We start from the raw sequence: 57,135 nt of genomic DNA on the forward strand, positions 1-57,135 counted from the left end.
GACACGAAGGTCAGTCTGACCCTGACCTTGACCTTGAAGATTCCCCAGAGCAGTTGTGGGAACTGACAGTTATGGGCCTCTGAGATTCAGCTAGACAGAAGGTCTAGACACAACACTGTGGGATACAGGAGCAGGCCCCTGGGAGAGACAACGCCTCCTTTGAGCCCTGGAGACCGATGAAGGAGGTGCCAGATGAGGGACACTCAGAATAGCAAGGGTAAGGACAGGAGGGGTGGGAGGTCCTTGGTAAGCCAGGGCCAGTGGTACCCGCCTGCCATCCCAGCAACGGAGGCAGGAGGAACTAGAGTATAAGACCAGCTTGGGTATACATGGGGACTTTCTCAAAAATCTGGAAGAGAGAGAGAAGAAGGGAGGGAGGAAAAGAGAAATATACCAGTCATTAAGGGCAGAGGCCAGGAAGAAGGTGCTAATGTCCACCAGGGCAGGAAGTAGCCCCCACAAGTGAAGCAGGCCTCTGGGAGACTTGAAAGGGATGGGTATGCATGTGCCCAGACAGCGATCTTCAAGAAAAAGAAAAGACATGGTGGAGAGAGAGCCAAAGGCAGAGTCTTCAGCCTATCCCTACTTGATAGTATAACCCCTAGCACCCACCCTGCAAAACCCCTGTTAACAGAGTGGGCCTAGGGGCTGGGAGAGTGGCTGAGTCTCCCCCAGAGAGACACTGGAAGTATTCTGGAAGAGGTAGAGGCTGGGACACTCAGTTGGTTCTGCTAATAACCGATCTCACCCCCCCCCCATCATCTGGTCCTAGTCACCTACTCAGTATCTTCTGAAGAACACCTCTGTGTGTGTGTGTGTGTGTGTGTGTGTGTGTGTGTGTGTGTGCATGCGTGCACATACGAGGGGCAGAGGAAATGTCAGTTGAGGTCTTATTTATTTAATCTGCCTATTTACTTATTTATAGTCAGGGTCTCTCACTGGCCTGCAGCTCACCAAGTAGGAGAGGCTGATTGGTTAGGGAAGCTCCAGGGGTCTGCTTGTCTCTGCCTTCTAGCACTTTCTTAGAAAAACAAAATCCAAGGCCTCTGGGGCTAGAACTCAGACCCTCCAGATTGCCTAATGAGCACTTTGCTGCCTGAGCCCACCCCTTCTATACTGTTTTCTGCTTTTGCTTTGTTTTTATTTTTGTTTGTTTGGATTCTTTCAGATTTTTATTTTAACCTGTTGTGCTCAGGCACACAAGCCCTGTGAACATCCCAGGTCAAAACCTTACAGGAGTTGAATTTTGAGACTCCAACTCAGGTTAGTAGAGTTGGCAACAAGTGCCTTTACCCACTGAACCATTTACCAGCCCTGGGTGGTTTTATTTTTTTAATTTTATTTTTTCTGGTTTTGTGGGGTGACTTGTTTTGATTTGGTTTGTTGTTTTGAAGACAAAGTCTCATGTATCCTAGGCTTGCCTTGAATTTGATACATAGCATAGGCTGGCCTTGAATTCCTGATCCCCCTACCTCTTCCTCCCAAGTGCTAGGATTACAGATGTATGCCACCACATCTTGCTCTCCATTGCCTTTTGAATTCTTCCTTCCTTCACCCCCTTCTCTGGAGTAGCAGAGAGCTGATGTGCTCTTTCTACCTTCATTTAGTCACTCACCAAACCTTTGCTTGGAGTCCTCCTTCACTTAGAAGTTCTATAATCACTCATCCCCAGGCCCATGTAGGGCATTGGATGTAGGAAGATGCAGAACCATCTTGTCATTGAAGAAAACTTTCCTAGAATCCCCCAGTGAAAGGTTAGGCATAGCTCTGCAGTAGAACACTTGCCTAGCCTTCACCAGGTCTGAGCCTCCTTCCCCAGCACCATAAAAACCAAAATGTCCTTTTTTGCCTAGAGTGGATAATATTTGTGTAGGCGATGTGGTGTAGATGGGAGTGTGTGATGGTGGCTCGGGATCTGGTGCCCGGCCGGATAACTTTGGAGCCAGCATCACAGATGGTCCCCACAGAATCCATGCAGGTCTGCCTGTAGGAAGGACAGTCCTGAAGGAGGAAAGGAGCTGAGGGAAAGCCCAGGGCCAAGGAGCTGGGGACTTAGCAGGAGATAGAGGCAGCTTGTGGGGACAGTAGGGCCAGGTGTGGACACAGGCTCTGTGTTTCTCCTGCAGGCAGCATAGAACACAAAGGACATTCCCATTGGGGACCCACCGGACAGAACTGTTTGGAGAAGTGTGAGTTAGACAGATGGAGATGGGAGGGCAATGATGTGTTTTCAGGACATGAGTCATATGACCTGGGGCCAATCCAGGACACCCCAAATTCACTGCAGCATGATTTGATGACACAGCATGCTTGCCTCTGTCTTTCTAGAAGAGTCTGTGATAAGAAAATTCCTACAACCCAACCCAAATGCTGGGTTGGGAATCTGAGTGTGAGTCTAAGTGTCAATTTTGCTTTGTTTTGTTTTAAAGACAGGTTTTCTTTGTATAGTTCAGGCTGTCCTGGAACTCGTTCTGTGACCAGGCTGGCCTCAAACTCACAGAGATCCACCTGCCTCTGCCTCTGGGACTAAAGGCTGCACCACTGCCTGGAAACTGGTCAAATATTAAAGCACCTGGGTGCTAGTACATACTAAGTTGGGAAGCAGAGCGGCTGGAAATGAATCTTGGCAATGGAGCACTCACCTAACATAGGGAGGAGCATTCACCTAACAGAGTGAGGCCCTGGGTTCCCAGCACCAGAAAACTAAGAGAAAATAAAATGTAAAAGAATAATTCTAACACTCAGGAAATTGAGTTTTAGGATGGAGAGTTCGAGACCAGCCTACCTAGCACACACCAGGCCTTGGGTTGCACTGCAAAATAAGTTCCTTTTGAATAGTTGAGAACTATTGATTATTCCTAAATATGTAGTTCCCTCTGCCGAAATGCCTTTCTTCCTCCTCCTCTACCTCCTTCATCTCTAGGCTCTGCTCAGACAGCTCCTGTGAGGTGTGTCAAGTCAAGCTGTCACCTGTGTGTTCTCAAGGCTCCTTCTTGTTCAGCCCTTTATATCTCCACACTTAGTTTTCCTGGTTCCCCATTCCCCATTTCCCAGGTGCCAGGCCCTGCTGCTCCAGTTCATGCATCTTTCGCATCCTCACAGCATCCTATGAAGTAGGGGTTCAAACCTGAGGGAGCCTGAGGAATGGACCTCCACAATGGGTGGAGCTATGCTGCTCCCAGATGCTCAGACTTAGTACCATTTAAGGGCAAAGGCCTGTGCCATGTGTCATCAAAGGTCCCCATGTTGCATAGGTTGGCATTAGGGAGGCCCATTCCCTCCTCTTTGGAGTGGCCTGGAAGTTGGTTCCCACCCAGGACTGCTGTGTGACTTGAGGAGTCCATGATGGCCTTGGTGAAGGTGATAAACAATGAGGCATGTCGTCTGGGAAGCAGGAGGCAGCAGTCGCAGAGGATGGGTATCAGACAGATACAATTTCCCCTCCTCTCCTGGCCTCTCCCACAGAGGTCCCCTCTACCAGGGATTGACCCCAGGACCTTGTGCAAGCTAAGCAAGTGACAAACCTCTGGGCGACATCCCTAGGTTCTCACTAGGGGATGCTAAGCTAGAGCTCTGCCACCGAGCCGTATCCCCCACACTATTTTTGCTTTTTATTTGCAGACAGTCTCACTAAGTTGTCCAGGCAGGCCTGAAGTCCTCTGGGGATGGCAGACCTGTGCTTATAGGCCCAGCTCACATCACCCTTTCCACCCTGGCCAGGGTTTAGGCAGAGCTCAGGCAGGAGTGCATCTGCAAGCGGTGATGGAGATCCCTTGCTGACCGAAACGCAAAGAAGACAGTCATGGCATGGCACGAATGGCCATCTCCCATCGTGACACCAAGAGTCTCACCTTCCTTCCAGAGAATCAAGGGCCCCCTTCACAGTCCCACTTGCCATCCCTGAGGGATCTATGGGCTATTGTCAATGATGTTGTTAATTAACTGCTTAATTAACTATTTAGGATAATCAGATTAATTGACATTAATTGGTTACCATTTGTCAAGGACCCTGAAAAGCTGTGCCTCTCAGAGTTGAAGTGTGTGTCAAGCACTGGGCAGAGGTCTCAGAAGGAGCTGTCACCATGCTCTTGAGCTGAGGCTGAGCAGGTGGCAGGCAGGGCCAGGACTAAGCGCTTCCAGACACCACCCTGGGTCTGAGCCTCGCCAGCTAGCATGCCGAGCTTTTGAATGCTTTAACACCTCTTTTCCCTGGGATGCATTAAGAAAAGGGTTGAGGGCTGGTGAGATGGCTCAGTGGATGAAAGCACTTGCCACCAAGCCTGACATGAGTTCAAGCCCCTGGGACCCACATGGTGGAAGGACAGAACTGACTCCTTCAGATTGTCAGATGACATCCACAGGCTTGCTATGGCATGCATGAGTATGCATGCGCACGCACATACAATCTTTCAGTCAATTTAGATTTTAAAATGGTTTGAGGCAGCTCTGTGTGGTGCGTGGCTGAGCCTGCCTGCTTTATGAGTTAGAGCTTGGAGAAGTGTAACTTTTGTCGTTCTTCCTTTCATTCTCTTTACTGTACTAGCCAGAGTCCAAGCGTGCTCTCCCCGTGTTCTGTACTTTCGCCCCCTTTCCCTGAAGGCCCCTCCCACTCTGCCAGTGTAGCTGCTGGCTTTCTTGAACCCTAACCCAAAACAGCGTGGCCTTTTTCTTCCTCTTCGCCAGCCTAGCTTAATTGATGAGCTTTAGGTCCCAGTGAAGGACCTAAAGGCTTGATGGTGCACGCCTTTAATCCTAGCACTCGGGAAGCAGAGGCACATGGATCTCACTGAATTCAAAGCCAGCCTGGTATACAGAGTGAGTTCTGGGACAGCCAGGGCTGTTACACAGAGAAGCCCTGTCTTGAACACCCACCAAATCAATTAATTAAAAGTTTAAAAATAAAAACCAAGGTGGAAAGCGCCTGAGGAATGGTGTCTGGGGTTGATCTCTGGCCTCCACTGGCAAACCTTCACCAGAACATATACACACCAAAGAAAAATAAAAAGGAACCAAAGAAAAGAGGAAAATTGTCCTTCCCCCATCCACAAGAGAAGTTCTCCTAAAGAGAAACCTAATTCTACATATGCTACCCTGTAAGTAGGTCACCGTGTAGCAACTGCTGCAATGTGGCACATACACCAAACTTTTTTAAAAACCCAGAAAAGTGGAAAACCAAAAAAATGAAAGCCAAATTTCTGGGAGGGTGGCACCATGTGCCTTTAATCCCTGGGAGGCAGAGACAGGTGGATCTCTGAGTTCAAGGCCAGTCTGTTTTACAGAATGAGTTCCAGGATAGCCAGGGCTGCATAGAGAGACTCTGATATGAAAAACCAAAAAATAATAACCCAGGAGAGATGAGAAGGATAGGGCTGATAAAATGTACAAATTAGTAAGCAGTGACGAGGGGAGCTGATTTGCATTATTTAGTCAATTCCAGCCCCTCAAGCCCACAGTGCATTTCAATGCCTGTTGAAAAAACATGACTTACTGTTTTAGAATACAGCACTTGAAACAACAACAGGAAAAATTACTATGAAATTCATCCTACGTTTTAAGAGAAAAAAAAAAAGCCAACCCACTCAAAAATGTGAGTGTGAATTTGTCTTCAGAGACAGTTTCCCCTAATCAAATGGTTCCCACATCAAATCCAAGTTCAAAGCAGAATGAGGACCTGGGAGCTACAGCCTTGTTTTTGTGATTTTTTTTTTTTTTGTAGGTTTTACCTTATTGAGAGTGTAGGCTTGATACTTTGGTCTCCATTTCCCAAATGCTGGGATTACAGATATGTGCCACCCTCTGTTTGCACCTGAATCTTACCTTGATTTTTCTATTGACCCCTTCCCCAACTCTGGATCTTCGTGGTGAGTCTCTGCTCTTTCTTCCTAAGAGGCTACACTCCTCTTTGGTGTAGTGAGTGTGTGGATTTTTATGCCAGAGATGCATACAAATATGTGCCAGAAAGGGGTCCATTTGGCAAGAGGATGGAGTTCTCAGTACAGGAGTGCATCCCCAGAAGGAAGAGGGATTCCAGGCTTGATTACAGAGATCGTTAGTGTGGAAGGAAAGACACAGGGAATGAACATGATGTCTCTTTCTGTCTCTCACTCCCTTTACTGCCCAATCTTGCAGCCCCTGGGGGAGGAAGGACCAGGAGAGACTGGAGGCTGTTGCCTAGCAACGAGAGTCGCATCTGGATCAATAGGGAAGGCAGCAATGCTCCAGCCCCCAGCCAGACTCTCTTTGGCTCTCTCTTTGATCTCAGCTGGCCCAGCAGGAACCTGAGGGGGATGCCTAGGGCAGCCTGCTTGATTAGAGCCAAGTCAATAGAGGGAATTTTCCATAATGAGGTTATGTGGATGGAGGATGCATCTGCCCCAGACTCCACCAACACTCTCTCCAGTGGGAGAAAGCAGCTGTCTGGCCAGTACTCACCTCTCCTACCAAAAGCTTCTGACTTGACACATCACCTCCCAGCTTTTATTTATTTATATAATTGTTTGTTTGTTCACTGTGGAGGGTGTGTGATATGTACAGGTAGGTGTGTGATATGTATAGGTATGTGTGTGGTATGTGCAGATGTGAATGTGATATGTGCAGCTGTGTGTGGTATGTGCAGGTGTGGGGGGTATAATGCAGGTGTGTATAGATGCACATGTATTCAGATGTTGGTTCTCAGAGCTCACGTCCTCCTTTTTATTTAGTCTGAGGCCCCAGCTAATGGAATGGTGTCACACACATTTAGGGTGGGTCATCCCACCTCAATTAACTTAATATAGAAAACTCAAGCAGGTGTCCAAAGATGTGTCTTCCAGATGATTCTACATCCCATCAAATTGAAGATAAAAACCATCATGGTAACCCAGGCTGGCACCCAACTCATGACCCTCTTTCCCAGCCTCCTCGTGCTGGTGTCATATATAACTACCACCACACACAGTGTCCTCCTAAGTTCAACTTTTTTCAGGGACAAAGAGACCAACCCCATATAGATCCATGAGGAATAGCGATGATCTCAAGGAGAAGGGATCTGGGCAGAGTTCCTAACTCATCTTCCCTTCTGGGTATGAGCTGGGACCTTCTTATCCTGGGGGTGGTGGAAGCTGGGATGAATGTGCAGGCTCTTCTGATTTCATGTCAAACTCAGCCCCGGAAAGCAGAGCAGGTTGATCCTCAGAACTCACACGGTACAAAGGAGACAAATGACTCTCCTCCTCTGACCTTCACAAGTGGGTCTTGCTATGGCATGTGCACTTGTATGTAAGTGCACATGTATGTATATGCACACATGCATGCACACATACAAAGCCTTTACCTGCTGAGCCTTCTCCACTACCCATTGAGGATGACCTTGAAATTCTGGTCTTCCTGCCTTTACCTCCCAAGTGCTGAGATTACAAGTGTGCATTGTCACTCTGATTTTATGTAGTGCTGGAGACAGAACCCAAGGCTTTGTGGCATGCTAGGCAAACACTCTACCAACTGAGCCACATTCTAAGCCCCTAGTTCTGGTTTCTTTAGCTGTCTACTGGTTTGGGCAGGTCTGTATGGTGTTCAAGGGCAGTATTGTCTGTTCTAGTCTAGTCCAGAGTCTGTAAACCCTGCTGCTCCTGGTTGATATTGCTAGTTTGAACTCCTGGCTTGGTGGAATTTGTCCCATGAAAATCTCTGTGTGACCAACTCTAGACGTCAGTGGTCTGTACTGATGCCATTTGGGCTGTGTGGCCCAGACTATGGTTCCTCCTTAAGCACATAGCAGAGGCCACCTTGGCATCAGAAATCTACCATCCCAACTTCTGATCTGAGAATTCAAGCTGAAAGCCCTAGAATAGGGTGAGAGGGTGGCTAGAAGACAAGTCCTTGCTATCTTATTCAGAGACTGGGCTGGGTTCCAGGGCTTGTGATGAGGATGAGGAAATGTTTTATGCAAGTGTCAAAAGTACACAGACTGGACATTGGGAGCAAGGACCAAGGACAGCTTCCACTGAAGTCCCTGAAGATGACAACATGACAGTGGTAAAAGACAAGAAATGAGCTACAAACACAGGCTAGATTTTATTCACTTATTTTTATTTTATTGCAATGGTGTTATGTTTGCATGCATGTCTGTGTGAGGGTGTCAGATCCCCTGGAACTGGAGTTACAGACAGTTGTGAGCTGCCATTTGGGTGCTGGGAATTGAACCTGAATCTTCTGGAAGAGAAGCCAGTGCTCTTAACAGCTGAGCCATCCCTCCAGCCACACAGGCTAGATTTTTATTACAGTTTGTTAGTTAATCAGTTGGTGTGTACCATGACACAAGTATGTGGAGGTCAGAGGATAACTGAGGAGTTAGTTCTCTCTTCCCAGCATGTAAGTTGGGGACTGAACTCGGGTCCTCAGGTTTGGTGGCAAGCAGCTTTATCCACTGAGCTATTTGCTTGCCGCGGGTAGGAGTTTTGTTACTGTGGTTTATTTTGACATAAAGTCTCATGCAGCACTGGCAGATCTTGAACTCACAATGTAGCCAAGGATGACCTTGAACTATTATCCTCTTGCCTCCACCTCCAAGTGCTGAGATGGTCACAGTTGGCTGCCCTGTGTGAAGTCCCATACCGGACACTAAGGACAGAAAAATAGACTAACTCAAACATTCTCTTTAAAGAGACCTCAGCCAAGGTGGGCATTGTGGTGTATGTCTGTAATCCCAACACATAAGAGACTGAGACAGAGCCAGGTTTGGTGGTGCACAACTTTAGTCCCAGCACTCAGAAGGCAGAGGCAGGGGGATCTCTATGAGTTTGAAGCCAGCCTGGTCTACAAAGTGAGTTCTAGGACAGCCAGGGCTATTACATAGAGAAACTCTGTCTTGGAAAAAAGTAAAAAGAGAGAAACTGAGACAGATGAATCATGAGTCAACTTCAGTATAGGAAATTAGGTATGGTGGTGCATACCTCTAATCCCAGCACTTGAGAGGCAGAGGCTGGTGGAGCTCTGTGAGTTTGAGGCCAGCCTGGTATACACAGTGAATTCCAGGCCAGCCAGGACTACCTAGTGAGACACTATCTCAAGAACAGGGCTGGAGATATGGCTTAGCTGGTAGGGTGCACAAAACCCTGGGTTTGATCTTGAGTACTGCAGACACTGGGCATGTTGTTTAATGCTTGTAATCCCAGCACTCAGGAAGTAGAGGTGGAAAAATCAGGAGTTCAAGGTCATTCTTGTCTGCATAAGGCATTCAAAGCCAGCCTGAGCTACACAAGGCGATAAATAATTAATAAACAAACAAGAAAACAAACCAATCACTCAGCCAGAGATAGAAGATAGCAGAACAAGGGCAGAAGCAAAAAGGTGACCCTAGAGGATATATTTTAGAAAGTCATTGGAGTCTTCAGAGAAGAGATGGCATTGTCCATTTTAGCAGAATTAATGAGGACTGAGGCATTCCAGACACAAGAAACAGTATAGGCTGATGTGTTCTGAGCAAAGCAGGCTATAGTAGGAGAGATGGGAGCTAGCCTGAGGCTGGACGTCTTGCTCAAACCCACAGACTGGAACAGCCTGTGCTTTCTGCCAGACTGTGCATGTTCACCTTCACTGCCTGCCGGCCTTGGGTCCATGTTCAACAGCATAGGCTGAGGCTGCAGAGAAGGGGTGGGGCCAAGTTCTGGCGCAGGTCCAGGTGGTTAGACAGAGTTCTAGACTGAACAGGAGAGGGCAGGAGAAAGGACCACGAGGTGGCTGTCAAGGCACAGAGCAGAGGTTCCAGCACGGCACAAGCCAGGATTCCTATCTCTTCCCCTAGGTCCCACCTTGGCTCCTTCCCAGGTGCCCTAGTGGAAGAAGCTCCCGCCAAGATCTTCCTCTGGCTCCAGCAGGGGCCCCAGGAAGCTCCAGCCACTGAATAATTGAAAGGAAGCAGTTTGGTCTTTTCTTCCCAGTTGCGATTGCCAGCATCTTCTGGAGGATTGGGTAACACACAGCAGCTCCAGCTCTTCCCCCAGAGACACCAAGAAGGCTGGAAGGAAGCTGCTGTAACCCTCTCACTGCCAGATGCCAGCTCCTCCAGGCTTCCAGCTCTTGTGGCTCACTATGGCATCTCCCCATCCTCCTTTTCCCTTTCTTCCTCCTCTCCTTCTCCTTAACTCAGGGCCTTATAGAGCCCTGGGCGACTCCAAACCCCCTCTATTGCTGAGGATGGTATTGAACACTTGATCTTCCGAGTGCTGGCATTACATTGTGACACTACAATCTGTTTATGCTGGAAATCAAAACCAGGGCTTTTTACATGGTACTGAGCTATATCCCCAGCAGTGTGTGTGTGTGTGTGTGTGTGTGTGTGTGTGTGTGTGTGTTGCTTTTTAGTCAGAGACACGGTCTCTCTCTACTGCAGCCCAGTCTGTCCTGATTCTCACTATATAGCACAGGCTGGACTTGAACTTGTGCCTTACTGTTTCAGCTCCTCAAGTGCTGGTGCTATAGCTGCCCACCAGCTAGCTGGCACAGAAATTGTACACATGTCAGTTCTTTCACTCTTCATAACCTCTTTCAGAGGAAGTACCTATATTAATCCCCATTTTATAGATGAAGAGGCAGAGTGATAGCATATACCTTTACTTCCAGTACTCTAGAGTCCAAAGCAGAAAGCTTACACATCCAAGGTCAGCTGGGGATGCATAGCAGCCAGACCCTGTGCCAAAAGCAAATAAGGGGGTGAGGGGGCAAAGCAGGGCTGGGATGTAGCTTAGTTGGTAGAGTGCTTGCCTGACTGTGTGAAGCCCAGGGTTCAATGCCTGTGACCCCAGCACTTGGGAAGTGAAGACAGGATGACCAGAATTTCAAGGTTATCCTTGGCTACATAGACAGTTTGAGACCAGTTTCTGAGCTAAATGAGACCTATCAATATAAAAAGGAGAGACATCAGTAAGATTGCTCAGTGAGTAAAGGCACCAGCCTGACAACCAGAGTTCAGTTTCCAGGACCCAGATGATGGAAGGAAAGTGCAAACTCTCCCAAGCTGTCTCTGGCCTCCACACTTGTGCCATGGTGGAAGTGCGCGCGTGCGTGCACACACACACACACACACACACACACACACACACACACACACACACGTACCCAGGCTGGCAGTGAACTTCTCATACTCCTTCCTAGCCTCCAGAATTCTGGGATTGTAGCCACACCCGGTCATCATTCTGCTAACATCTTCCCTGATCATTCCAGACAAAAATGCACTCTGCCTGAGTGATGTTTGCTATTGTACTAGGAGAAGGGATGGGGGCATGGCATCAATTCCCTCTTCTATAACAAGCTTATCCTGCAGTGAGGGGCTAGGGTGTGACTCAATGGTACATGTACAAAATCCCAGGTTCAACCCCCAGTACTGGAAAAAAGAAAGTTAAAAATAAAACCAAATTGTAGCAAAAAAAAAAAAAAAAAAAAAAAAAAAAAAAACCCTCTGGGCAAGGGCCATGCTAATTACTGTATTGTTCCAATTTTGGTATATGTGCTGCTGAATCGAGCACAGAAACTTGCACACTTGAGCACATTGAGGCCCTGGTTCCTGGAAGTCCCACTGCAAATGTACATCTCCAGCAGTTGGGGGCAGGGGCAGAGAAAGGCCAGAGAAGTTCTGTTCCTACTGAGTGAGAAAGTCCTGGGCACAAAAGCGGACTCCCTGCTGCGGTGATGGGTGCGCTGTCCGAGGTGCTCCAGTCCTGATGGAGCCAGAGAGAGCTGTTTGCGGAGACCAGCAAAGGGCAGGGTGGGAGGAAGGCTGTGGGGAGGGGTGTGGGCGGCCTGGAACCTCTCTGTAAACTCCTCCAAAGACTGACTAGCCTGCCCTGTGCTTTGTGCTCTACTCCCATGTGTTTTCTTCAAACATTCAAGGAGTTTGCTCACTCTGATGGGTTTCCTCCCCCCTGCATTTGTTTTGAGATGGGGGTTCTCATGTAGCCCAGACCCACTTGAACTCATTCTGTAGCTCTGAAGATAACCCCAAATTTCTGATCTTCCTGCCTCCACCTCCTGAGTGCTAAGATAACAGGTGTAGCTTGAAGAGCTGTACAGTGCTTTGGTTGGCTTATGTGGTACTGAGTACCAAAGGCAAAGCTTCCCACATGCTAAGCAAGCACTCTACCTACCAACTGAGCCACATCCTCAGCCCTTATTCTGATCTTTTTCTATCCTGTTATGGAGCCCCAAAATTAGACCAATGGTGACACTTTCAGAGAAGCTTCCCTTGATGTCCAGGGGCTCCTCGTGCCTTTCGTGTTCAAACCAGAGCAAACACCACTGACTGCTAATATTAATGACAGCCAGTGCTGTTTGCAAGACATCATGTCCTGAGATGGTATTCCCCAAACCTTCGTCTGTGGCCACAACTTAGAAGGAAAAGCCAGAGGTGGTGTCTTGAACCTGTAATCCCAGCATTCTGAAGACTGAGGCAGAGGACCAAGAGCTCCAGGGGGGGGGGGGAATCTGTCTAACACTTGGGAGATGGAGCAGAAGGACCAGAAGCTCAAGATCATCCTTGGCTGCAATAGTTAGTTCAAGGACAACCTGAGCTCATGAGACTGTCTCAATTCTTTTTTATCTTAAGAGAGATTTTCGGGCCATGCTTGGCTACGTAGTGAGGCTCTGTCAAAAGAAAGGAAGAGAAAAAAACAAAAATGCATCGCCTAGGGAACTATAATAATCTCACCTCCAGAGATTTGGATCTGAGCTGTATCACAGGTTGATTGACATATAAAATATAGGACACCCAATTAGATCTGAACTTCAGAGAAACAATGAATAATTTTTAGAAGCCTGTCCCAAATACGAACTTCATGAAATTCAAATTTTATTTAACAAGGGAGCCCGTGTTTTTATTTGCCAAATATGACAACAGCTCTCAGAATTCTTAGCAGAAGTCTCAGTCTAGTGTGACCTGAATCCTCTACAATCCCTCAAATGTGTGACGATGGGGATTCTGGCCACCTGTATCTGCTCATTTTCCTCCTTCTGAGCATCATACTTTTGCTGATGCAGCTGAAGATAGCTTGGACTTCTGGCATCTTCTTTGTCATATTGACTTAAATCGAGTGTATGATCACCGAAAATCCCTCAGTGCTTCCTAAATATACTATTTCTAAACACTGCTAACCCATTCCAGTTTTAGAAAGTTAGTGGGGGGGGGCACAGATTCAACATGTGCTGTTTCTCAAAATCCTTCCCTACCTCCATACATTCATTTCTTTGTTTCCATCTGTTCAATCATTTTTGGACTGTGACTATATTTGTGAGCTCTTCCAGACTGCATCCTCAAGAAATCTGATCTTCAAGGTATCCCTGTTCCATCCATTCACCAAGCAAGCACGCTGGGAAAGGACAGGGCACTGTGGTCCTCCAGTATATACCTACTCTATTACGTTATTTAACCTCTATTTTGAATACACGTGAATCAACAGATTATAATAGAACAAAAGACAGTGGATAGATTCCTTATCAAAAATGCTGGGGCCCAGAAGTGTTTCCAATTTCAATTGTATTTTTGCAGATTTTGGAATTTTTTTCATGAGTGTGAGCATGTAGCTCAGGGCCTTGTGCCAACTAGGTAAGCACTGGACCACTGAGCTGTAGCCCACCCATCCTCTTGGCTTTTTCTTTTCGTCTGAAATGGTTGTGGCCTAGAACTCACAAGGTAGTCCAGGGTGACCTTGAACTTCTAATTCTCATGAACCCATCTCCCAAGTGCTGAGATGACAGGTATGCACCACCAAATCTGGTTTTCTGGTTTATGGGGTACTGGGGATGCAACCCAGGGTTTCACACATGCTAGGCAAATACTTAACTGAGGAAGAGAGAGAGAGAGAGAGAGAGAGAGAGAGAGAGAGAGAGAGAGAATCACTGTGTATCTGTATAAGCCCTGCCTACCTTTTTGTGTCATTTCTCAGGTACTGTCCAATTTGGGTTTGGGGTTTTATTCGTTTGTGTTGGTTTTGGCTTTGGTTTTCTGAATTAGGGTATCTCACTGACCTGACATGGAGCTCATCCAGTAGTGCAGTGAACTCCTGAGACCCACCTGTTCCACCTTCCCCATGAGGTGGAGTGTGCACCAAGACACCTAACATTTTATGTGATTTCTGTGGATCCAACTCAGGTCATAGAGCCTACAAAACAGGCACTCTACCCACCAGGTTATTGCCCAAGCTCCTGTCTTTGGTGTGGGATTTGTTTGGTTTTTGTTTTTTTGAGACAAGCCCTGTAGCCTTATGTACTCCTCTACTCCAAACTGGCCTTGAACCTTTCTGTCTTAGCCTCCCAAGCTGGGATTACAGATATGCTCCACCATGCCCAACTATTTATGTTTTATGCTTATCTTATGCCCATAGTCCATAGATTGTTCTCCTTTTTTGGGGGTGGGGGATTCTGTGGCTTTGGAGACTGTCCTGGAACTAGCTCTCATAGACCAGGCTGGCCTCGAACTCACAGAGATCCGCCTGCCTTTGCCTCCTAAGTGCTGGGACTAAAGGTATGTGCCACCAATGCCTGGCTGATTGCTCTCCATTTTAAATTAATTTTACTTGTATATGTGTGTGCCCAGGCACACAAGCCACAGAGCACATGTGAAGGTTGGAGGACAATCTGAGAGTGTTGTAGGCTCTTCTTCTACCACGTGGGCTCCAAGGCTCAAAGTCAGATCATTAGTCTTGCCTGAAATCACCCTTACCTGCTGAGTCATCTCGGTAGACCTGTAGGTGATTCTAAACAGTATTTTTAGTGTCTCTGTGTTTATACTGCAGTCCATCATATGACTAGGTATAAAGATCATGTTGACACCCCCAAAAATGTGCACGTTTTAGATTTTGGAATCAGGATTATTGAATTATTTTAGCTTACATCAGCACAGCTGAACCTTCTCCTGGTGAGTCTCATATGACTTTGTAAAAGATGATGCCAATCAGGCATGGTGGTCCATACCTATAATCTCAGAACTCAGCATACAGAGGAAGGAGAATCAGAAGTTCAAAGTCATCCTCCACTACATGGGCAGCCTTGACTACATGAGACTCTTTTTAGTGTGTGGGGCGGGGGATGAATATGTCTGTCAATCAGGTGCAATGACCCATGCCTGTAATCCAAGCACTTGGGAAGCTGAAGCAGGCAGGAGGGTCAGTGAAAGTTAGCCAACCCAGATTACATACCGAATTTCAAACCAGTTAGGACTACAGAGCAAAACTCTATCTCAAGCATCCCAACTCCCAAAAAAGACAAAGTAAAGATACATTCCAGGGACTGAAGCCTCAAAAGTTTCTCTCTATAGCTTTCAGGCCCCTCCTGCACTGCGAGTGTGGGATCCACCCTGAGAAGCTAGGGCAGTGCCCCAGTTACAGGGCTCATAGTCAGTCAGGCACGGTAGTCAGATGCTAGCACACTGAAACTCAGTGTCCCAGTGTCATAGCAGAGACATGGGCCAAAATGGCAGGGAAGTAGTCACTCCTACCTAGAGCAAGACTTTCAGGGGAGGAAACCTTTGATCTGGGCTCCAAAGAATGAATAAAATCTCCTTGGGTGAAGAAGAGGAGTATAGACATTTTCACCCAGGTGAGCTACCTGAGCAAAGACCAAATGGAGACACAAGGGACTGGAGGCTGATTTAGAATAGAATGTGGCAGGAGAAGACGTTTCAAGATGGCAGTGTGGCTCAGTGGTAGAGTGCGTTCCTGCAATCTGCCTGGGGGGCATGACTCTGCAGCAGAGCATTTGCTTAAAGTCTCCCATTGAAGGGCTGGGGGTGTGGCTCAGTGGTAGAGCACCTGTCTAGAATCCCCCCAGTGAGGGGCTGGATTGTGGCTCAGCAATAGAGAGTCAGGGGAAGACCCTGACTCTCATTCCCAGCACAGTAATTTAAGAAGAAGGCGGCAGGACAAGGGAAGAGCATGGAGACATGGCTGACTATGCCATGTGTTCCTATCCCATCTGCCTTTTGTAATGGTCTTTTATTTCTTCCAGTCCCGCTCATTGGTCTCCACTTATGTAGGCATTTGATTGACAGTAGGGATTCAAGTTCTAGACTTGTAAATCTACAGGGACAGAAGCAAGTGACAAGAGATTGGGAGGGTGGCACCAGCCAGCAGGGCAAGGAAAGCCTTCTGAAAGTTGATGGTGCCTGTGAGTAGTATTGACTAGGAGTCTGGAGGAGAGCATCCTGGGAACTAGACATGATGGCTAAGGCTTGAAAAGTACTCAGGAGGCTGAGGGAGGAGGTAAGTGAGCCAGTGGCCAACCTGGGATGCATGGTAGTTTAGGATCAGTGTGGACTATGGAGAGAGACACCATCTCAAAAACAAAGCATGGTGGGAGAGTGAGCTACACATTGGCAGGTCTGGAGATAAGAGAGAGGGAAGATATATGTGGCTAAATCATGAGGCAGGGCTGCGTCACAATAATAAGATAAGATAGCAGGGTATCTGGAGTCTGAGTCAAGACATGACTCAGCCAGGCTGATCTTCCAGGATGTTCGAGGAAGATATGGGTCTGGGGGGGCAGGAAGGCCACACAGGATATGAGACAGGTAATGGAGATGATGTCAGGAGAAGAGAATGAGTGGATGAATGGAAACCATAGTGAATAGAGAGGCGAGGGAGCAAATTTTTATATTGTATTGTGTGAGTGTGTGTGTGTGTGTGTGTGTGTGTGTGTGTGTGTGCATACTTGAGTAGAACTGGGGTTGGGGTTCAGGCTGTTCCATGGGTAGGGATGGGGAATTGGCAAAGTTGGAGATGAAGAGAGACAGGTTTGGACAGTGTCTTAATTTCTTATTGTTGTGTTAAATACTCTGTCAAGAATCAGAAGTTGTGGCACACGCTTTTAATCCCATGCAGATCTCTGTATATTTGAGGCCAGCCTGGTCTGCATAGCAAAGTACAGGCCAGAGCTACATAAGGAGACCCTGTCCAAAAAAAAAAAAGCATTACCTCTGAAGAAAGCAATTTAACAGGGAAAAGCAGCTCACAATTCAACGTTGCCATCCACCACTGCAGGGAAGTCCAGCATTAGGAACTTGAAGCACATCATATTCACAGCCAACAGCAGAGAACCATGAATTAATGGGCACATGCCAACGCTCAGCTCCAGTTGTCTGCTCTTAAACGGTTCAGGATTCTCTGCCTAGGAAGTGATGCCACCAACAGTGGACAGGTCTTCCCACTTCACTGAATTCAATCCAGATAACTCCCATGAGGCATTCCTATGGGCCAACTTACACGGGACAGTCCCTCAGTGAGACTCCTTTCCCGGATGACTCTAGACTACGTCTAACTGACAATTAAAGTAACCATTTGAAGTGGCCTCCTTCTCTAAGTCCCCAGGAACTTGTCTAGCCTGTGGAATGTGGATGGTGCTCCTATCTACAGCTGGGAATCAGAGGCTCAGAGATGGGCACCACTGCCCTCCAGTTCACACAGCAAAGAGCGGGGGAAGCTGTCCTAGAACCCTGTTGGCTGGAATTCACAAGGACATATGAGAGGGGCTTGTCTCCCTTACCGCTGTCACTCTGTCTCCTTGTTTCTTCAGACAGTTGTTCTTTCTGCCTTCCCATTTCTGTGGTTCTCAACAAGAGTAGAAAATTCAATCCTCATTTATGTATTTCCTGGAGACAGGGTCCTACTATGTAGCTCTAGCTGGCATGGAACTTATTATGTAGACCAGGCTGGTTTTCAGCTCACAGAGATCTGCCTGTTCCGGTCTCCCAGTTACTGGGATTAAAGGTGTGTACCACCACACACATCTAAATATGAATTTTAAACTTTTAAATCATTTATTTATTGTTATTTTATGTGCATTGATGTTTTGCCTGTGGGTACATCCATGTGAGGGAGCCGGATCCTGTATAATGGAGTTACAGACAGATGTGAGCTGATATGGATACTGGGAATTGAGCCTGGGTCCTTTGGAAGAACAGCCAGTGCTCCTAACCTCTGAGCACCAAATAAGCCCCCAAATAAGAATTTTTAAAAACTTACTTATGTGTGTCTATTTGTGCATCATGTGTGTAGTGTGCTTACAGGCCAGAAGGGGGCGTTGGGTCCTCCATACTAACAGACTGTTGTGAACAGCCCAATATGGGTGCTGGGAACTAAACTCAGGTCCTATGCAAGGCAGCAAGTTCTCTTAAGTGCTGAGCAATCTGTCTGGGCCAATTGGCCAAGCCATTTTTAAAGAAGCTAATTGGGACTGAGGCTGTAGCTCAGTTGATAAAGTATTTGCCTGGTGTGGGCAAAGCCCTAAATTCCATCCCCAGGAGGTTAGAGGAAAGAGTGTTGCTGAGATGTTTCCTAACTCTACATGCCCAACCCTTCCCTGTATCTGTATCCTTCACATCCCACATCCTGAGAATGAGGCCTTTAGTTGCTTAGCAACAAGCAGAGCCTTGGAGAAAGGACCCGGAAATAGCTTAGGAGGCGGTTCCCCCTGTTAAGATAGAGGTCGTGTGTGTGTGTGTGTGTGTGTGTGTGTGTGTGTGTGTGTGTGTGTGTGTGTTCTACTTTTGGCCTAGCACAGTGTCAAGGCTTATTGCCTTCAAACCATTCTGCCTTCTGCTCCACCCCTAGCACACAAGAGGACATGGCTGCCTGGAAAGTTAATTTTCCATGTCAGTCCTTGAGGACAGCATTTCCAGAACAAAGAAGAGGTAGTCTTATTGAGACTACCCCGTGCAATGCTAGCTTTGGAAAAGTTAGCCAGATGCAGCAGAGTGAAAGGGAATGAGACCCAGAGACACCCACATTTCTGCAGACCAGAAGTAAGAAGTACACAGAGCAAAGCCAGAACAGGCAACGAGCCTGGTGGCTAGAGATGCCACTTAGATATTAAGCACTTCCCTAGCAGGTCCCAAGTCCTGGGTTTGAATGCCAGCACTGCAAGCAAACAACAAGGCTAAAGCTGGGCTTTAAAGATGGCTCAGCAACCCAGGGAACTTGTCTGTTGCTCTTGCAGAGGACCCAGGTTCAATTCCCAGCCACCACATGGTGGTTCACAACTACCCATGTATCCAGTTCCAGGGGATCCAATATCCTCTTCTGACCTCAAGCACCAAGCAACACATATGGTACACATATATGCATGCAGGTAAAACTCTCACACATACAAGAAAATGAATAAGTCTTAATATCTTTTATTTCATGCTATTTTTTTTTTGAGACAGGGTTTCTCTGTGTAGCCCTTGCTGTCCTGGAACTTGCTTTGTAGATCAGCTTGGACTCAAGCTCAGAAATTTGCCTGCATCTGCCTCCCTAGTGCTGGGATTAAAGGTGGGCACCACTAAGTCCTGCCAGGCATTTTTTTTTTTTAAGAATGAAGCTCTAACTCAGAGGCAGACTGCTTGCCTGTCATTCATGAAGTCCTGGGTTCAATCCCAGCACCAGAAAATAATATTTTTTTTTTAAATTTTGTGCTCATATTCACACATACTCAAAGGTTAGGTGTGGTGTCGAGTCCCAGCACTCGGTAGGCAGAGGCAGACAGATCACTGAGATTAAAGCCAGTCTGGTCTATAGAGGAAGTTCAGGACAGTCATGGATAAAGAAAGGAAGGAAGGAAGGAAGGAAAGAAGGAAAAAAGAAAGGAGGGAGGAAAGAAAGAAGGGAAGGAGGAGGAAGGGAAGGGATTCTGTATTCCTTTATTCATTGGGCTGTGTGTGGAGGTCAGAGGACAATTTGCAAGAGTCGGTTCCCTCCTTCCATTATGTGTTCTGAGCTTTGAACACAGGCCATCATCTAGGCAACAAGTGCCTTTGCCCTCCAAGCCTTGTCTCTGGCTCCATATAAGATTTTCTTTAAAGTCAATTGGAACTGGAGAGACTGGGGCGCAGTGTATAGACTGCTTACTTAGCAGGCACAGTGTCCTGGGTTCCATCCCCAGCACCACATAAACCGGGTGTGATGGTACATGCCTGTAAGGCCCAGCACTTAAGAAAACCAGAAGTTTAAGGTCATGCTTGACTATATAGAGAGATGGAGAGGAGGCTGGGCTATAGAAAAATAAAGTAAAAACAAACAAAACACAAGGATCGAGTGTGCACCCACCCACTTTACAGATGAGGAAAGACTAGCGTCAAATACATCCATGTCCTGAAGTGATGGTGCCAACCTGTCACCCGCCCTGCTCTACAGCCTAAGAGCAAGCGGATTAGAGCCGCGAGCGGGCCCTAAACCTCCAGGATTAAGCTGTATAGTGAAAGCTTAACGGATGGCCGAGAGGTGACCACCCCGCTTTCTGTTTTTTCTGTCCCGCAGGGCCTGCCGCTGAGGACAGCTGTCATGTCCTCCACTGTGAACAACGGGGCTGCCGGCATGCCATCCCCGCCCGACGCCGCCAATGGCTTCCCACAACCGGGTGCTTCGTCCGGGACCTGGCCGCGCGCGGAGGAGGAGCTGCGCGCCGCCGAGCCCGGCTTGGTGAAGCGCGCGCACCGGGAGATCCTGGACCACGAACGCAAGCGGCGCGTGGAGCTCAAGTGCATGGAACTACAAGAGATGATGGAGGAGCAGGGGTGAGCAGGGCGGGGCGAGAGGGGCGGGGTTAGGGGAGATGATGTGGGGCGAGGTCAGACTATGTTCAAGACTTGATGCTGGAGCTGTCAGGGGCGGGGCTGGGGCGTGGTGGGGCGTGATGGGGCGGGGCTAGGACAAGGAAGGCTAGGGCTGTGGTTATGCTATACTCTGGGACTTGGAGCAGCAAGGCAGAGGCGGACAGGGGGCGTGGTTGGATTTAGTAGCGAAATCAAAGAAGGGTGAGGCGGGGCGAGACAGGGGAAACTGAGTACCTGGTGAGGGGTAGTGGCATGGTTGGTATGTGCTCTAGGCATGAAGAAGCGGATAGGGAGGGACTAGACAGGAGAAATGGTTGGTATGTGGTTTCGATGGGCATGGCCAGTCTATGCAGCGGTTCTGAACAAGGAATAGTCAGGCAGTGCCCAGAGGCTGGGTGCAGAGGGAGAGGCAGAACTAGGTAGAGTATCCGGCTGTGGAGAGATAGGATGAACTCTGAATAGGGGTGTGGATGTAAGTGGTTGGGCTGTGCTTTGGAGCTTGGTGAGGAAGGGCGGAGTAGGAGTGTGGCCAAACATTCCAAGGGAGTGATGGACAGGTAATAGTCAAGCTTTGCACCCAGGAGGAGTGCTGAAGCTATTAGTCTGGACTGGGAAGGGGCTGTGGCTAGAGTGTAAGGTAGTGAGACCAGGATAGGGGTGTGATTGTGAACTTGGCAATGGTAGAGTTGTGTTCGGGGACTTGGTGTGGCAAAGCTGCACTCCGGAGTTTGGCACACCAACAAGGGTCTTGGCTATTCTATTTGAGGCAACCTGACCTGGATATGGTGGAGCTGTGCCCAGGATATTGGTGCAACCGGATAGGGCATGGCTGAGACCAGCACTAGGTAGGGAGCTTGGCCTCAAATGATGAGTGGATCTAGGAGCAAGACTGAGATGTGGCCAGGGCCTAATCAGGCTTGTGGCAGGTCCCATGTCTAATGAGACTAATTGAAGAGTGATGCTGATGTAGGCGGGGCCAGAAAAGGTCTGACAGAAAAAAGGCAGGGTTGGAATGGGGGGGGTGTTCAGGAAGACCTATGTCCCTGAGTTGGAGCCTGGGGCTGAATCTAAAGAGCACTGGGAGCCAACAACCTCATCCAACAAGGAAGCAGGGTCTGGACCAGCTAAGTGGAGCCATGAGCCCTCGTCACCTTCATTTATCTGTTAGTTCAGACAACTCAGAAACTGTCTCTGAAGATCTAGATTAAGCACCAACTCGTAGAAGCCACAGAGACTAATTCTCCATGCTCTAGATATATCCAGTGTTGTGAAGCATATATAAACATAAATGACAGCTCAAGGCCTTTACACAATCTATAAAATAGATAGAGATGCCAGGCAAGAAAACACAAGGGTCCTTCTAAATATTCAGGCTTCCTGCAGCTTCTGCTAAGTCATCATGACCTTTAACACAGCGAGCTGTGCTTTTCCCTTGAATTAGTCACTGGGATGAACAATGCTGGGCTGGGAAGTCACTCCTGTCCTCAGTCACACACACAAACTCACACACACCTTCAAGTGTATGTATACACACACACACACACAGACACACACACATGATAACACAGACACAAGGCATACACCCAGATACACACACGCCCGCAGGAATACACTCACACTCATGCATGCAGGCTCTCACACACACATTTTTTTTTTCAAGACAGAGTTTTTCTGTGTAACAGCCCTACCTGTCCTGGAATTCACTCTCTATACCAGGCTGGCTTTGAACTCACAGATATCCACCTGCCTCTACCTTCCATGTGCTGTGATTACAGGCATGTGTCACCACCACTCAAGTGACACACACACATTTTTAAAAATAAAAATAAATTTAAAGGACCAGGTAGTGGTAATGCATCCTTTAATCCCAACACTCAGGAGGCAGAAGCAGGTATATCTCTGTGAATTCAAGACCAGCTTGGACTACATCATGAATTCCAGGACAGCCAGAGCTACATAGAGAAACTCTGTTTTGAAAAAAACAATAAACAAATATAATTAAAGGACATTTGGGTTTTGTTTTAAAAGAAAAAAGCTTTTGAAAGCCAAATTAGTCTTCTGTAAAGTGTTTGTTGAGGAAAAGATAAATAAGAAACAAGACAGGGAAAGGCATACCATTCCCATGGACAGGCCGAGTGGGGAGGGCTGTGCCTGCTATGGGAAGAGGCAGTGGACCCTGAGCAGAAAGCAAAGCAAGATGAGACCCCATACTCTCCTCCATTCTGAAGAATGAAAACCCTGGAGGTCATGACCCAAGATTCATTCACTAGTAGCCACAGACTCCTGTTAGTGCTGCACCAGGCATGTACTCATAGGGACAGCCTATGAGTCCATCGCTGAAATGCTAAGGCAGGAGTATTACAGAGTAGAGACCAGCTTGGATTACAAGTGAGTTGCAGGCTAGCCTGAACTAATAGTAAGATTCTATTTCCTAGACAGACAGACAGACAGACAGACAGATATCGAGGAGCTGGAGAGATGGATCAGCAGTTAAGAGCACCAGCTGTTCTTCCAGAGGACTTGGGTTTGATTCTCAGCACCCATGCAGTGGTTCACAACCATCTGTAACTCCAGTTGCAGGGGCTCTATTGTCTTCTTCTGGCCTCTTTGAGCACCAGATCACATGTGGTTCACAGATATACATACAGGCAAAACACTCATACATTGAATAGTAATTCAAACTTTTAAATGTTTGTTAGGTGAACCTAATAAACACTATTAAGAAAGGAGAGGGGGAGAAGAAAAAATACAAAATACAGAGACAGGAAATGAGGGAAGGGAGGAAGGGAAAAGAGCGAGTGAGTAGGAGGGAGGGGAAGGAAGGGAGGAGAAAAGGGGAAAGGAGGAAGGGAAGGATGGAGAGGAGGGGACTGAAAGGAAGCAGAAGGTAGGGTGGGGAGGCGAGGGGAGAGGGGAGTGGGGAGAGAGAGGGTACACTGAGAGAGAATAACAAAACTCCTACAAAAAAAAGAGCAGTTACCAATGAGAGCATGCACTGAGACCAAGGACTGGAGAGCAAGTGGGAGTAAGCTGAAGGGGTGATCTAAAATTAGCAGCAAGCCCTCACGGTCCCTGTGCTTCTCAGGTACTCTGAGGAGGAGATCCGGCAGAAGGTCGGGACCTTCCGGCAGATGCTGATGGAGAAGGAGGGAGTAGTGACCAGGGAGGACCGGCCTGGGGCCCACATGTGAGTATTTGTCTGGGTGACAGGAAGGGAGGGGCGTCTCATGCTGCAACTGGGTGCCTGGGGCTTGTCCAGATGTGCCATTCGGGGCTGGGGTGAGTGAAGGAGAGATCAAGGACTCTATCCATTGGAAGTTCTGGCCTAGCCCAGAATATAGGTACGGTCACCTGAGGGCCCTGAGGGCCACTTGCTGCCCACCTGTATATGGATCAGCAGCAGGAGGGCCCAGATCTCAAATCAAGGATCATAGCTACAAGCCAGGGTGCTTCAGAGATGTTCAGACCCCAACATTGCCACTAACTGATAGCTTACCACAAGTAAGCTGCAAGCTAATCTGGGAGTTAGTTATTTCCACTTGTAAAATGAACTCCAGAGGAAGCATGTGATGTGCCCTGGATTGTAGAAACCCAAATGCCAATGGGCAGGCGCTCAGCTGGGGAGCACCTACCTAGAATCCCCCAGTGAGGGGCTGGGCTGTGGCTCAGTGGTAGAGCACTTGCCTAGAATCCCCCAGTGAGGGGCTGTAGTTGCTTGGTGGTAGAATGTTTGGCTTGAACCTACCAGTGTAGGGATATGGCTCAGCATTAGAGCACTTGCCTAGCATGCTGGAGGCCCTAAATTCAAGCCCTGGCATGGGAAGGGAAAAAATATGTGTAGAAAATAGTGCAGGTTGAATTAGAGAGATGACAAAAGGTAGTCCATCCCCATGCCCCAGAGTGTACTCAGCAAATTCTATGGGATACATTCAGAGGGCAACCCCCTTGCTAATGGTTCTTTCCCTTCCCAGCACTGAGGTTGTGCAAGAGGCTGTGGGAAAGGCTCCTGCTCTTTCTCTCAGCAGTGGGACTAGTTCAGGAGCAGGTACCTTCCTGCGTCCCCAAACTTCTGTACACTCTGATTCTAGATTCTGGGATACTTGGGGGCAGAGGCAAGTGGATCTCTGAGTTAAAGGCTAGCCTGGTCTACAGAGTGAGTTCCAGGATAGTTGGGGCTACACAGAGAAACCCAGTCTAGAAAAAAACAACAACAAAAGGGAAAACACTTCCCAAGGCTCTATGAGCAGTTAGTTAATGGTTGCTAGAGAAGGGACATTTTGGTTTTGTTTTAACATTTATTTACTTAGTGTGTGTGTGTGTGTTCTCACATGCTCACACAAATGTGTGTGCATGTACAGGAGTATGTGAGTGTACATGCATGCCAGATGCCAGGGTGTGCTTGTGGAAGTCAGAGGACAACTTCTGGGAGTTGCTTGAACATGAGCTGTCCGTGGTGCTGAAACTGAGCTTGCTGTGCTTAGACATGAAGCACACAGCTGAAGGAGAAAGGCTTGCCACTGTCTGGCCACATATGAACCTGGAATCTGAGCCAGTGTTCACATCTTGGATGCATAGGTGAGAGAGATAGACACTCCATACATCCATCAAAATCTGTAAGTCCAAGGATACCATCCTGGCTGCTGGATCCCAGCTGCACCATGACTTGGGCAGACCCTGACTTCTCTAGCTATTCATATCTTTATATTTAAAATGAAGGTACTGATGCCCACCTCATAGGCTAGCCAAGTGGTAGAGCACTTGCCTAGAATCCCTCAGGGAAGAGCTGGGGCATTAATCAGCTGTAGTGTGCTTTCCTAGAATACCCTCCCCACACACAAGGCTCTGGGGGTGTGGCTCAACTTTGAAACCCTTGTGTAGTATGAAGGAGGCTGTTTCCATCCCCAGCATGAGAAAGACATGAATGGATATAAGTGTTAGGATCAATACCTAGCACAAGGCAAACACACATCACGGCTAGGTGGCCACTGCCATCATCTATGTACTGCCAACAATACCATATGTCCAATTATCTTTGACTTGTTCCCTTCTGCCTGGCTGTCTCCATGCTGCCTGCCAACTGCCAGCTGCCAGAATCCATAGAGCCCCCAGTCCCTGAATTTATGCCTAGGTCTCCAATCTTGACCTTCCATGATTTATAGACTACTGTTTAGGAGCAAGTTAGGTAAGTTCTTTATAACACAAATATACTCCTAGCCCCCAAATTTGGAAGCTCCTACAGTTAAATAACAAGAGTAGGTGGTTGGAGAGCTGGCTCAGTGATTGGAACCACTTATTGCAGAGGACCCAGGTTCAATTCCTAGCACCCACATGGTGGTTCACAGCCATCTCTAACTCCAGTTCCAGGAGATCTGATGTCCTTTTCTGACCTCTGTGAGCTTAATTACAGCATGCATGTGGTGCACATATAGACAGGCAAGCAAGACACTCACACATAAAACAAATAAATTGAATTACAAAATTAAACAATGGAGGTGCACCTGGAATGAAGGGGCCCCACTATGAGAACCTTTGGGGGCCACTAGGAGCTCAGGACAGAGAGGTATCACCCCTAGAAAGCAACCACCCCTCACCCTTGGGTTAACAGACTTATTTGAGTGATTGTTTCTTGTGATAATCTTCTCTCCAGACTGCCATCAGTATATACCATGTCTAGAAATGACCCTACAGAAGACAGGAGAAAGCTTTTGATAGGAAGCAGAATACACTCACATGTTGTTTGGAGAGATTTCCCTGGAAACATTGGGAGGTGGATCCCTTGGGTGTCAGGAGCACAGTATGTTTGTTACACTTCCAGACCTGTAGTCAGAGTATGTGCCACAGACAACTCGGGCTGTTTTGTTCATGGTAAAGGAGGTTTAATTCAGTGTGGCAGAGGACGCATGTAGGAATAGATGGCTTATATCACTGCAGCCAGAAACTAGCATAGAGGCAGGAAGGGAAAAGAACAGGTAAGTCCATCAGAGACTCTCCCACTTCCTTCAACTGGCCCCACCTCCCAAAGTTCATGACCTTCCAATAGCTTACTTATTCATAGTTTGATTTGTGTGTTTGTTTTCTCTCTCTGTCTCTGTCTCTCTCCCTCTCTCTCTGTCTGTGTGTGTGTGTATGTGTGTGTAAATGTGCATGTTCCATGGCATGCATATGGAGGACAATTTGCAGGGGTCAATTCTGTTTTCTCCATGTGGATACCAGGGATTGAACCCAGGTCATCAGACTTGGTAGCAAGTACCTTTACCTTCTGAGCCATCTCACCAGCCAGATACTCTGTTAGAGAGAGAGACAGAGAGAGATTCGTAGTTATATAATAGCAAAGTGTTTGAGAAAGCAGGCTTGCAGATGCAATCTTTACAAGCTACTTTCTAACACAGTGTGAACAAAATCTAGTCATTTTCTCAACACGTCTAATTTTAGACGTAGTGTGACCTCCCTGTACCTCATCATTTTATCTGTGAGATAGGAATTTTAATGATGGTTCCCATGTCAAAGGCTTGTTCTGAATACTCAATGATTAAATGAGATAAATACATGTAAAGTGCTCCCAATACTGTCTGGCACCCGGACTAGCAATTATCATAATAGACATAGGGATCAATGTTTGCCCTGCACTTCAAGGCATGAGATGAAAGAATGCAGGCCTGATTCTTCCCTGTTCTTACTACCACTGAAGGCCCGTGTCAGGCCAGGTGGCTTGGTGACTGAGTGTATGAGCAGAGAAGAAAGATGCTTTGCCCAGAATCCCACCACTATTTTGGCTCACTCCTCTGTTGCTTGGACCAATATGCTCCTGGCTAATGGAAAACAAAAATAGTTAAGTAAACAGTGTTGGCATGCCGGCCAGTGAGATGGCTTAGTGGGTAAAGGTGTTTGCCATCAAACCTGTGTTTGATCCCTGGGAATAACATAGCGGATAAAGAGAATAAAATCCAGTATATCATCCTCTGATCTCTACAGGCACAACAGTAGCACATATGCTCACACCACACCACACCACACACACACACACACACACACACACACACGATTGCTTCTCACTGGCTGTTTTTCATGCCAACTTTTTTTTTTTTTAAATCAGAAAGAGACTTTGGGGGATAATTTTTATTACATTTAGCGCACGTGTGTGTGTGTGTGTGTGTGTGTGTGTGTGTGCGCGCGCGCGCACATATGTGGAGGTCACAGATAAGCACTGGTATCTTCCTCAATGTCTATCTACCTTATATTTTGTGACAGAATCTCTCACTAGCTGGGAACTCACCATTAGGCTATATTGGCTGGCGAGCATATTCCAAAGGTACTCCTGTCTCTCTCTCCTCAAAGCTGGGCTCACTTTAGCACATCCTTACACCCAGCCTTTTACATGGGTTCTGGGATCAAACTTGGGTTCTCATGCTTGCACAGCAAACCCTTTACCAACTGAGCCATCTCCCCACTTCTCCCTCTGCTTTCAGTTTCTTTGAAAATAGGTTTCATGTAGCCTACACTGGCCTCCAACTTGCTGACCTTCAACTCCTGATCCTCCTGCCTCCACCTCCCAAATGCTGGCCTCACCGGTGAGTGTCATTGCCTCTGACTCAATACACCCTTTTACTTCATAGCCAACTGCCTATGCCTATGTTGGTCACCTCTATGGTGGGATGACACTCCCATCCTCCCATACCCATCTCCCTATCCCAAAGACACAATGAACCATCAACTAGGTGACAAACGTGGATTTAAGAGCACACAAGGCCACAGCAACACGAAAAATAAAAGTTAAAAGGTAATGAAAAAAGGGGGCTGGGGAGATGATGGCTCCCTGGGTAAAATGCTTGCTGCAAATGTGTGAGGAACTGCATTTGGATTCTCAGCATGCCCCTGCAAGATGAGCACCAGAAAGGCGGAAACACATGGGGGTTTGCTGGCTAGCTAGTTAGTTCTACCGGTGAGGTTCAGGTTCCCGAGAGACCTCGTCTCCAAAAACTAAGGTGGAGGGGCTGGATAGATAGCTCAGAGCACTTGTTACTCTTGCAGAGAACCAGGATTCAGCTCCAGCACCCACATGCTAGCTCACGAGCAAGGGGTGCACGAAAGACATCAGTGGCCAACCTAACTGGGCAGTTACAAAGACCAGAAAGGTCCTGCATTAGGCATTGTCCAAAGGGAGCAACTTGATTTTGTAAATAACCTTCATCGTGTTCAAGTCTGTATCAGCTGAAGCTCCCTCCTCCCCCAGCTCACCCACAAGCTAACTGTAACGCCATGCCCTTACCTTTAGCAGTTTCACTAAAGACTGTTTTACATTTGTATGGCTGAGGAGCTGTGTGGGCAGTGATGGACCTTAGAAATCAATAGGGCTGGACATGTCATTGGAGGGAGACAAAGGGAGATGGGAGGAAGCACCAGCTTCAAGATGAGCAAGAGCAGAGAGGTTTGAATTAAGGGATGTAGGGATGCTTGGTTCTGTGGAGGCAGGAGGATCACATTAGTCTATTGTCCCCCAAAAAACTTCCCAAATATCTGTGGTGGCTCCAAGGCTGTCAGGGACAGCTTGGTGTTTCCAAGTTGGATCGTAACTCCAGTCCTATGGTTGTACAGTAAGCTATCTGCTAAGCCCCAGTCCTTTTATTTCTTACTTTTTAAATTTATTTTGAGAGCGATGAAGGGAAAGAGAAAGGGGAGGGCATAGAGAATGTATATATCACACGTGTATGGAGGTCAGAGGACAATTTGCAGGGGTCAGTTCTCTCCCTCCATCATGTGGGCACTGGGGATCGAACTCAGGTCCTCAGGCTTGGAATCACATGCTTTTACCTACTGAAGCATTTTTGTCAGCCTTTAGTTATTTGTTTATTTAGTCAGTTAGCTATTGAGACAGGGTTTCTGTAGAATGGTTCAGGCTTACCCTGAGCTTGTATGTAGTCCAGCTGACCTCAAACTCCGGATCCTCCTGCCTCCTCTTCCTGAGTGCTGGCATTACAAGCATGTACCACCATGCCTGCTGTAAAGCCTTTCTTTAGCCCTGCCACCATATACAGTCTCCCTCCCTTCCATCCTTTATGTGAGATTTCTGAGTCCCTTCCAGGAACAGGCTGCTGTGATGTAGAAGCCAACAGATGCCCCCTGCAAAGTAATCACTACTAGGGAATGGCTGGGTCATGGACCAGGCCTGTGTGTCTGGGGCTTCGGAGGAAGAGTCTGCCTTAATCCTCTGCTCCAAGCCAGGGAATTCTCTTCCCTGTGTAGATAAGGTTGTGTGTGGGCGGCCTCGAGAGAGTGCGTGGGTGTGGGTGTTCTGTTGAAGCCTGGAACAATCTCCACCAGCAGGGAAGGTGAAGAAGGTGGAGATGAGGGGGAGGGGCCACCTGTGGAAGGTCATTTGTAGTCTTGTTCAATTGAAAAGAATAAGGGAGAGAGAGAGAGAGAGATCAAGAAACTTGGGGCTATCGAGGAGCTTGCCACTAAACCTAACAATCTGAGTTTGATCCCCAGAGTGCACACAGTAGGAGTAGAGAAGTGTGATAACAGGCTGTGCTCTAACCATATTCACAGTGGCTTATGTGAGCCCCACTCCCACACATGAGTAAGTAAAAGTTAAAAAAATAATGTTTTTTTAAGAAAAATACTCCAAAAAAGAAAAGAAAGGAAAACATAGTCCAGTTATTTTTAAAAGGAATTCTTAAGTTGGAGAGTCAGTCAGGGGCCTAATCAGGTCCTGCCCGGGTCAAGCTGTGGTTTTAGGGTTAGAGCCCTCATGACAAGGGCCCTAACCCTGAAAGGGTGCCTGGGAGCGGGGCGCTGTCTGAGGAGCTGGGAACAGCGACAGGAGATGTCTGGCTCCTGCTGGGCGAAGTTCTGAGATTCTGGGCCGGATGGGGCGTGGATACTGAGCTTGGAGGTGCAGAGAGCTGAAGCCCCACCCTCACCCTCCGGGCGCCAGCTGTGATTGATGAAGACAGCCGGCAGCTGGAGCTTCGAAGTGCAGGAGGCCTCTGGAGGCTGTGGAGGGGAGGGAGGGTGAGAGGAGAGAGGCTATGAATATTTCAGAGGCTGAGGCCAAGGCTGAAGGAAAAGAGGAGGGAAGGGAGGTGCGGGGGTGGGGTGGGGTGGGGGGCGCTCAGGGATCTGGAGAGGCAGATGTCAGCCATGGGGGAGGGGCCCTTTGAAAGAGTAAAGACTCCAGCTAGGGAAAGGAAGGGAGGACAGTGGCGACGCGGGGCTGACAGTTACAGGGAGGAGACTTGGTGAGGGGTAAGGAGGGGCTCAATGAATGGGACAGATCTAATTGTTTTGTTGTTGAGATCTCATGTAACCCAGCTGGCCTAGAAAGTCCTGTGTATCCTCACCCTGTGTCCAGCTCCAAAGTACTGGGACTGCAGGTGCGCCCTACCACACCCAGTTTAGGTGGCATTGCTTTATGAAAACTAGGCGAGCACCCTACCAACACTGCATTCCCAGTTTTTTGGTTTGGTTGGTTTGTGTATGTGTGTGTGTGTGTGTGTGTGTGTGTGTGTGTGTGTGCGCGCGCGCGCGTGTTATTGAGGATGGAACCCAGGGCTCTCCTATTGGTCAGTGCTATAGTTGTTACTGGCCCTCGAAGCTGCATCCCCAGCCATTTATTTCTTGTTTGTTTGTTTATTCTCAGCTCGGTTGATCAGACAGGCCTTGAACTTGAAATCCTTCTGCTTCAGCATCCCTAGTAGTTGATGTAACAAGCCTGCACTACCAGGCTTGGGGTTCCTTTGTCTTTTGCAAACCACTGCCTCAGAATCTGGGCTACTCAAATCTTCTTCAGACCCCTCTGGTCTGCAAGCACAGCCTCCTCTCCTCCGCCGCATATAACACAGAGGACAAAGGCCAGGCCAAGACGCCATGCCCAGGCTGCAGCAGCGGGAAGGCCATTTCTCAGAGGCGGGTGGGCAGCGTCATTGTCTCTCCTTAGCGTGGCAGAGACCCCGCGGAGAATGGACGGCTTGGAGCCGGGCCTGGAGTACCCACCCTTCGATGAGGACGATGGTCCTGTGGATTGCGACTGCCCGGTTGCCTGCTACCGCGGGCACCGGGGGTACAGGTGAGCGGCCGCCACGGCGGAGGGGAGGGCAACACCGGGCCGCATCCCTCACCACCCCGCCGCCCCTTCTCGTCCAGGACCAAGCACTGGTCCAGCAGCTCCGCATCGCCCCCTCCCAAGAAGAAGAAGAAAAAGAAAGGCAGTCATCGGAGGAGCCGGTGAGAAGGCGCATGGTCCTAGGGAGAATCGGGGAAGGGCCTTGGGGTTACATGGGACAGAGATGCCACACTTAGGATCCATGAACTTAAACCAGCCTCAACCCTTGAATCCCTAGCCTGCAGCCTAACCCCTCCACGTCTCGGTCCCGCCCATTCGATAAGCCCCGCCCCGCTCTATGTCCCACCCCCACTGGGTATTATTGTCCTCCCAGGGTTCAAGTAAACCCCATTCCAAGTGTGGGTGTTCCTGGGAAAGAGGTCATTATTGGCCCTCAACTACAACTCCCCCGTTTCTATGTCCTCCCCCTCCTCTGTCCTGAGGTACAAGCTGGGGCCACTAGCTAACCCGGTCCATCTGTCTGTCCTTTCTCTCTGACATTGACCTTCAGCAAAAAGAGGAGACTAGAGTCAGAATGCAGGTCAGTGATGTAGGGGCAAGAGCGGGAGGAGGGGAGGGCTGGGACCTAGGGGGGGAGCACCTGTGGGTGGGAAAGAATGCAAGGCCATCTTCCAAACAGAAGAGGCCTGGCACCTAGGGGTTGGCCACAGGACTTTCTGGTACCAGTGTTTGCATGTGCAGCCCAGAAATCTCAAGGGCTGGAGACATCTCAAAGCTGGTGAGTTTGCCTAGAGCAGGGCCCTGGGTTCTGTCTCCAGCACTGTAAGAAAACCAGGCGGGAAAAACATTTCTTCCCAAGCCAGGCATGATGGTACATGCAGAGGCAGACAGATCTCTGTGGGTTTGAGGACAGCCTAGTCTACAGAGTGAGTTCCAGGACAGCCAAAGATGCACAGAGAAACCCTGTCTCAGGGAGTGGTGGGAACCTCCCTTGCCCTATACAAGATAGGGGGCGCACTCTCGTGATCCCACCACTGGGGAGGCCCAGGTAGAAGGACCATGAGTGCAAGGCTAGCCTGGGCTACACTGCAAGGCCTGCCTCCAAAACAAACCAAAAATAACCAAGCGAACACCACCACAAAGGAACTGAGGAGTGGGCCCACTAGCCAGCCTAGCTAAGGTGCATGTTCCAGAAGTCAGAGAAAGATCCCGACTCAGAAAACACAGGGGTGGCGACCTGTGAAGAGTCCCCAGGACTTTTTCAGAGGTTGTCCTCTGAGCTCTATGTATTCACCATGTCAGGTGCACACACACAATAAATAAATATATATAGTTAGTACCTTGTAAATGATGTCCAAGGGTGACCTCTAGGCTCTGTGCACACACACACACACACACACACACACACACACACACACACAAGAAAAGGGACACTAAGGGACAGGCAGTAGTATCAATTATAAGAGGCTTAGCCAATCTGGTCCGTAAGGTTTCTGTACAAGGTCTTTCTATACAAGGGGCTTTGGGCTTCATAGCCTACGACCTCTTCCCAGTGTCTACACCCCAAGTCCCTTCCGCCATACCCATCCTCTCCCCCTCCACCCCCAGCTCACTAGTGGCCCACCCCTGTGTCCACAGCTGTGAGAGTGCATCCCCCCTGCGCAAGAAGAAGAAGGGTCTGAAGAAGCACCACAGAGATAGGTAATTTGACCTCTCCTCTCCACACACCCCTGCCCCCTGCAGCCTGTCTCACTCCCTGGGCTCAGGACCTGGACTGTGCCCCACGGTGGCCATTCCCAAGGAGACTCAGAAGATTTTGTCTGTCACTCCACAGGTCTGATTCTGGGTCCCGGAGGAAGAGACGGTACAGGTGAGCTGTGCATTCCTGGACAGGCACACAGAGGTTTCTAGGGACCAGACTTTTCTAGGGACCAAAGCCACAAGAGAGTGTGTGTGTGTGGGGGGGGGGGTACCAGAGTCCAGTCTGGCTCCATCTTCCACTCCAGAGGTTTCTTCACTGATGCGAACAGAGCTGGAGGACAGGTCAGCCTTTGCCTGCCTCAGTTCAGCCTCCATGTAAAAGCCCCAAGAACTCCCAGAAAGAACTGCAAGCCATGATGAACCCTCTTCCAAGGTGAAAGCATCAGGACCCCGAATTCAGGGAAAGGGCAGGCCAGGACAGAGTGTTTCTGTGAACTGGAGTAGCTCAGTGGGTAGAAGATGGGGATGGCCAGGCTGGGGCTAGAGATGAAGTTTCTGGCACATAGACTGTTAGCCCTCTACAGGTCTGACTGGGGGAAAAGAGGGGCCCAGGCAGAAGTTAGTCAACTCGGTATCAGGGATCGAAATGTGTGGCCAGTTACACCCTTACCATGGGAGCCAAACTCCCTCCATGCAGCCCTGACTAAAGTCTCCACGTCCTTCCCTTGGCGGAGATTAGCAAAGGCCATTTGTACCTGGTAGTATGGAAGCCTGAAAATTTTTCAGCCTACTCTTCCTATTTTCCCCATTTCTGCCCTCCTCTCTCCCAGGATGGAAGCAGAGTGTGGGCCTCTGCTGCCCCCTAGTGTCCACTATCCTATGTACAGCCCCTACGACCAGGACCAGGACAGGGCATATCAGTGAGCTAGTACTGCCTAAGCCGTTTCCCTGTGAAACTGAGGCCCAAAGCAAGCTGAACCCTTCCATCCCCGCCCTTTCCTAAACATTGGTATTTGTTGTATTTGTTTGGGATTTTAAAGGATTTCATATCATCAGAGAGGTTGCTACCTAGAATTCTTTGGATTCTACCCCAACACTACATACATACACACCCCCTTTCACAAAGCCTGGCTATCCTATGGGGTAAGATGGGCAGCCAGGGGGAGGTTTAGGCCTAAGAGAGCAATTTGAAGTTCCATGTCTGAGCTCAGCTGGGCTCCAGAGCGCTACAGTAACTCCGGTGTCACTCTCTCCTGCCACTGTGCTCAGACCTGGTCTCTGCTTCCTACAGATCTCGAAGCCTCAAGAGCAAAAGAAAAGAAAAAAACAAAGAGCGTAAGAGGTAAGAGCACTCAGCTGTCCTCCCTCCACCCCAGAAAACCTGGCCTTTTAGCACCCCCAAAACAATCTCTTGAACTTGGATAGCCCCTAATCGTGCCAGACAGACAAATAAAAAATGTGCTGAGGAAACCCTGTGAGCCAGTGGCCCCTGAAGAGTGGTGGGTCCTAGGCCCCTTGCCCCCTCCATCCATCCTTTCTGCCCTTTGACCTTTCACCCACACCCCTCCATTCTAAGAAGATCAGGTGAGAGATGAGATTTGGAAGTTGGGGCTGTCTCCAGGAAAAGGCACTTTTCCCTAACTCTCAGCGATAACTTTTGGGGGACCCTACACCCAGCCCCAATCCCATCCGGGTAATTTTTTTTGTAGGAGATTGTGCTGGGTGTGGGGCGGATCCCACAGTGACCTTCCTCAGTTACTTACCCCAAGTCCCCGAGGTCAGGCCAGGCAACACCATGGTCAAAAGAGATAACACTTCAGTTCCGCTGACTCCCCTTGCCCACACCAGGCCTCACAATGAATCCCCAGGCAGAAGGTCTCACCACCACAGCAGTGTCAGTTCACACAGCCCCTCGATGACCTCACACTACAGCGATTCCGGATCACCCAGCAGGTAGGCTGAACCCTGGGGTAGGCTCAAGAGATGATGCTTGGAGGGTGGGGGCCAGAAATTAGCCTGGCTAGTAGAGTGCTTGGTTGCCTGGGTTCGCGAAGTTCTGGGTTTGACTCTCGCCCCCCAGGACTGCATAATCCAATTGTAGTGGTGCAGGCCTGCAATCCCGCATTAGAGACGGAGGTAGAAGTATCAGAAGTTCCAGGTCATTCTAGACTAAATGTAGAGTTGAAGGCCAGCCTGGGCTATATGAGACCCTGTCTCGAAGAAAACAAAATTTATTTAGCTCAAATCGGGGATGGAGGGGAGTGTTGTGTCCCTAAAGGGCCGGGCCAATGCCTAGAACCAAAGTTTATCAGCCAGAAGCAAGCTGGGAAGTCAAGGCAGTGCAAGGCTGGCTCGCTCGGGTTGCTCTCTCTGTGAAAGCGCGAGCTGAGAACCAGGCCGCCTGCAGAGGGGGCGTCCCACGCCGGCTCCCCCCATCCCTCCGCTTCCCCAGGCTGAGCCCCAAGCATCGAGATGACGGGCGGAAGACAGGCAGCCAGCGATCCAGCGGGAGCCGGTCGCCCTCCCCGTCGGGCGGCAGCGGATGGGGGTCGCCCCAGCAGAACGGAGGCAGCAGGCAACGGAGCGGAGCGCACGGGGGCCGCCCCGGCTCGGCGCACAGCCCGCCCGATGTACGTACACTTGGTTTTGCGGAGGGTTCGCCACACCGCTTTGGCGGGCTGCGCCGTGCTGGGTGGGGCCGGATAGCTGGAGGGGCGGGGCCGATGATGGGCCACCGGTAACCAGACCGACACTCTCTCCCTTCCCAGCCCTCCGACCTGTGCTCCGCAAGGGCATCGGGTGCCGGGAGTCCCCTGGACTGCTTATTTGGATGTCGGTTGGATGTTGTTCCCACCTGGGCCTGGTGGTCTGGTGAGGGATTAGGGGTGGGGACCTGCAGGCCTGGGCTACTTTCGTGCTTGGCAAAGTGAAGGTCAGAGAAGGCCTGACTATAGGGATATTTGGGATAAGCTGCTGGTGATGAACCGAGGTTTCTTGCCTTCCCGGAACAGGCGTGGACAGTAAACACATCAGTCAGGACCTGGAGAGAAAGGACTCAAAAGTCAGTGGGTGTCACGTGACATCTAAGCCCCTTCTTTGAGTCCTTCCCTCCCTAACCCCTCCCATTAGCCCTTCCCACTTCTCTTGGGGTCTGCAATGAGCTTCTTTTGTACTTGGCCCCAATTTGGACCAGTGTCTCAAATCTGCCGACCTTTCCCAAGACACCCAAAACACTCCTACCATTATGGTCCCCACCACAAACTGTCCCCACCAGTCCTAGCGAGGGAACACAATCACCTCTAGCTTTCAGGCAGGTGAGGTGATCTTAGGACCCCGAACAAAACACTGACTTTTTATTCCCCTCATGGGCCACGCAAAGGTCTATAGGCCCCATCTGTGTGTCAGCGTATGAGGCTGAGGCCTCTCAAGGAGGGGTCGCTGCAGTGTTGACAGGACCACTGGGTGTGCTCAGGAACTCGGGTAGAATAGCAGGTCCCTTTCCACACTCACAATGCATGACCCAAGATGCCTCATCCAAGTGGCAAGCTGACCCTCCCCAGACCACGGGTCTCAGCAGCCAACACAAACCTGTACTTGTCAGTTTCATTTTGATTTTTTTTGTTTGTTTACTTTCTTTCACTCCCTTCCTTTTCTGAAATACTCTTCCTCCTGTGATGTCAGAGAGGAAGGTGAAGGGAGGTAGGGCACAAAGCTTTTGTTCTCAGAATTTCTGTGGGAGAGCCTGCCTCTAAACTGTTCTGGAAAGATTGCCTGGTCCTTGGCCTAGCTCCTGGGACTTCTGTTAGGCTGCCAGTTGAGAAGGGCACTGATGTCCCTCGGATAAGTCTTCAGAGTGTGAGAGAGCACAATGGGGTATCTTAAAGCAACCAGCAGGGGCTGGAACTGATAAGCTAACCTAAAAAGAGATATGGTGATCCCAAAACTTCCTGAGCACAAAGACCAAGGGACACAGTCTCTCATCTGTGGCCTCCTTTAAGACCCCAGAACACAGGGCTGAAAGTAGGTCCCACCCTATTTCTGATCCCTTCTGTGGGGTCTTGGAAATCTGAACAATTTCCTCGACCACTGCCCCTTGCAAGTGTCCTGTACATGTGTAAACAAAATGGATACAGTAACTAAACCTGTCCAGGTGCAGACAAAATGGCAACAGTAACTAGATGGCTGTGCAGGAGTCAGCAGTTGCTTTAAGCAGCATTTTATATCTCCTGCCCAAAATGGGACTCCATTTTCACATGGCCTTAGGAGTTTTCCAAGTGCTTTGTTTACTCTTATCACAAAGAATAGCTCAGAATCTTATCCCTTGCGTCCTGCACAGTCTGAGACTTTGAGCATCTCAGGTCTGTATCCTACACTCTGATCCTCTTTTCGGTAGAGGGGTTGTTGAGCAAATTGGTTCTCCTGTACCCAGAAAGGTGAGATGGAGGGAGGGCTGGGTGTCAATAGCCTTTGCCATTTGGGGGGGGGAAGGTATTTCAGCATAAGTACTGGGGGTAGGAGTTTAAGACCTTATCTCTAAGAAAATGAGAGAGAAAGATACAGGAAAAAAGAGAGAAGCTCAACACTGTTTTAACCCCGCCTATGTCTTTGTTTGTTTTTAGCCTCCCATTTGAAATGTGGTAATACTATAATTCCATACCTTGTTTAGCTGTGGGTGGGGGAGTTTATGTCATTTTTTCCTGTTATTTTGGTTTTTTTTTGTTTGTATTTCCTTTTTCTTTATTTAAAAAATAATAATTTTGTAATATACCAAAATGCAAACTATCTTTCTGGGTTTGTTTTGGGTTTTGTTTTGGTTTTTTTCCCCCTCTTCTCTCTCTTCTGTGTTCTAGAACTTTGCTTTTTTGTGTGTTACTGTGGAAGTCTTTCTTCTAATGCAGAGATGATGTTTGAATTTCAAGTCTACATTAATCATGCCCATATCTTTATATACTTTCTTCTCTTGTGATCAGAATTTAAAAGGGAACACAACTCCAAATACAAATGGCAGCCAATCCAACAACACCTGCTAAATAAGAAAGGACAACTAGCCCTCTTGTTAACCCCAGGGAACATACTGGAATTAGCTCAGGTTTTAAATTAACAACATAGAGAGAAGAGACTTGTGTTGTGGACAGACAGGGGAAGCCAGCATCAGGCCCCAGTTCCTTAGAAAGACTGGAGGAGAGGGTCTGAAGGCAGCTGCAGATTTAACTCAGATAAAGCTGTCCAAGCTAGTCAATCTAGGCTAGAGAGAAGAATGGTTCTCATTTGGGGACAAGCCATTGGTATCGTTGCTCCAGACAATTCTCAATATGAGAAACAGAACCATGCCTGGTGATGTTCACATTGAATCCTAGCACTTGGAAGGCTGATGAAGGAGGATAACAAGGTCAAAGCCAGCCAAGGTCGTGCTTGGTAACTTAGAAAATCAAAAGGACAGAGAGAGAGAGAGAGAAAGAGAGAGCATTTGGGATGTAGCCCAGTAACTGAGTGCTACCCTATCCATGTAGTTCATTCACCATAGGGAAAAAAAGGATGAGAGTGATGGATGGGACTTAGCTGGTAGTGTTTGCCTTGGATTGGATCCCTGTCCCTAGCATCACATGAAATCTGGGGATAGTAGTGCACAGTTGTAATCCCTGCACTTGAAAGGTAGATGCAGGGGAATCTGGTATTCAAAGCCAACCTCAATTACATAGTGAGTTCAAGGCTATCCTATGCTACATGACTGTCTGTCTCAGAAAGCATTTAATAAGGTTATAGGGAGCTGGGTGGCACACGGCCTCCCCAGCACTCGGGAGGCAGAGGCAGGCGGATCTCTGTGAGTTCGAGTCCAGCCTGATCTACAGAGAGAGTTCTAGGACAGCCTCCAAAGCAATACAGAGAAACCCTGTCTCGAAAAACCTAAACAAATAAAATTATAGGGAAGCCATAGGGCTCATCTGAGAGGCAAGATCCAAATTAAACTTATGGTTGTTTTTCCTTTTAAATATGCAACCCCTCCCGCCCTCTTCATCCTCTCTCACTGGCCTCATTTAACCAGCCTTTCTCTCTTCTTTTTGTCTGGCTTGTCTATCCCCCACTCCATCTTTCTGTGCCTGTGTAATTTCTCTTTCCATCTCTCTCCTCCTGATTTGGGTCTCTCTCCCAAGCAACCTGTCCCTTCTCTATCCACCCTGTGGTTTCTGCTTTCATTAGCTGCTACATGCATGCCCTCTGGGGAGTTTGTTATGTCGAGAATTAAGGAAAGCTTGGCTACTGGAGCCCGTAGTTAAAGATTCTAAAATAAATAAATAATGAATCTAACAGAGATAGCTGACAAGTGGCCCCTTCCATCCCAGAGGTGACACCCAGAAGCCACATGGCAGGCTGTTTCCCCCTCTGCTGGCTCAGAGCAGGGTTCCATTTGGAATCACCATTGCCCTGCATTCCATATGCAGAGATTTCTTCTTTTCTTTATTGTTGCATCCTTGTCCCTGACCACTGAGAAGGTAGGTATCCCAGCTCAGCCTGTGTACTGCTCTCATCTCAGAAAAGCCCGGCCGTTCTGCTTAGTTTAAATCAATCTCTCTCTCTCTTTCCCAACTTTGCTCTGGGTTGATTTTGTTTTTTAATTTTCTCTTTCCTCTCTTTCTTTAACTAATCTTTCATTTGCACTTTCTCCCAATGAGCCACCACCTGGCTGTCCCCTGGTCTATGGTTTGGCTTCCATCACTCTCCCTCCCTAACCCCTGGTGACTCTGCAGGCTCATCTTCCTCTCCTTCCCATCTGCCCTGCCTCTGCTTCTTCCTCTCCACCTCCTGATCCTGGTCCCCAAGCCCTTCTTCACTCTCACTCATTCTCATTTTGTTGGCTGAATGCATTTGTGTGTGGTTTAACATTTAATCTTCCTGTCTCTTCCTGTACTGTGTGCTTGGGGCCGATTTGATTGCTACTGTCTGGAGTGGTTGCTAAATCCCCACCTTTCATCCTTTCCAGCTTGTAGCTAGGGACTTTGGTCACACATATTCAAGTCCTCCAGGGCTCATCTAGACAGTAAACAGTGGAAGAGTGGGTTCTGAGAACCTCTTGACCTCCAGATCCAGAAGGAAGTTCTGGCTGAGGGTCAAGTTCAAAGTTAAGTCCCATTGCACCCCATGGGGCTCACTTAGACCAAGTCCTTTTATGACTGCACAGTGGAGCTCAGAGGTGCAAGCTTCAGGGGTCTGGGACATCAATAAGCATCAGTACCACTGAGAGTCATAGCTCTGAGGCTTAGGTGTGATAACGGAATAAGTTCGGAGAGTCTGGATCCAAGTCCCGGGAGTCTTTTCCTCTTCTGAACTACTGGATTGGAGTAGTTTAATGGTGTCCCTTGGTGCAGAATGATCCAGAAGTGACAATTACTAGTGGCCAAAGTGACTCTGGATAGAATGAACACCCTATCACATGAGACTTGTGATTGCCACTCCTGTGCTTAGCTAGCTGCTTGGAAAGTGGCCGTCAGAAATGGGTCTTTAGGGACACCACCACCACATCCTTCTCCCACCAGTTTCCAGTGCTACCTGAAGGCAGTCACAGAAGTGTGGCACCCAATAACCCAATAGCCATCTTAAGGTCTCGGTAACCCTCCATCTTCAACTTCAAGGAAAGGGCTAGATACTTCTCTCCTGTTTATCCCAGGGAAGGGTCGGGACAGTCCACTTCTCAGAATACTCTAGCTATCTGGACGGTGCTTACTGGAGGGGAGATGACAAAGTTGTTCTTCACATGGGCATAGGTACTGCTAGTCTGAAAGGGGAAAGTGTCCCAGCCTGATGAGGAGAAACACAAAGCGGCCGAGGCAAGCAGGCATCAGTCCTGGGATACACAGGGGACACAATGGCAAGGTGTCCTGTTGCCTTTGTTTATCCCACTGTCCCCTGTCTCCATCCTTCAATTGTTTGCTCCCCTTGACCCTCAGATTTGTCTTTTATACAAGCAAAGAAATTAACAACCGTATAACGTGCTTGCTTTGCAAGCATGAGGCCATGAGTTCAAGCCCCAGAACCCACATTAGAAAGCCAGAGATGGTGGCCTGTGCTTGTGCTTCTAATCCCAGATTGGAAGGCAGGGCCAGAATAATCCCTGGGGCTTTCTGATCAGCCAGCCTCACTTAACTGACTTGCCCTGGATCCTCGGAATAGATCAGTGGATAAAGACGCTTACCACCAAGACTAGTGGCCCAAGTTCAGTTCCTGAACTCACACATAGAAAAAGAAAACCAGCCTCTTCAAGTGTCCTCTGCATACACACACACACACACACACACAAGAAAGGAAGTAAGGGAGGCAGGAAGAAAGGAAGGAAAGGAAGGAAGGAAAGAAAGGAAAAGAAATTCCATATCCCCTGGCTTTCGCTCCACCCCTAGAAAGAATGAGGCCCAGCCATGCCAAGGATGAGGCACAGCTTCTGGCAAGATCGTGGTGACCTTTTCTTGGCAGCGTCTGGAGGGATGAATGGGCTGGCCTCCCCCAAGGACTCCCCGACAGCACCATCTTCTCAACTCTGCAATTCCAGGCTGCGGGGGACCAGACCCCTTCCACCTGACCCCAGGCCTTCTTCCCCCCATTCTGATCCTTTTTGTCTATTGGGGAGTCTTAGAGTCCAATCCCTTTATAGGCCAACCCCACAAAGATTCTGATCATCCTCATTTTAACAGTGGGGAAGCAGAGCCCACCTCATATGAGACTTAGCCTAAATTCTCATAACCAACTTGAATCCCCTCAAGGAGTTCTTCTTGGGCTGGGATGAGGTCAGTAGGCTCTAAGGGAATCAGAGGAAAGTTATGGGGAACTGACACCTCAAGACATTTCCAGATAGGAACCCACAGTCTTGGCATGGACTTCAGTGGCTGAGGGCAGAAACATACTGGGAGTATTCAGCTATCTAGTCCAGACCCTTGCCGTTCCTAATACTCCACCCCACTTCCAGTATGAGACACTAGGAAGTTCTGCATGGGACTGGGGATGTAATTCAGTTACCAGTGTTTGCCTAGCATGCATGAATCACTGGGTTATAAGCCAAACAACACATAAACCAGGCATGATGGTTCATGCCTGTAATTCTGGCACACATAGAGGTGGAGACAGGAAGAACAGAAGTTCAATGTCAGGCGGCATGTGTCCACTGATCCAATAGTGGCATGACTGTTGTGTGGGAGGAGCAACTACCTTCTGCCACCTTCTGCTGAATTGAGCCCATCTTCACCAAAAAAAAATTTAATTAAAAATTTTTTTTTAAAGTTCAAGGTCAACTTTTGACCAAGCTACATGGTATCCTGTTAAAAGAATAGTGACAAATAGGAGCTGGGACTGTAGCTCAGTGATAAAGCAATGTCCTTGGTATGTATGAGGTATGTCCCTAGATTCAATCTCCAGTACTGACGGGCGGGGGTGGGGGGTTTTATGAGTCTTTGGAAAGGAATATCATGGACCTGATCTTCCTCCTTGATCCTGTTCCTTGCCTTGAGTCAGCTCTCTAGCTCAGATACAGGATGTGGCCCTTCACCACGGGCCTTGTGACCTCTCCTGGCTAGAGTAGCCTTAGAGGAGGGGTCTGTGGTGACCCTGAGCTGTGAGTTACCATGCATTTGTTCCTAAGGCTGAATGAACTCAGTTCAGACCCCTCCTGGCACCTGATATCTTAACAAGCTGACCACCCTGGGCATAGGGTACATTAAAAGATCCTAGAGATCTCTTTCTCGTTTGCCTCCTGCATGGAAATTCGATGAGAGAACCCTGGTAGAGACTGGGGGCTGTGAAAGCTTGTCTGCTCAGGGGTGGGGAGGAGAGCTAAAGTTCTCCTAGGGTCCTCTGATGAGAATGAAACCATCTTTACAACAACCAGGCTCAAACTGGGCATGTAATCCAGCACTTGATGTGCAGAGGCAGGGATTTTCAGACATTCAAGGTTATCTTTGGTTATGCAGAGAATTTGAGGCCAGCCTGGGCAACATGAGACCCTGTCTGAATTTTTTTAAAGATGAGACTGGGAATATAGCTCAGACAGTAGAGTGCTTGCCTAGCATGCATGCATGACGCTCTGGATTGGATCACTATAGGGACTGCATAAACTCTACATAAGAACACCTATAACCCCAGCACTCAGATAGTCAAGGCAGGAGAATCAGAAGCTCAACTATAGTAAGAGTTCAGGGTTTCAGGCCAGCCTTAGCTACATGAGACCTTGTCTAAAATAAAAATAATAAGCCTTCAGATCTTTTAGTCTAGGCTGCTCAGGAAGTGAGACTGCTCTATGGGGCAAGCAACTACCAGATCAGTAATAACTTTGAGCGCCTATGCCTGCCTCTGCTTTTGGAAAAAGACCAGCTCTCCCAGGAGGTCTTCTTGGCCTCAGTGACTCCCACGGTATACTCACCAGACATGGCTAGTATTCATTGGTTGCTTCAGTCGCCAATCACAAAGCTCTGCATTTTCAGCAATGAGGCCCACTTCCTGGCTCTAGAGCTTTGTTGGACTCTATGGAGCACTTCAGAGAGAGGTCTGGGCCCCTGCTCCCCTCTGCCAGAAACATCCAGAGCCAGGCAAAGGCAATCATGTTTTGTTATCTGTGACAGTAAGATACCCTGAAGGAGTCAAAGGGACAGCTGAATGAACTTGGTTCCCAGATCTCTCCTGGCACCTGGAACTCCCTGATTGGCTCTGGCCCTTAGTGAGGCCAATTCCTCCTTCTTCAGTCATGAGTGTTAAGGACTTAGTGTCATGTTTTATGCTAAAAATTAAGATTGTATCCAAGGTGGTATATGCCTGTAATCCCAGCATTCAGGAGACTGAGGCAAGAGGATCGCAGGTTCAAGGCTATCTTGTAAAACTTTGTCTAAAAATAAAACAAGCTGGGCATGGTGGTGTGCGTTAGTAATCCCAGCACTGAAGAGGAGGCAGCTGTAGAATCGAGTCTGAGGTCCGAGTCTGAGGTCATCTTTGGCTGCATATTGAATTCTAGATGCCAAGCCAGCCTGTGCTACATGAGATACTGTCAAGAAAGAGAATAAAAGGATATATATATATATATATATATATATATATATATATATGGTTGTGTGTGGCTGACATGGTTATGAATGCCTTTAATCGTGGTACTGAGAGGCAAAAGCAAGTGGCTCTCAAGGCTAGCCAAAGCTACTTAGTAAGATTCTGTCTCAAACTAGCAAACCTGAAGTTGCTGGCAGCAAATCTGGCTGGGTAAAGATTGTGGAAGTATCAGGATCTGCAAACAGAATAGTACCATCTGCTCTTGCAAGGTTGGGGCCCAAGGTCAGAAGGGGCTGTCTGTGCAGGGGTGGGTGGGGAGGCTGGGGAGGGCACAATTAGAGAATCCTGGACTAGTTATACCAAAATAGACACTGGGAAGCAAAAGGCCAAACCCTGTTGTGTCTACCAGGAAACTGTGGCCTAGCCTGGGAGAGTTAATTTGCCGGGACCCCATGGTGCTCAGTTAGTAACAGGCTCTCAGATTGCTAGTTCCTAGCCAGGGACCTTTGGATGGTGTCAGGTTACCTTTCTGGTCCTAATTCACTCTTGGAAAAAAAAAGTTAACAGCCCTGTCCAGACATCAGCCAAGGGCACTGGCTGAGGCCCAAGGAGCTGGACACCCTGGTCCTCTAGAGGTGAATCGGCCTCCTCTTGGGCCTAGAGTTGGGGTGGTTGCGTTTTTCTCTCTCTCTCTCTATCTCTCTTGCATTTTTGTGACTCTAATGATGAACTTATGCTACCACACTTTTCCCTTCTCTTACACAACTCACCTACTAAAGGAGGAAGTGCCACTTTATTGGTAAGTGGACGTTAACCAAGAGGGACTTAAAAAAAAAAAAATCAGAACGTTAAAAAAAAAAAAAAGAAATGAAATGAAAAAAAAAAAAAGAAAGAAAAAGAAAAGAGAGAAACAGAAAGACAGTTGGTCAGCTACTGAACACCCCTGAGCTCTCGGCAGGGTCGCAAAACAAAGTCAAATATTAACAGAAAGAAAAAAAAAAAATGTCAGGTTCCCCAGCAGATCATTTTGGTTTGGGTATATAATGACATTTGTGGTTTTTTTTGTTTCCGTTATTATTATATTATTATTATTTTGATTTTCTTTTTTTTAATTTCTGTTTTGACTCCTTTTCTTCGGTTAAATTTTGAGTTGAGTTATCTTGCCCCCTCCCCCATCTGTGTGCCGTGTGACACCCGCCCCCTCCATGCCCTTTACCTGGTGGGGGGAGCCTGGCCCTGGTGGGCTGGCCCTGACTTGACTACCAGTGCCGTCCCTCTCTCTTCTCTCTCCTGGGAGGGAATCGTCTGTCCCCCATGAGGGGACAAAGTCAGCCCCTCTGGTGTCCCATCCTGGAGCTCCCCCCCGCAGCCCCCTCCCCCACCGCTCCGTCCCTCTTGTGTTATGCATGCCGAGAACCTTGCATGGTCTGCTATGTTGAGGCCAGAAGGTGAACGCTCAGGAGAGGTAGAGGCAGGGCAGGCGCGGGAACCGTGTGTGCGATGCTCCGGGGCTGCAGCCCGCGGCCTAGGCCCGGTGAAAGCCCTCTCTCCTTTTCTCCCCCCACCCCACTGCCCTCTCACATTCCCCCCCACCCCTCCTCTTTTTCTGTCGACCTTTCCGTCTGGCTTGCCTCCCCACCCACCCCTTCTGCTACTCCATTTCCCCACCCCATCTCCCGCGTCCGTCCTCTGCATCCACAACCCTCTCTGCTCCGGTCCTCTCTGCATCCCTCCCTGCCTCTCTCGCCCCCTCTCCGCCCCTCTGTGCCCTTCTCTGCCTCTCTCCCCGTCAGAAGCCTAGCTCGCCCCGGGCCTGCGACAAGGTGGCCGCCGCGCCCACGCCGCCCGCGCGTGGGAAAGACAGTCAGAGCCCGCGCTCCGCGCCGTCGTCGCAGGGCCGCGGGGGCCGCGCGGCGGGAGGGGCGGCCAGGCGCCGTCGCCGGCGGAGGAGGAGGCGGCGATCTCGATCCTCGGCCAACGCGCCCCGCCGCAGGGGGCGCCGGCGTGCAAAGCCCGCGCCGCCCCGGGGCTCGTCCCGCTCGCTCAGCGGGGCTCGCTCCAGCAGCGAGTCTGGCGGTGGCGCCCCGGGTCCAGGCCCGGAGCCGGGCTCCGAGCGAGGTCACAGCGGACACGGGAAACGGTGAGTCCCCCTCCTGCCTGCACCCCACAGGAGCACCCTCTCTCACTGGTGACCCCCAAACGGAACCCCTCGCTGGTCACCCTATATGCAGCCCTCGTGGTCACCCCACCCCTCACTGGTCACTGCATACGGGATTCCCTTCTCAACATCCCACAGCAACCCTCCCACTGGACATCCCATATGCAGCCCCCAACCCATCACCTCCAATGGGGACCCTCTGTTAGTCACCCCACATGGAATACCCTTTTACGCTTTTCCTCCTTGCTGGGCTCACGGATCTCTACTGCCACCCACACACACACCTGCTGCGCAGCCAGTCACTGAGCCCTGCCCCATGCTCCCTCCTCTAGGGCAAAGGATCGACCCCCGCGCGCAAGGCCCACAAGCACCTCACCATCCCCAGGCGCGCACGGCCGGCGGGGTGGCCCGGAGGGGAACAGCTCATCACGCAGCCCTGGCCCCCATCCGGGGTCCTGGAGCTCCAGCCGCTCGCCATCCAAATCACGATCACGCTCCCCAGACAAAAGGACCCGCAGCCCCAGCCGCTCCCTGTCGCCCAAGAAACCTCTAGGCCGGTAAGAGTCCCGAAGGGATTGGGGGATTGGGGCGGTGGGAAGGGGCGGATGACAGAGGACCCGGGCTTGGGGCCCAGGTGGCGGGGATCTCTCACCGCGAGCGGGTCCCACAGGGACAAAGACAGCGAAGGCCGTGCAAGGCATGCGGAGGCTGAGGCTGCCCGCACCCGTCGTCGATCCCGCAGCTACTCACCCATCCGAAAGCGGCGCCGCGATTCGCCCAGTTTCATGGAGCCAAGGCGCATCACCAGGTACAAAGGGGCCTGGGGGGGGGGTGTGTGTGTGTGTGAAGTGGGAATAGGACTGCTGTTGGTGACCAGGAATGTCAGGGAGTCAAGATTCACAGGCCTGGATGGATGAGTCTGATCCAAAGGAAAAAGGAGGGTTTGCCAAATGGAGAGAAACTAAAAGAAAGATGGGTTGAGGGAAGAAAAACTTGTGGATTTGGGGGTCATGGAAGAGCTAGGGAGGGATGAGGGTGCCAAGGCATCCAGATACCTTGGGGAGGAAAGATGCCATGGACCTAAGCCTGTCAGTACTTGGGTCAGGTGCGCCCCCCCCCATACACACACAGCGTGGAGTTCAGGTCTGGGAGATTCCATTCATCATCTGGAGCCCCTCTCCCCCTGTATCTATCACATCTTCAGTGATATGTACTTTCTCCTTCATCTCAAGGAACTTCCTGCTGCGTGGCCTGTGGCCAGCCTGGGGGCCGTGTGGACCGGGCTCCACAGGCAGCCCAAGTGATGCCCATGTGAGCTAGTCTGGTAGTGGTCAGCTGTCCGTCGTCTGCGTCTCCTTTTCTCACTAACCTCCCAGCACCCTGGGGAATTGGTGGAGGGGGCAGGAGCATCCTAGTATCTGGGGCAGCTGTCTGAGGCATCCCGTGCAGAATGAGTAGTGTGGCCGATTTGATCGAAGACTAGAGGGGTCTGACTCTGCAGATGAAATCACTCTAAAGCTGGGACTAATGGCTCAGGCCTCTCATCCCAGCTGCTAGGGAGGCTGAAGCAGAGGGGATGGACAATTCAAGGGCAGCCTGAGGAGCCTAGGAAGACCTTGCCTCAACACAAAAAGATTGATACACTGTTTGCCTAGAATCCCCTATTGGAGGAATGGGGCCATGGCTCAGTAATAGAGCACCTGCCTAGAATCCCCTAGTGAGGGGCTAGGTAGGGATATGCCTCAGAGGTAGAGTACCTGCCTAGTATGTATGAGGCCCCGGATTTAAAAATCACCACCCTGCAGACCAGTATTATCCCAGTATGACTAGATTGCCAGGGGCAGAGCCCTGAGCCCAGCATTACCCTGACTTGCTGAGGCACCTAGGGGAGACTGATGTACCTCTGTAGCCAGATGTGTATAATTAGCTAAAAATATGTAAGAATCTTTTTAACTCCACCTCTTGAATATCAAATTAGTTCTCTTTAGTCCTTGATAGTCTGGGTCTCCAAGAAGGCAGTGTGGGCGCCTCCTTTACTCACAGCTAAAGGCCACACTGCTGCAATAGAGATAGACCCCAGACAGGTGACACATTCCAGCTATACACTGAGGGTCCTAAGACAGCGAGGATCTCACATCTCCCTCCCACCCGACCCCCACCTCAGCCCCTCTGCCCCAGGCTGCCTCCTCCTCCCACTAATGCACACCTCTTTTTCTCCCTCAGAATTAACCCTTGTGGTGGGGCATCATAACCCCCTTAACCACTTTCTTTTCTCGGGGGTCATAGCTTCCTGCCTTCAAACTAACTCCAGGGCCAGCAGAGGGTGGGGGTGGTAGCTGAGGTAAGGGCTGGGGTGGAGGGGGGTAAAGGGGGACAGGCTGAAACAATGACAGCAATGGCCAAGGGTCTCCTCCTTGTTCTCTTTGAGTGACCTTAAAAATCTGACTCTTCAGCCAGGCCAAGGTGGTGCATTCCTTTAATCCCAGCACTTGGAAGGCAAAGACTGATGGAGCTCTGTGAGTTTGAGGCCAGCCTGGTCTACGGAGTGATTACAGGACAACCAGGGCTACACAGAGAAACCTTGTCTCAGAGGAGAGAAAAACAATTAAATATTTTTGGAATAGAGATGAGGATGAGAGAGACAGAAAAACAGAGCTTAGCCATAATACTTGCAAGCAAAGAAGACTCCACTGCACTCTTTTTTATGGATGCGGCTCTGGGTGGATCAGCTCCAAGGGATCCAACAACCTGAGGTCTTTATGGCCCCTGCACATGTGCACATACACCCACATAATTAAAAATACATACACATACAGACACATGATTAAAAATAATTCTTTAAAAGAAAAAGTTTCGCCAGGTAGTGTGCATGCCTTTAATCCCAGCACTCGGGAGGCAGAGGCAGGTGGATCTCTGTGAGTTTGAGGCCAGTGTGGTCTACAAAACTCTACAAAGAAACCCTGCCTAAAAAGAAAGAAAGAAAAAGTGAAAGAGAAAAAGTTTCACTCATGAAGTTCAGGGTATACCTCAGTGGTACTAGTATTTGTAAGTTCCTGGTTTTTTTCTACTCCCAGCATTGACAAACAGGAGAAAAAGGAGCACACACACACACACACACACACACACACACACACACACACACACACAAAATAAACTTTCATTTACTAAGAAAAATATTTGTTAGCACATACTCAGATCAATAAAGAACTTGGGCTTTTTTTTGCCCTGTGGACACACAAGAAAAAAATAACAATAATAAAACAACTAATATGAATTTGGCAAAGGACACAGAAGTTTGGAAGTGGAGTTGTCCCCGAGGTCAGTCTCAGGGAGCCCTTAGGCAGGAAGCCCTTGCCACTGCTGTGATGGGAACGGAGGCTGAGTGAGGGCCATGGATGAGCAGAGGTTGGGGCTCTGGGTGGGCTTGCATCCACTTTTTCTCTCTTGCAGTGCCCGAAAGCGTCCCATCCCCTACTACCGACCCAGCCCCTCCTCTTCCTCCAGCTGCTTGAGCAGTGACTACTCAAGCCGGAGCCACAGCCGGAGCCCAAGCCCGGGCCACAGCCACGGAAGCTACAGCAGCCGCAGTCATGGGACTCGCAGCCGCTCATGCAGCGCCTCCAGGAGCCGCAGTCCCAGCTACCACAGCAGGAGCAGCTCTGAGAGTGGGGGCTTCTAAGTTCAGATGGACCCATCTGGGGTTAGAAGGCCCTGGCACAAGGAGAGGCTGGGGCTCTGAGACCCGAGAAGAGGGGTCTGTACCCCCATACTGCTACAGAGGTCCCGGGGTTAGGGGGCAGCACGTGGGCAGGTGGGACTAGGGAAGAGCTTCTTCTATGGTGGGTGTCCCACCCACAAAGAGGAATCATACCGTCTTGTCCCTAAAGTGTGCCCATCCCCACGGCCTGCCCACCCACCATGTCCAGGGAACAAAGAGCCTTTTCGAACACAAGGATTAGATCACCATGCCCCTCTTCTGCTTGAGGCCAGCTTACCAACCTGGGGCCCATTGCCTGGGCATGGCACAAGAGTCCACTGCTGGCTGTCACCTCACCTCAGCTCAGTGGACCCCTGCACAGCTTGGAAGGTGCCAAGCCTGGGACCTTCCCCTCCTCTTTATCTCCCACGGAGTGGATCTGCAGACAGCAAAGTGAGCCAGATCTAAGAGGGAAGGGGGGCCCACCTAACTCTTGGTGTATTGCCAGGCAGGATGAGGGGTTCACATTTGGCCCCATCTCTCCCCCTTGACCTCACATCAAGCCGTAGGCCAAGGCCACACCATCCAGGCCTTCATCAGCACAAGAGGTGGCATATACCACATCTGTATCTAACCCTGAAGTCAAAGATGGGGATTCAGGGGCTGGGGATGTAGCTCAGTTGGTAGAGTGCTTGCCTAGCATGCATGAAGTCCTGGGTTCCACCCCAAACAAAGCATAAAACCAAGCATGCTGGTGCATGCCTGTAATCCCAGCACTCTGGAGGCAGAGGCAGGAGGACCAGGAGTTCAAGGTCATTTTCAGCTACATAGTGAGTTTGAATCCAGCCTGGGGTACCAGAGACCCTGTCTGGAAAGTGAGAGAGAGAGAGAGAGACTGGGAATTCAGGTCAGAAGATAAAAAAGAACACAGGTGGAAAGCCGAGGGATTTTTTTCCGTGTGGGCCCAAACAATGCAGTCAAATGATGCACAGATCAAGGGCTACTAGGAGAGAGATGCTGACTGCTATCTGGGTCATGGGCCAAAGAATGACCCATGACCTATGAGCCAATAATAGCTCCCGGTCACAAGCATAGGATAGCACGCAGTGCACTTCGGAGCCTGCCCAAGGGGGGCCTTGCTACCAGGCTTTGATGGGTCAGGGTTGGTCAAGGCTTTCAGAACAGCCTGGAGCGCGATGGGGAAGCAGCGGTCCCCCTCCAGCCCTCTTCTGTGGCACCCAGCCCTCCCCCTGCTGGGGCCCTCAGGGATCTTGAAGTCTTCCTTGGCCCAATAGGGCAGATGCTCTGGGCTCTGGTGGGGGGGGGGAGGAGTCTGGGGTCTGATCCGGGTTCCCACCCTCTCTCAGTTTCCCCTTCCCTCTTTCTCCGCAGTGCGGGAAAAAAAAATTGGACTGTAATAAATACACTAGGTGCCCGGATGAAAGGGTGAGAGAGACTGGCTCTATGACTGCAACCATAAGGGGAAGATTAGGGAGGAGGGAAAGCACTGGGGCCCTTTCCAGGGAGGACCCTGTGGGGCTCACATTCCTCCTGAGACCCCACTGAGAAGAAGTAGCATCAAGGAACCCTGTCCCATCGTCACGTCCAGCCCCCTGCCTCTGAGCAAGAGATTGCATAGCCTTCTGAAGCTCAAGTGGCCAGGAAGATGGGACCAAGAGCAATTCCTTCCTGCCTGGGGAGTCTTATGAGCTGTTTGTTAAAGTGTGTGTGTGTGTGTGTGTGTGTGTGATGCTGGTGTGGTATGTAATGTATATGTGGTCTGTTGTGTGTGTGTAATGTGAGTATGGTGTGTATAGTGTGTATGGTATGTAATGTATGTAATCTGTAGTGTGTGTGTAACATGAGTGTGGTGTTTAGAGTGTGTATGTGCAGTATGTGTAATGTGAATGTGGTGTGGGTGTGTGGTATGTAGCATGGGTGATATGTAGCATGGGTGGTGTGTAGTATGTGTGTGGTATGTAGCATATGTGGCATGTGGTATGCATAGTGTGTATGGTGTGTAGTGTGCATGCATACTGTGTGTGTGTAAGACAAAGACCAACATGAAGTGTCTTTCCTATGTTTAAGCTTCTCCACCCCAATCACAGTCAGGGTTTCTCACTGACCCTGGAGTGAGGAACTGGCTGTCAAGCTCCCAGGACCCCTGTTTCTGCTTCACCACCCTACACCCAGCACAAGGGCTAAAGATCCCACAACTCTCCCAACACTAGGGTTACAGATGTCTGCTACCATATCTGGCTTTTATATGGGTGTGGGAGATCCCAACTCAGGTCTTCATACTTAGTCAATGGGTACTTTACCAACAGAGCCAGCTCCCAAGACTGTAATATGACCTGGTGCTGAGTCAAACATTTCCTGGGAATGAGCCCCGCCTTGCAGCAGAACAGGCCCTTGCTCACAGTTGGCAGGCGTGCCATGCGGGATCTCACGGAGAGACACTCTGAAGTGTTTCAAAGCCCCCTTATCAAGAACATCGGTCCATCTGGGTGTGGTGATGCAGGACTATAAGCTCAATGCTCAGAAGGCAGAGACAGGAGGAACGAGAACTAGAGGCCAATTTGGAGTTTACATAGCAAAGCTATCTTCTAAAAAGAATTACACAACATTGCCAGGTGGTGGTGGCTAGGCCTTTAATCCCAGCACTTGGGAGGCAGAGGTAGGTAGATCTTCATGAGTTCAAGGCCAGACTAGTCTGCGTACTGAATTCCAGAACAAACAGGGCTACACAGAGAGACTCTGTCTCAAAAACAAAACAAAAAGAATCATACACTCCGTCTTGGCTGAGGGTGTAGCTGATATGGTTCTGCTGACTCCTTTTCTCTGGGTTAGCCACATGATAGGCACTGTCCTTTGTGTCTAGTCCCTAGAGCCTGTCTGCACATGAACTTTTATCTAGTTGCTTCTCCTCAAAACTGGAAGGATCACCTGATGTAGCCAGAAGCTCTGCTCCTGATCCAAGTTGTCTGAAGAAGCCCTGGTGATATCATTTTAGCCCTTTAGATAAATTAAAAAACAAATGAGCTAAGCATGTGGCTCAATGGTAGAGCACCTGCCTAGAATCCCCCAGTAAGGGGCTGGGGGCATGGCTCAGTGATAGACCTCTTGCCTAACATTTAGAAATCTCTGGATTATGGTCCCAGCAGTATGCACACATACACACACACGCGCACACACACACACACGCGCACACACACACACACAGGGCTTCTCCCTTACTATTTCTTTTCTCTCTCTTTTTCTTTTGTTTATTGCATTCCCTGTGTGTGTGTGTGTGTCTGGGTGTATGTGCATCACATGCCTTGTGATCTCTAAGATCAGATCACTGGAACTGGAGTTATGGACAGTTATGAGCCACCATGTGGATGCTGGAAATTAAAGCCCAGTCCTCTGCAAAAAGCAACAAATGCTCTTAAACACTGAGCCATCTGTCCAGCCCTTATTTTCTATTTTTAAATTTTATTTGTATGTGTGTGATGGAATACATGCCACAATGTACATGTGGACGCCAGAGAACAAACTTTGTGCAGTCAGTTCCCTCCTTCCACCCATACATGGGTACCCGGAACCACACTCAAGCTATCAGGCTTCTTTTGGTGAGTGCCTTTTCCTGCGGAGTCATCCCATCCGCCCCTACCACTATTTCTTTGAAAGCACAGAGACCTCCATCCCTTTGGATTCTCAGACCAAACAACCAAAGGAAACAGGAAATGCCTCCCACCATAGTTACAGTGTTATTTCCAAAATGCACCCCCAGCTATTCATTGAAATCCTAGTTCCCTAAACATTCCTCTGAAATAAAATAGGGCTTTAAAAAAAAAATGTGTGCGTGCACGTGCGTGCGTGCATGCGTGCGTGCGTGCGTGTGTGTGTGTGTGTGTGTGTGTGTGTGTGTACATGCACGCAGTGCCCATGGGGCCCAGAAAAGGCGATGGATCTCCTGAGGTGGAATTACAAGGAATTGTGAGCCTCTGACACTTGTGCTGAGAACAGAACTCAAGTCTGCTGCAAGAGCAGCAGAGCCGTCTTCCAGCCCTCCAACAGTTCTGGAGTCCTCCTTGTTTGCTCAGCTCAGTCCCCGCCTCTATGACCAAGAAGTTCATAGGCCTTTCAGTAACTCAACCTTATCTCCCCAACTACCTCAATCCGTCACTGTCAAAGATGCCTCCTGGGCGGTCTCCATCTTCATAGCTCTGAGTGAGCTCATTGTACAATACCGCCCCCATCCGCTTAGCCACCTCCTACTCTATGGAGCTGTCCAGATGCCCAGATGTAGTTGCTACCTCCTCCTGTTCCAATACATTGCTCTGGGCACCTGCTCGGGTCTCCAGACTCTTGTCCCAGATGTTCGTTCATGGACATATCTATCTCTCCTCAAAGTCCTGAGACTCTATGGGAGACTCAACGTCTTCTCTCTGCATCCCGACCCCCACACCTTTATGGGCACCTTTGAAGTGTTTGAGTAAACAAATGAAAGTCAAAGGAACAATTCCAGAAGCCGGAAACCAAAGATAAGTGTGTTGGCAGCATGAGGGCACCAGAGGGCGACAGAGAGTAAAGGAAAGGTGATTTAGGAGACAACATTCCTACCGGAGGCGCTCAGCCAGCTTAGTCCAGGAAACCGGACTGAGGCTCAGCTTGCCCTCTTCACTGTTCCTCCTAGTACAGAGAGAGAATAAGACCAGGATCGGGGCACGGAAACAGGAAACATCGAACCCCGCCTCCGTTGCCAGGAGACTGGGAGGGACTGACCTTCACTAGGATGTCGGGCATTTGGCACCGCAAACTCTGGAGCCTGGAACAAGCCCTTACCGTTTGAGGGTGTAGCCACTCGCTCTTGTCTTGGTCAATAACTATCTAATGGGGCTCATATGAAGTTTCTATTCCAACACACAACAGCAGGAGGCCACAAACACGCGTGTGTGTGTGTGTGTGTGTGTGTGTGTGTGTGTGTGTGTGTGTCCATTGGGGGAGAGGTTGTAAATGCATATGTATGTGGAAAAGCACATATGTGTGCCTGTGGAGACCATAGAACAATCTTGCGTATCATTCCTCAAGTGTCATCCCCTTGGGGGGAGGGTTTCTTTTGTTTGTTTTGTTTTTTTGAGAGATTGTCTCTCATTGGCCCAGAGTGCAGCCTGGCTGACCTACATGGCCCAGGAACTTTTCTGTTTCCACCTTCCTATTACCAGAATTACAAGTTTACATCATCATGCCTGGCTTATCATCACATGACTGCTAGGAATCGAACTCTGGTCTTCATATTTGCAAAACTAGTACTTTACCATCAGGGTCCCCAGAGTTCCTGTGTCCTAATCAGTTTAATCATTTTCCTACAATCAAAGCCTCCAGGGTAATTCAGTGCATAAATCAGGTTGAGTCTACTGCTATCCCTAATTCTTGTCTCTCTGAAATACTTCCAGAAACATACCCTCTCCCAAGCCTACTTCTGTCATCAAAAAGTATTCATTCAATAAACTTGGCTCCTAATCACCATCTACCCAGCAAGTCACAAGATAGGATGCCCACCCCTTAGGGCCCCTACCTACCCCTGATTACTTTTTCCCCCCAATTACTTTTAAGACTGCTTTGGGGGATACCCCAAAACCATCTTAAGACTGGACTGCATATCATGGGTTTGGAGAGTTCCTACCATACCCTTCATCTCTTGACTTTACAGTCATTTATATTGACTATTTATTTTGTTCTGATAGTTTTTCAGGACAGGGTTTCTCTGTGTATAGCCTGACTGCCCTGGAACTTGCTCTGTAGACCAGGCTGGCTTTGAACTCACAGAGATCTACTTGCCTCTGCCTCCTGAGTGCCAAGATTAAAGGTGTGGCCACCACCACCGAGCCAATTTTTAAAAAATAATTTATTTAATTTTATTTTCTGTACATTGGCATAAGGGTCTCAGATCTTCTGGAACTGGAGCCACAAACAGTTGTGAGCTGTCTTGTGGGTGGGTACTGGGAATTGAACCAGGGTCCTCTGGAAGAGCAGCCAGTGCTCTTAACCACTGAGTCATCTCTGCAGCTCCATTTTTGTTTTATTTTGTCTTGTTTTTGTTTTTCAGTTGGGATCTCACCAAGTAGCACTGGCTGACACAGACCTCACTACGTAGACCAGGCTAGTCTAGAACTCACAGAGATCCGCCTGCCTCAGCCTCCCAAGTGCTGGGATTAAAAGCGTGTGCCACCACACCTGACTGCATTGTTTATTTTTGAGATGGGGGTCTCATATAGCCAAAGCTGTCCACCAACTTGGTATGAATTCCTGACATTCTAATTTGTACCCATATATACCATCAGTTTATGGTTCGAGTGTGAGATTTTTTTTTTTAGATTTATTTTCTAAGATTTGTTTGATTTTATATGTACAAATGCTTTGCCTGCAGGTGTGCCTGGAGCCTGAGGAGGTCAGAAGAAGGCATCAGATTGTCATGCCATCTGTGGATAACATGTTGTTATGTGGGCACACATAGGATCGTAGCAATGGGGGAAGAGGATAGGCTCGATTGCTCAGGCAAATGGGCCAAGGAGCAGGATCAGGACTAAGTGATGGAAAAGGTCTCAGAAGAAACTCGAGGGTGAAAGGGTAGGAGACATAGCTCAGTCGGTGGAGGGCTTGCCTAACATGTGTGAAGCCCTGGGTTCCATTCCCAGACCCACATAAAACTGGATTAGTGGCATATATTCTTTTAACAATGTAAAATGAGGTCTATTCTACATAACAAGGATGTGTTACATACACACACATATGAAATTGAAAGTCAAATTCATGGCAACAATTTCTTGAGGACAATAGGGGCACACTATAACTGTGGCATATATTTGTAATCTCAGGTGGAGGCAGGAGGATTAAAATGTCAAGGTCATAAGGTATGGCAATGCACACCTTTCATCCAAACGCTCAGAAGACAGGGGCAGGCAGAG

The 57,135-nt window shown here is 49.1% G+C and overlaps 1 protein-coding gene and 1 non-coding gene across 2 annotated transcripts; one reads left to right on the plus strand and one right to left on the minus strand.

The window, feature by feature from the left end:
* Window positions 1–11,399: 11,399 nt before the first annotated feature.
* On the minus strand, window positions 11,400–11,501 carry LOC127237053 (U6 spliceosomal RNA). Its single transcript, XR_007835817.1, has one exon. It is a non-coding gene; the product is annotated as a U6 spliceosomal RNA (small nuclear RNA).
* An 8,778-nt stretch (window positions 11,502–20,279) lies between these two features.
* Window positions 20,280–50,249, plus strand: Srrm3 (serine/arginine repetitive matrix 3). The gene is made up of 14 exons (XM_051204975.1): window positions 20,280–20,512; window positions 23,637–23,738; window positions 31,488–31,616; window positions 31,694–31,774; window positions 32,164–32,193; window positions 33,252–33,314; window positions 33,448–33,483; window positions 34,606–34,656; window positions 35,163–35,267; window positions 35,767–35,944; window positions 46,121–46,467; window positions 46,818–47,042; window positions 47,156–47,293; window positions 49,936–50,249. Exons 1-14 carry the CDS (start codon window positions 20,280–20,282, stop codon window positions 50,162–50,164), a joined length of 1,947 nt encoding a protein of 648 aa, XP_051060932.1. The 3' UTR covers window positions 50,165–50,249.
* The last annotated feature ends 6,886 nt before the right edge of the window (window positions 50,250–57,135 follow it).

The sequence above is a fragment of the Phodopus roborovskii genome, unplaced genomic scaffold (genome assembly GCF_943737965.1).
Source record: "Phodopus roborovskii unplaced genomic scaffold, PHOROB, whole genome shotgun sequence".
Classification (NCBI taxonomy): Eukaryota; Metazoa; Chordata; class Mammalia; order Rodentia; family Cricetidae; genus Phodopus; species Phodopus roborovskii.

Excerpts from the sequence above, each read along its gene's own strand:
- Srrm3 (XM_051204975.1), top strand. The coding sequence starts at position 20,280 with ATGTCCTCCACTGTGAACAACGGGGCTGCCGGCATGCCATCCCCGCCC. Across the intron at positions 34,657-35,162 it reads AAAAACAAAGAGCGTAAGAG|GCCTCACAATGAATCCCCAG; the intron begins GTAAGAGCACTC and ends TGCCCACACCAG. Across the intron at positions 47,294-49,935 it reads GAGCCAAGGCGCATCACCAG|TGCCCGAAAGCGTCCCATCC; the intron begins GTACAAAGGGGC and ends TCTCTCTTGCAG.